At 37.2% G+C, this 72,089-nt stretch overlaps 1 pseudogene; it reads right to left on the reverse strand.

Annotated features, from left to right (window-relative positions):
* Window positions 1–9,776: 9,776 nt before the first annotated feature.
* Window positions 9,777–18,194, reverse strand: LOC137245997 (endoplasmic reticulum lectin 1-like; annotated as a pseudogene).
* Between the last annotated feature and the right edge of the window lie 53,895 nt (window positions 18,195–72,089).

Raw genomic sequence — 72,089 nt, forward strand, 5'->3', positions numbered from 1 at the left:
GCAAGCGGTTTAGTAATTTGATTAATGAAGATGTATCCTGTGAGTGACACAAGCACTTTTGAGCATCACTGTCTGTCGTGAATCAAACAGATAGTTTTATTCACAAGGAATTATATAACGCTCTCACTTTTGGGAACCTTTAAGTAGTTATTCATAAAGAAAGACACTTGCACTGATAGATTACATCAATATTTAGTTCATGGCAAATGTGCGTTGTGGATCATAAGGCTTTAAAAGTTTGTTTTACATCCCTAAATTGTGTTCCAAATTCGTGGTGCTTAGAAAGGGTTACTCACAATGCCCCTAATACTTGTATTTAAATTGTGGCATTTATCTGATCTTTACACACAGAACATGTTGCAGGCGAATTACTTGTGAGCAGAGAAGAACGTACTATGATCCGGGGTGGAGTTGCCTAACAACCGGATGCCATTAACCATAAAATGGCTGGAGCTTGATACACTCATATCTTACCAAGGTAAGGACTTGTAATTGAATCGCCCAATTACAAGCAAATTGGTACCAAACGATTCGGCCAAGAAGTGTTGAGAGAAGGCAATATGGAGCCGATAGTTTGGGCCATTGATCATGCAGTAGATCCGTGTTTGACACCGTAGAGTTAGTTCTACAAAGACAGGTATCTGCGTTATAATTCATCTTCAACTGTCCCCTACGAAGTCCCCCTGTGGGTTAGGGGTTAGAATATGCCCACGGTAGGTATACCGGTCGTAAAACGCGACCATAATACCATGGCTAACCAATCCATGAGTAAGGTGATTTTACTCGAAAGGGAGCAGAGTGGACGCTGGTATCACCCTGTGGAACCCTAGGCATGGTCTTTATAAAAACTGCTACCGCGGGAGCACGAAAAGCCAGTTGTGACCTGATGCACTGCATCGTACGATGCTTGTATTCAGGTCTCATCTCCTCTCCTGGTTGCGAGATCACTGCAGTGTGGCCGACTGCTTGTGCAAAGATATTGCTGAGGCGGAAAAGCCCCCCAACACAGGTTTATGGTTGGAAAGGTTGGCCATAGCCCTAAATTGTGGATGAACGGAGCTTAATTTTGATGAATGAAGAGGAAGTTTATACAATAAGCGACTCTATTGGAGTTGTATACCACAGTAGCAAATAATGATGAATATGTGGGCACGTATAAGTAGGAAATAATGCAGATCAAAGTTGCAAATAAAACTGAATGAAACGTTGGCTGGGTTCAGTTGCAACATGATCTTAAACGCACAAGTACCTGTGACTAGCGAGATGTATCTTGATGCGCAAGTGGTTTAGTACCATGTTTAGTGAATATGTATCTTGCGAGTGTTTGTGTTCTAAGTACGTGTGAGCATCACTGTCTGTTGACCAAGAACAGTTAGTTTTATTCACAAGAAATTATATGACGCTCTCACTCTATGAGAGATTTAAGTAGATTTTCATGCTTAAGGAAAGACACTAGTGCTGATAGGTTATATCGGTAGTTGCTTCACAGTGAACGGGGGTTTTTGATCATAACAAGATGGTGCATAGCGTTGGAGGGAGGTGCCGCCTTCAAGCAATGTCTGAGCAAAACCAACTCCGTTGTGAACAATGTATTATAAATCATTGTGACACTGCAGGACAGAAAAGGTTGGTCACATTCCTAAATTGCGACAAAAACACAAATCTCAATCTGATTGACTCGTTAATCAGATGTCGAGATTTCAAAATCAATGAAAGAGGGATACTGAGGCAAGCAAGGAACTCGCGGTGGAGTTGCCGTGCAACCGGGTGCCATTAACCCGAAATGGAAGGGGAGGGTGGATAGTCCTCCCCGGCCAAACCAAGGCTCGACTTGAACACCCAGCTCACCCATTGGTACCAACTTGTTGGGCCGAAGAACAACGGAAATTGAGATGTGTTTTACACCGTGGGGTAGGTCTTTTTAGAAAGGTACCCACGTTAAGCACTTGTCGACTGTCCCCTACAACGCTCTTGAGCAGTTTACGTATTTGCTGTACTGTGGCCCTTGGTGGAAACTGCACCCCAGCCTGTTGTAGGGCCTTGGTGATGTCTTCCTTTGAAATTGCCATAATAATCGGCGTTTTCGATGTTGTTCCTCACAATAATATTATTTGTTGTTGATTTGGGTAATCACCCCACACCTGTGCTTTATATTAGGAATTTTCCGGTAAAATCCAGGAGGATGTTATTTATACTGATTTCAGTAAAGCATTTGACAAAGTATCCCACTCCTTACTTATCTACAAGCTGGATCGGCTTGGCTTCCAACCTGGTCTCACCCAGTGGATCTCGTCGTATCTCTGCGGTCGAACGCAAAAAGTTATTTTTAAAAATACTTTTTCAAATGTCATCGATGTTCCCTGTGGCGTCCCACAAGGCAGCCACCTTGGTCCAATTCTGTTCATGCTATTTATTAATGATATCTGTACCACTATAAAATATTCCAAAATCTTAATGTATGCTGATGATGTAAAACTTTTTAGGTCTTATGCGTCTATCGAAGAACGTCCCTTGCTCCAAGCGGATCTAAACTGCCTAGTTACTTGGTGCAACGTAAATTCAATGCCGCTGAACCTCAATAAATGCAAATTCATGTGCCTATCTCGAAGATCTTTGCCAGCAGCCTCTTACGTAATTACGTAATAAATAATTTTTGTCTGCTATCAGTAAACTATTTTGAGGACTTGGGAGTCACGATAGATGCTAAACTTAGTTTCAACCTTCATATTAATGTTACTGTCAATAAGGCTAGAGGTGTTCTTTCATTCGTGAAACGGTGGTCCAAAGAATTTAGTTACCCTTATGTAACTAAAGCTCTTTTCATCACTTTAGTTAGACCGATACTAGAATACGCATCAATAGTCTGGAATCCACAATATCGAGTTCATGCAGATAGACTTGAATCAATACAAAAGCTATTTCTACTTTTCTCTTTAAGGAATTTTCAGTGGGACTCTGCGTATAATCTTCCACCTTATACTAGTCGGTTGAAGCGTATCAATCATCCAACTCTTGCAAGTCGTAGATAAATGCTAGGCGTTATATTTTTGGCTAAAATCCTGAATGGACTGATTTCTAGTCAAATTCTTTTGAACGAAGTAAATTTTAACGTCCCATCACGGGTGTCAAGACATTACAAACCTCTTCTTTTAAGGCAGTGTAGAACTAATTTCGAATCAAATGAACCTTTTCGGTGTTTGTGTCATAATTTTAACACACATTCTAATTCATTTGATATAACGGATTCACTTTTTACCATAAAGAAAACTGTCTTATCCTATCTTAACTCTTAACAAAAAAAAAAAAAAACAAATCAAATAAATTAAAAATGTTCACTTATTTAACAATGTAGTATGTATATGTATAATTTCTAACTGTTATGTAATTTCTAACTGTTATGTATAGTACTCAGCTGATGATTTTTATTCTGTAGCTGAGCAGTTTTAGATCTCGACGCTTAACAAACCTCCGCCTATCAACCACTCGGCAATAACAAATCCGTGCGTCATGCGGATGCGCCCCTCGCGCCGGTTGGGCGGGCTTTGGAGGGAATTAATCCGTTGGGTATTATTATTATTACAGCTGATAATCCTTTCCGAGTTAGAAACACGTTTTTTGCTTTTTATAGCCAAACCGGAAGTGTCACCATTTCCTTTTATTTTTATTATCTTTGTTACATATGTATATATATATATATATATATATATACATGGCTGTGTTCATTGTTTAACGCTTTTATTTAATTGTCTGATCAACGCGCTAGATTGATGAGGAGTGTGATGTGACTACTACCTAGGGCCTACCTAATTATTTTCTAGCTTTAAATATTAATATTACTTAATGTAAGTTTTTTTTCAATAAAACTTAACTTAAAATTTTTTTTATTATCATGATAACACTAAATTTTAAAATGTAATTATTTCTCTTCAACGAGAAGTCATTTCTAAATTGTTGATATAATTTAATCTTTCACCTTTGACCACCAAATTTGAAACAATAAAGAAAATTGTATGTGAAAGGAATTCTCTTAGTGAAGAAAGGAAGTTAGAACAATTATTTTCAACGACAGAACTAGGAGATCGTTCACCATTAGAACTTTTTAGATATATGAAATCTGTAACTGGTTCTGATTCAATTGTAAGTCTTGAATTATTGTCTAGTGAATGGCTAAGGAAATACGCTCAACGAATTCAGAATCAGTGAACATCAAGTAATGCTGAAAACAAAGCTGAAAATATAATTCTTGCGGATCAACTTCTTGATTTATTAAATAAATCTCAGTTTTCTAAATCAACTTCAATAGCAAGTATTGAAAATATCGTTTTCGTACAATGTGAAAATTTAAATCAGTTTCCTTCAGATATCAAAGAATTAAGAATACGATCGATATCCAAGAGAAATAACTCTAAAATTAGAAGGTTTTCAAGATCTAAAAACTCTAACGATCAAAACATTTGTTGGTATCATAAGAAATTCAAGCGTAATGCTACCAAATGTATTCAACCATGTCAGTTTAATAAAAATAAATTACAGTCGAATACAAATCTTTTAAACTAAAAAATTCCATTATGACGGTGGCTAATAATGGAAACGATATTAAACCCTCTCACCGCCTATTTATTTATGATAAATTCCGTACATTACTATTTTTAGTAGACCCGTTATTCCATTCTCAAAATTCAAAATTTTTAAAAGAAATTCAGATATTTCTGACTGCAGCTTATGGTTCGTCTATTAAAACATATTGTATCAAAATTTTCAAAGTTGATTTAGTGAGGAATCCCTTGAAGTGCTTTTCGATACACATTTCCCATCGGGATATGGTTTAGAAGAGTCAGCAGACAGCACTCACACTTCGATCACGGTGCGGGTAGTGCCGGGCTTCGTGACCGATACCAAGATCGAATGGGCAGTGAAGGCGTTTTGTAAGTTTAAATCGCCGAGCCCAGATGGTATATTCCCGGCCATGCTGCAAGCTTCAAGTAGAGCGGTAGTGGAATGGCTTAAAATAAGACTGAATCATGTACCGCACTCTTGGAGAACTGCTCGTGTAGCTTTTCTACCAAAGGCGGGGAAGATCGGTCACATGTATCCCAAAGACTATAGACCCATTACAACATCATTTCTGCTCAAAACCTTTGAGAGGCTGATAGATGTGTACATAAAGCCCAACGTGAATGAAAAGCTGCTCTCCACAACACAGCATGCGTACACCAAAGGTAAGTTGGTAGACACCGCATTGCATAGGGTGGTAAAAAGCATAGAGAAAGCCCTGGAATATAAGGAATATGCTCCAGGAATCTTCTTGGACATTACCGGGGCTGTCAATAATGTTTCTAAATGAGCGATTATGGATGGTCTTAATTACGTTAAAGTACATCCAGCCTTACCCAGATGGATCGGCTGCATGTAAAATTCCAGGAAGACTACATCACCATGAGGATTGTACGAGGCCACGGAATCAGTGGACAGGGGCACGCGGAGGGGTGCTATCACCTATGCTGTGGACGCTGGTCATCAACCAACTGCTCAGGCGATTCGTGAAAAGGCCTGAACGGCACTTTATGCATGTAAAAGAATGCTAGGGTGTACGTGGGGCTTATCGCCCTCTCTTTCTCATTGGGTTTTTACAGCGATTGTAAGCCCTATTCTATACTACAAAGTTCTTGTTTGGTGGAAAGCCCCACAAAGAACAACCTAACTCAGAAAATTAGATGGGGTGTGCAGAATATCAATGCTTAGCATTAAGGGAGCCCTGAAAACAACCCCGACGGCTGCACTGTTTGCCATTCTGAACATTCCACCTGTAGACCTGGTAGTAAAGAACATAGCGTTAACAACTGCAACCAGGCTCTGTCCCTCTGGGTAGCTTGAGCGCCGACCATACGGCCATAGTAGTATATCGTCATCAATCACAAGACGAACAGACTACCTGATTCCCTATCTGCGCTTCGAGGGAGATCTTAAGACCACAATAGACGTGGACGGTTGGCGCAAGGGCTCTCAAATTGCGGACGACGCGATACATGTATACACAGATGGTTCCAAAGTAGTGGAAGGAATAGGGTCTGCGGTATACTGTGCTGATCCGGAAATAAACAGATCCTACAGGCTGCCGCATTACTGTACCGTTTTCTACGCGGAAATGCTAGCCGTAACCAAAGGGGTAGAAACCCTGGAAGATAATAGCTTAAGCTTCAACCGTGTTAACTTTTATATTGACAGTCAAGCAGCAATTAAGGCAATAATTCGCATAGCCAGCATCTAAATGTGTGTTAGAGTATAAGCGGTCTCTGGAGAGAATCGGGACAGGGAGAAGCATACGTTTATATTGGGTCCCAGGGCATATGGGAATAGATGGGAATGAAAAGCGGGTGAACTAGCTAAGAATTTCTTTGTTTTATGTTACGTTAATTCACTTCACCTTACTTTACATTACTTCATTTTACTTTTCTTTCCTTTCCTTTTCTTTCTTCTTAATGCCATTCCTTTTCTTTCCGCTTTTTTAAAAGACTTTCTGGATCTCTATTTCAAAATGCTCAAGTTGTAGTTAGTCAGAGTTGTGCTCCTTTTTCTTTCTCGCAGCACAGACTGGGTAAAAGTCGGCGTGTAACTTGTATCTTTTCACAGTCAGGTCTTATTACCCCAATAACCAGGATTCATATACGATTTTTTTTTGGTCCCCGGACCACCGCTAAAAATTCAATGTCGCTGTTAATTCTCACTAAGTCGGGTAAAAGAAATGCGAATCATTAGCCGTGGTTTTTTTTTACACGTAAACGTCTATACGCTTAAACTTTATATGGACTGCTAAGCGTCAAACTTTAAATACATCTCTGAAATTGCTGCGCATAAAATGTGTACTACTAAATTTCAATACGCATTATACTCAGATGTAACTGAAATATATGTTTATGTTTCATCCTCTGTGGCTATCAGAGGGTTGTGTCTCCGCTTTTCGGTATACCCTGTGGCTGTAGCTAGTTATTTAATCACTGCCGCTAGATGGATCTCTAAAGCATTATCTAAGCGAGAATAGGAGTGTTTTATTACGCGCAAACGTAAACGTATACGCGTGTATAAAAAAAAACATGGCTATTATTGTGTACAAAGATCAATGTGAAGTAAATATATTATGCAATACGCAGCACATTAGGTCTCGCGCAAACGTCAGCTCAGTTTCTATTTGCGCTTTAGGAATAAAGTGCTAATTAAACTTCCTTAACCCTAACGCCATAGTCGTAACCATACCCATACCCATAACCATATCCAATGTGATCGATTAATGGTGCCTTGACATAAAAATCGTGAAAACTTCATAAAAATTACAAACATATTCCACAAAAAAATAATTCTCTTAGTCATAACGTATCCAAAACAATGAATAAAGGTTATTAGATTCACCAACTCAAATATTTTTAGGTTATGGATATTGCGAGAAACAATTGGTTGGCTATGGTATGGCACCATTAATCGATTACATTGATTTCCATAAGGTAGGTTCGATCAGCTGTTTTATCTGGTTATGGTTATATGGTTATAAGTCACCATTAATTGGCCCTTACGCAGTTGAGAAGTTAAGCTGCAGACATTGGTGCTTTATCGGTAACCTTATAACAGCTGATTCGACAAACCTTATGGGAATCAATGCAATCGATTATTGGATCTGCTAAAGGCCGAATTAATGGTGACTTATAACCATAAAGCCATAACCAGATAAAACAGCTGATCGAACATACATTATGGAAATCAATGTAATCGATTAATGGTGCCATACCATAACGCTAACTCGATTACATTGATTTCCTTAAGGTAGGTTCGATCAGCTGTTTTATCTGGTTATGGCTTTATGGTTATAAGTCACCATTAATTCACCCTTAAGGTCGTAACCGTATCGTAGCCAACCAATTGGTTTTTGGTTAGCCGTCGTAACGATAAACAGCTGATTACGTTAGGGATACGACTACAGCGATACGACATACGGCACCAATGACTTCCGCTTGAAGCTGCAGACATTGGTGCTTTATCGCTAACCGTATCGGTAACCTTATAACAGCTGATTCGACCAACCTTATGGGAATCAATACAATCGATTATTGGTGCCGCTAAGGTCGTAACCGTATCGTAGCCAACCAATTGGTTTTTGGTTAAGCTGCAGACATTGGTGCTCTATCGGTAACCTTATAACAGCTGATTCGACCAACCTTATGGGAATCAATGCAATCGATTATTGGTTCCGCTAAGGTCGTAACCGTATCGTAGCCAACCAATTGTTTTTTGGTTGACCGTCGTAACGATAAACAGCTGATTACGTTAGGGATACGACTATAGCGATACGACATACGGCACCAATGACTCCCGCTTTACCATCGTACCGATAAACAGCTGATTACGTTAGGGATACGACTACAGCGATACGACATACGGCACCAATGACTCCCGCTTTAAGGGCAAATTAATTGTGACTTATAACCATAAAGCCATAACCAGATAAAGCAGCTGATCGAACCTTCCTTATGGAAATTAATGTAATCGATTAATGGTGCCATACCGTAACGCTAACTCGATTTCATTGATTTCCATAAGGTAGGTGTGATCAGCTGTTTTATCTGGTTATGGCTTTATGGTTATAAGTCACAATTAATTCGCCCTTTAATCATGTAAAGCGCCAAATACACGACACGAACATTTCCGCGAACATTCCCGTTATGTCATGTTTCTGCGACCTTTTCTGTCGTGTATGGTGGTGTTTGCCAGTCGCGCAAATGTTCGCCAAAAATCAAAATATTTTAATTTTTGGCGAACATTTGCGCGAACTGTTCGTGCGTGTATGGCGAAATAGCTCATAATCGCAGTAATTTCTGAACGGAACAGACGTGCGCGGAAAAGTAAAATGGACAATAAAAAATTTCTGAGAGAATTTATTGAAATGTATAAATCTTAGCCATCGTTGTGGCAAGTAAAAAGCAAAGATTATTGTATTAGAATTAAAAAGAATATTGATTATGGCAAAATTTTTTGTAAAAGTTGGTCAAATGTTGCCTTGCTCATACGAACATTAAACCATTATTTGCACCAAATTCTTTTTTTGCGATCTTCTCTCTTTTTTTTACGCTTAATTGCCACAGCGAGCAATATTGCTGCAGCACAATTGTTGTCCGTATTCATCGCTGTCTGAAAGAGAACTAGTGTTCGGCTAAAAGTTCGTATGGTGTATGGCCAAAGCTGCGAACAAGATTGCGGAATGTTCGCGGAAATGTTCGTGTCGTGTATTTGGCGCTTAACTTGTACGAAATTTTGCCTTGCCGCTCCCTTGTGGTAAAAATACTATCGCCGGACCTTTCGACATTAAAAGCTACCGCGGCAGAGGCTGTCGCCTATCCAAAGGCTATGTTTGCCTTTTCGTGTGTTTTTCCACACGAGCAATTCATCTGGAGGCCACGAGTGACCCCAGTACCCCATCATTTTTAGCGGCCTTTGCCCGTTTTATATCTAGACGCGGATGTCCCAAAAACGTCTACTCCGACAACGGTACAGACTTTATCGCAATACATTCATATATTTATAGCCGTTATGACTTTAGTGAGCCGAGCACGCAAATTTAATAAGTATTTTAAGCAAATGTACTCGATTTGTGAGAAAATATTAACTAATTAGGTGTAGGATCATTTGTTAAAATATTCCATGATTTATAAATCCTTTGCGAATTTCCCTTGCATCGTTTAAGCCATTAGTTGATGAAGCCGCGCCCACTGCTTCAGCCGATGTTTTTGTTATTAATTGTTAATATTTTCCTCCCGCACCAAACCATATTCACCAGCTAATTGCATAAGGTCACAAACGACTGGTGATTCGACAACCATAATAGATTAACATGTTTTTGGTTCTAATAAATAAAGGGAGACTATACTCTGACTGCTACTTAATGGAGTACACATTAATTTAACACCAACTTCACGTAGAGCTCCAGTACGATCACACTGTATACCACGATCGTAATGAGGCCAAAGTGCAGTGGAACAACCACCACGTTTGACCATTTTATCCAAATCTTTGTCAGGCATTGGCGATGTGAGCTTTCAAAGAAGTGACCCACAAATAGTTCCGATTCTGATTGTTACTCCTTATGGAATTGACCTACGTGTCGGCCATCACATAATTCGTATTTCCACCAACCAGTCCCTTCAGTCAAACAACTGTTGCCCGAAATAAAATCCTTTATTGCTGTCAAATCTGTAATGGGTGCTTTAGGCGTTTGGGGTAATGCGTCGCTGTTTTTTCCTACAGTTGATGGTACATCAACACCAGCACCAATCATTAGTTCAAGTATTAATTTGTCAACATCTGTACCAATTTTATTCAAAGCTGCTGCATTCGCATCCTTTGATATCGAATTAAAACATTTAATAGATAATTCTTTGGATTCTTCAGCATGAAAAGCGGGTATCATACATAATAATCACGTAATTATAATAAATTCACTGTGTCACGATGAGATTTCTTTAAAGGAATAAATCTCATTTCTTGTATGTGGCAGACAAACATAGCGCCCGTGTGTAACGCGTGGTGCATTAATAATGTTACCCATTGTACCATCAGCCATTTCTAATTCAAAATATGGATAATTCGTGTTGTCAATTTTTGTAGTCTCATATTTTAAGTCCGCTCTCCCATTCTTTTGCGAGCTTTTCACTCTTTCCTTGTGACCGTTCTGAACAAATAATATTCCTGCAATCTAACATTTTCTTCCTTCTCTCTCCTCATGCGATTGTCGAACATTCTGTCCATGGCATACTTCATAGGACAAATATACCTCTATTCTATACGAGCAACGTAAACTTGAAAACAGGGGTTGAAGCAGGTTAATGGAGACAATTCAGGCTCATTAGAACCCTTCTCCTCTTTCCCTGTTAAAATTTTAAAATGTTGACATATCTTAAACATAAGCGTTTGCTCCTCAGAACCAATTGGAGTACATTGCATCATTTTATTTGTAGGAATGTCAAAATAACGCAATGTTTTCAAATTCAAATTCTCGTCTAAACCGAATGCGGTACAGCAAGCACGAATTGGCGCTGCCTCACCACCAGACGAACCACCAGCAGAACGTCTATAATCATAGGGATTTTTAGTTTGCCCAATTAACCTATTACGCGGATCAGCCCATTTATTCACTTCGGGTACATTTGATGTTGAAAAAATAATTGTACGACTTTCTTTCATCAAACGTATACATTCTGCGTCCTGCAAGCTACGTTCCATTCGGCGTGAAACTAAACCTAACGTGTGCAATTTTCCTGCTACTTCTGTACTGTCTTTAGTGGTGACTGGTACACCAAGAAATGGTTTTCGTTGCAGTTTCTCTTCGGAGATTTGATCTTTTCCAAACGCTCACCTAGCCTTTGCTTCGTCTAATGCTTTAAAAAAAAAAGGACCATCCACAACAGCATTTAGCTCACGATTCACGGCAATTATACGATCATAATATGCTTTTACTACTCCATAAGATTGCAATTTCCTTTCACGGATTAAGCTATTGGTATAACGCAGTCATATTTCTCGTAATCGTGAGTGTAGGATGTACGTAGGTGATTTTTTAAATTCGGCTCCTTATCAAAATCAGGCATATCAAAATCAATTCTATATAATCTAGATAATGCGGCCAAAAACCATAGTATGGAACATAAAAATATTTCCCGACTTTATATTTCAGCGTCAACATTTCTTTGTAAAGTCGTGGGCACCTTTTCACCAGTAATTTTTCAATTATTTCTTTTTATTTTCTCAAAAAAACTGATGTGTATTGACTTCAAAAAACAACTGTGCTAGCTTTTCTATTCATGGCAAGTCAAAATAAAAGTGCACGAATTTATTGTAAAATGAATGAAGGCAAGACCGAGTTTTTGATGCTTAGGTGGCATCTGTGATTGGTCCACACTCTGCGATAGCGTGTAATTAATTATCCATATTTTTCAATACAGTATTTAGTTTAAAAATTTAACTAAACTGGAACTTATTGCTGAAAAGAAAAAGAAAAAATCCATTAATAAATGCATCAAGGGACATCGCAACAGCGCGGCCGACACCGCAGTTGGAGCACCCCTTTGCGATACCGGCCAATACAGTCAAAAAAGATAATACCCCACAAAACAAATTGGTAGCTCCATCTCCTGGATCTCCACCGCATGCACCTGAAAATAAAAAGAATATTAATTACTAATCTAAAATAAAAGAATATATCACATGAAGAAATGTTAAAATTAACTTACCATTTTTCCTCCTCAATTATCCATGCGCCGTAGTAAAAAGAATTGAAAGAACGAGAAAGAAATCATTAGATTTATTTACCGCTTCTTTCAATTCATTGGAATGCAACATTCTATATACAGGTGTGTATGAATGTTCATTTGTTTAGTCTTTGCAGTTGGCAGTTTGTAAACAACGTATGTACATAGGTATTTATGTACCCTTACATACAAGAAAACGAGAAACGGCAGAGTTTCCATGTTACCTAACGCGACCACCAAATGGTCCGTTTCACAACGCCTCTGTCAGGGTTCAGACACTCACTTTCCCTTTAGCCAGGAAGACCACGATCCAAATAAGAAGATCGACATTATTTGTGAACCATTAAATTTTATTCTATAAATAACATAACTTAACCATTACTTAATCCAATTCATAAATACAAAGAAAAACGAAATTTAAATGTTAAAATTCCAAAAAAAAAAAAATTCTTTCGACTCGTGAAAACCCCAGAACTCCTCTATCCCTAGTGAATCCGTTTTCGGTGCAGGGATAACGCAGCCGAAGACGCATCCGCTTTAGACAATCCCCGCACCGGTATGGGTAAAAGCCCATATGCCCATTTAAATGGGCAATCAAACTCGTGAAAGAGCTTAGTGCCCGCTGGCACACGCGCCAACTAAACAGCCAATGGGGCACTGGACCTGGTGTAGCCGCCGCACCCATAACACTCCTTCACACCCGCGGTAAAATGTGGAGTACCACGTCGTGGCCCTCCCGCGCACCCTCACGACGTTGGGTGTCCGCCTAGCACGGAGCACCCTGGGGTCGGCGCGCCTCAGCCCCTCCCTCACTGCATGCTGCAGGACCTCGACCGGCGCAAAACATCCCTTCGCCGCTCCGCGTAGCGGATGTCCGCGACCACCTCAATGGGTTCCGCATCCCCCTCCGCAGACTCCAGTGTCAAACATATATGTAGCTCCAGGTCAATTTGACACTGAAAAGAAAAAAGAAAGAAAATATAAAACCCATTAGAGAAAAAATTATTAAAAATCCGTTAGGAATTTGTCATACTTACGTTTTACTAGCCTGAGAATCCATTGGCAAATAACAAGGTGGTGGGGATAATTTATCCAACACACTCCTACATTAATGTACCCTGGAAACTTCCTGTTACTGGTGAACAACTGGATGGCAACCCGCAATTTAACAATGGCAGTCTCATTAGTGCTGTCAGACTAAGGGCGGATACCGAAAACTAAATAGACAAAATCAGTACCGAAAACCGCAAAACATCACAATCGGGACTGACGTGTTTTTTGTTTTATTTTACTCATGTGGGCATCTCATGCAGTACCAACCAACCAATCATACACAACAAAGGAATTCAAAAAAGGGAAAGAAAAAAACCTCTTTTTACACAAAAATGTCACACTTTTTTTTACCTTTTCGATCTTTGGGTACTGTTTTATGGCTGGGGGGCAGGACTAGTTGTTTTCAACAACAAACATCACAAACAGTCATTATAAGGGTTCGGTACAAAAACAATCCGAGTCCCGAAATTGGAAAAAGTCAACTGTTTCTACTGGCTTAGTGTGCTACTTCCCCAGTGACCTAGTTTTGTTTTTTCAAGGACAAGCAAATACAAATATGTCTATATATATTCGCACACCACAAACTCACCATACCAGCTATCAGCTAACCAATAAATACAAGACAGGGTTGCATGCAACCTCAGAATGGTACGTGCAGATAGAACGCTTCGTGGAGAACGCATCGCCAATCTGCATGTTCATGTCAGGTGATGGTAAATAACGCATCTGCTTGGTAAAAATTGTATTTTAATTTTATTTGCTTAACTCGCTTTCATGTGCACTTAACTTATCTATCCTAACATACGTTTTGTAATAAAACACCTCCTCATCACCCAACCAACCTCACGGCCACTCGCCCTGGCACATCCATAAAATGCCACAGTCGCCCTGAGAGCGACACGACACGTTAGATGCTGGAACGGGGACCTCGGCCTCTTCGTCCAGGCCAGAAAACCCTCGAGTCTGGAACGGAGACCTCTGCCTCTTCGTCCAACCAAAGAACTGCAAATCTGAAACGGAGACCTCGGTCTCTCCATCCGGAACAAAAAAACAAAGGATAACAAAAAATATGGTGCCATTCTGGAACGGAGACCTCGGCCTCTTCATCCAGCCTTACTGGCCATCAACTATACATATATTATGCTATGAATTTCTATATTTAAGAGTTACGTATAAACGAATGGCAAGAAATATTCACTTCTATCTGTTTATAACCGCTAATTTTTTCATCTTAACTCAGGTGGCATGCTGAGCAAGTCGGAAAGGATTCGCGGCCAGTTGCTTCGCAGACGAACTCCTCATCTAGATTAAGTTTAGTGTGCAAGTTTTATATTCATTTTTCTCGTTTCAGCAGAGGGCATTGGCGGAAAACGATGTTGCGTATCGCAAGGGGGCCGGCATGTTTAGGCAGGATGCCTAACTTTTCCGCATCTGACTGCGATCCCCCCAATGCAACTCTGCGAATCGATACTCGACTTAATTTATAACGACCAACACCATCACCGCCATTTGCGTGTGCGTGCATGTAAATGCACGTGGATGGGTGCATTTTGTCAGCACTCATGCATGTGCACGTCGGGGTTAATGTGTGGGTGACTTTCCCTTCCAAAAACGGAGGATTTTGCGGGCCAACGGTTGCCGCCTTCGATACAACCGCTCCCTTGGATTCTAACAGCCAACGCGTACACATCTGCCACCAGTGATCTCTGCCGATTTTCGACACTACAGTCAGGTAATATTGTAATCAATTTATTTTATTTCTACCCAATAAAACATATTATTATAACGAGAAATTCTCGTCTTATCTTATTCTTTCTTCCCCACGCAACAAACCCCGCTGAGATCGACCCGGTGGCCCACCTCTCGCCAAGATCAGACGCACCCCGGCCGAATAGGTTGTTTGATAGAATTATATCCACATTAACACCGCAGTAAGCTTCATCTGGGGTTAAGTGATTTTCGTCTGAATCAATATTTAACATCTAAATAGGACTGGTGACTAAATAAGATTTTTTTTTATAAAATTTTTAATTTGGTAATAAGTTAATGCGATGCCGGTCAATACAGTCAAAAACGATAAAACCCCACAAAACCAATTGGTAGCTCCATCTCCTGGATCTCCACCACATGCACCTGAAAATAAAAAGAATATTAATTACTAATCTAAAATAAAAGAATATATCAAATGAAGAAGTATTAAAACTAACTTACCATTTTTCCTCCTCAATTATCCATGCGCCGTAGTAAAAAGAATTGAAAGAACGAGAAAGAAATCACTAGATTTATTTACCGCTTCTTTCGATTCATTGGAATGCTACATTCTATATAAGGGTGTGTCTGAATGTTCATTTGTTTTGTCTTTGCAGTTGGCAGTTTGTAAACAACGTATGTACATAGGTATGTATGTATCCTTACATACAAGAAAACGAGAAACGGCAGAGTTTCCATGTTACCTAACGCGACCACCAAATGGTCCGTTTCACAACGCCTCTGTCAGGGTTCAGACACTCACTTTCCCTTTAGCCAGGAAGCCCACGATCCAAATAAGAAGATCGACATTATTTGTGAACCATTCAATTTTATTCTATAAATAACATAACTTAACCATTACTTAATCCAATTCATAAATACAAAGAAAAACGAAATTTAAATGTTAAAATTCCAAAGAAAAAAAAAATTCTTTCGACTCGTGAAAACCCCAGAACTCCTCTATCCCTAGTGTATCCGTTTTCGGTGCAGGGATAACGCAGCCGAAGACGCATACCGCTTTAGACAATTCCCGCACCGGTATGGGTAAAAGCCCATATGCCCATTTAAATGGGCAATCAAACTCGTGAAAGAGTTTAGTGCCCGCTGGCACACGCGCCAACTAAACAGCCAATGGGGCACGGGATCCTGGTGTAGCCGCCGCACCCATAACACTCCTTCACACCCGCGGTAAAATGTGGAGTACCACGTCGTGGCCCTCCCGCGCAACCTCACGACGATGGGCGTCCGCCTAGCACGGAGCACCCTGGGGTCGGCACGCCTCAGCCCCTCCCTCACTGCATGCTGCAGGACCTCGACCGGCGCAAAACATCCCTTCGCCGCTCCGCATAGCGGATGTCCGCGACCACCTCAATGGGTTCCGCATCCCCTTCCGCAGACTCCAGTGTCAATCATATATATAGCCCCAGGTCAATTTGACACTGAAAAGAAAAAAGAAAGAAAATATAAAACCCATTAGAGAAAAAATTATTAAAAATCCGTTAGGAATTTGTCATACTTACGTTTTACTAGCCTGAGAATCCATTGGCAAATAACAAGGTGGTGAGGATAATTTATCCAACACACTCCTACATTAATGTACCCTGGAAACTTCCTGTTACTGGTGAACAACTGGATGGCAACCCGCAATATAACAATGGCAGTCTCATTAGTGCTGTCAGACTAAGGGCGGATACCGAAAACTAAATAGACAAAATCAGTACCGAAAACCGCAAAACATCACAATCGGGACTGACGTGTTCTTTGTTTTATTTTACTCATGTGGGCATCTCATGCAGTACCAACCACCCAATCATACACAACAAAGGAATTCAAAAAAAGGGAAAGAATAAAAACCTCTTTTTACACAAAAATGTCACACTTTTTTTTTACCTTTTCCATCTTTGGGTACTGTTTTCTGGCTGGGGGGCAGGACTAGTTGTTTTCAACAACAAACATCACAAACAGTCATTATAAGGGTTCGGTACAAAAGCAATCCGAGTCCCGAAATTGGAAAAAGTCAACTGTTTCTACTGGCTTAGTGTGCTACTTCCCCAGTGACCTAGTTTTGTTTTTTCAAGGACAAGCAAATACAAATATGTCTATATATATTCGCACACCACAAACTCACCATACCAGCTATCAGCTAACCAATAAATACAAGACAGGGTTGCATGCAACCTCAGAATGGTACGTGCAGATAGAACGCGTCGTGGAGAACGCATCGCCAATCTGCATATTCATGTCAGGTGATGGTAAATAACGCATCTGCTTGGTAAAAATTGTATTTTAATTTTATTTGCTTAACTCGCTTTCATGTGCACTTAACTTATCTATCCTAACATACGTTTTGTAATAAAACACCTCCTCATCACCCAACCAACCTCACGGCCACTCGCCCTGGCACATCCATAAAATGCCACAGTAGCCCTAAGAGCGACACGACACGTTAGATGCTGGAACGGGGACCTCGGCCTCTTCGTCCAGGCCAGAAAAACTTCAAAAACCCTCGATTCTGGAACGGAGACCTCTGCCTCGTCGTCCAACCAAAGAACTGCAAATCTGGAACGGAGACCTCGGCCTCTCCATCCGGAACAAAAAAACAAAGGATAACAAAAAATATGGTGCCATTCTGGAACGGAGACCTCGGCCTCTTCATCCAGCCTTACTGGCCATCAACTATACATATATTATGTTATGAATTTCTATATTTAAGAGTTACGTATAAACCAATGGCAAGAAATATTCACTTCTATTTGTTCATAACCGCTAATTTTTTCATCTTAGCTCAGGTGGCATGCTGAGCAAGTCGGAAAGGATTCGCGGCCAGTTGCTTCGCAGACGAACTCCTCATCTAGATTAAGTTTAGTGTGCAAGTTTTATATTCATTTTTCTCGTTTCAGCAGAGGGCATGGGCGGAAAACGGTGTTGCGTATCGCAAGGGGGCCGGCATGTTTAGGCAGGATGCCTAACTTTTCCGCATCTGACTGCGATCCCCCCAATGCAACTCTGCGAATCGATACTCGATACTCGACTTAATTTATAACCACCAACACCATCACCGCCATTTGCGTGTGCGTGCATGTAAATGCACGTGGATGGGTGCATTTTGTCAGCACTCATGCATGTGCACGTCGGGGTTAATGTGTGGGTGACTTTCCCTTCCAAAAACGGAGGATTTTGCGGGCCAACGGTTGCCGCCTTCGATACAACCGCTCCCTTGGATTCTAACAGCCAACGCGTACACATCTGCCACCAGTGATCTCTGCCGATTTTCGACACTACAGTCAGGTAATATTGTAATCAATTTATTTTATTTCTACCCAATAAAACATATTATTATAACGAGAAATTCTCGTCTTATCTTATTCTTTCTTCCCCACGCAACAAACCCCACTGAGATCGACCCGCCAAGATCAGACGCACCCCGGCCGAACAGGTTGTTTGATAGAATAATATCCACATTAACACCGCAGTAAGCTTCATCTGGGGTTAAGTGATTTTCGTCTGAATCAATATTTAACATCAAAATAGGACTGGGGACTAAATGAGATTTTTTTTTATAAAATTTTTAATTTGGTAATAAGTTAATGTATGCGAATATCTTCAGACTACATTTCTGTATTCACACTATTTATTTTATTTTAAATATAAGAAAGAAATGTAAAATATACTTTATAAATAGGACTTTGAAAAATTTCAGATATAAGATTAATATTTTGATTACTGCTTTTATTTTCAAATACGTAAGGATTAAAATAATACTTGAGGGCATCCCATTTCTCAAGAATTCTATCTATGACTGCTTGTCTAGAAAGGCACCTTGTGTGGGCGTACTTTAGTATAACATGCATTTCTGTACCGAAATGTTCTTGAAAACTCTGAAAGTCTGCCCTCCTAAGGGGGCTGTTACAAAAGCGATAGTTTATGTCTTATAAAAATGTATCAATTTTGTTGGGAAATACATCACAAGCGGCCATTGAAGCTAAATTTAAATTGTGACAAACATATCCATTAACATGCAGATTTGGAACAACTTGCTTCAGCCTTGCTTGCACTCCGCTTTTTGTCCCATCATAACCGAGGAATTGTCGGCAGTGAAACCAATAATTTTTCGAAGTGGTATTGAGTGGTCTTTCAAAGATTTAATAATGGCATTAAAAATACCCTCCGTGCTACTATCCGTCAAAGGTATCAAATCTAAAAATCTATCAATGCACTTTTTATCAAAAATTCGAATCGAAACTGCCAAATTTTTTGATATACATATATATATTAGTCGTTTTATCTATTATTAGAGAGTAATAATTCTTCGGCGAAATGCAAATATAGATTTATAATTTTTTGGTCCTGTTATTTGTGTTATTATTTTCTGTGCTTTAATTCTATTAATGCAAAATTTGTTCACAATTTTAGAATCAGTTATGCTTCATACGCATATTTAAATGATCCATAATTGAAAATGGCAAATTGTGCTCGGCAACAAAACAACTTAACTATATATTTTCTTGGAAAATTTTAAAATGTTTTTGTACATTCAGAGCTGCTTTGCAAATGACTTGAAGTGTAGTGCTGTATTTTACAAAAATGTACCAAATATGTCAATGTAGTAGCAACGTACTTTGGGGAAGCGAAATGTATCAAAAAAAGTACAAATGTGCCATGATTATCATCACTTGGGTGTACCTAAAATCGGAGACACAAACCTCTGATAGCCATAGTGCATAACTCTATTATAACACTATTCATCGATTGCGACTAATACAAAAGTTATAAGCATGTAAGTAAAGTTATAAGCATTTAATAAATAGTAAGAAGTTCCAACTACGGAAGTAGGAGATAAGCCAAAGGGAGATAACGCTAAGACTCCGGCTTTCCCGGAGGCGCTAAAGGTAGTTAACGCTAATACTCCGGCTATCTCGGAGGTGCCAAGGGGAGATAACACTAAGACTCCTGCTTTTCCCGAGAAAATGAGTGATGTGCCAAAGCAGTCACTGACTGTGGCGCTGGTTGATCGTAGCAGTCCTTTCGGACAAATGACTACTGAAAGTGGAGATCTGTGGAAAGGGAGCTTATTAGCTTAATGCTTAAGATGATGCGGGAACAACCAAGTGAGCCCCTTCCAACCTTTGATTCGGGGGGATGGTATAATGGTGTGAAGATGATAGCGTGCGACAACATCGCGAGCTTGCGGTGGCTGGAGGAAGTGGTTCCAAACCTCCAAAGGCAAGGCACGAACGCGCGGTTTGAGGTGGTGGATAAAGCGCAAATCCCTACTGTACCAAAACTTAAGGTATGGATACCAAGCATGATGAAGTCGGAGGATACACTGCGACTTCTGCAGAATCAGAATCCGAACATACCGACACAGGATTGGAAGGTATTTACTGTATCTCGGCCTACCGAGGATGGTCAGTTCTACATCTTCCAAATAAACAAGCAGGCGGAGGATATTTTGTACACGCAGCTTGGCAAAATGTCCTTTGGCACTGGCAAAATTTACATGCGACTCAGAAAAAGAAGTCCCGAGGATAAAAACCCTAACACGCTAGAGGTGGGCGAAGTCGAAAAGGACCTCAAAAGCCTAAGGGATAAAAGACAGGGTGAGGTCCCCGACGTCACCACGAAAGTGCTACAAGAGGACCAACCGCTAAATGGTGCTGTGACTCGCAAAGAGGAACATCCGGCACACAGTCACGAGAGGCTGAAGGGGGCCTCGAATACTCTAAACCAAAAGGGCAACGGGGGGACGACGACGACGTCAAGACGAAGGTGCTGGAGGGGAAAAAACAGCCCAATGGTGCTGCGAGTCCTACAGATAAACCTCCAACACAGTAAAGTGGCGTCGAGCGAACTCCTCCTAACCCTTGAGGAGGGTTCGTTTGACGTGGCGCTGATCCAGGAGCCGTGGCTCTCATCGGGAGGAAAGGTTTTTGGACTTATCACGCGCGGGTTTGGCGTTTACTACGCGCAAACGGAAGGACGGGTGCGAGCTGTAGTAATGGTAAAGAAACAGCTGCATTCATATATGCTGCCTAATTATACCACTGAGGATCTCGTAGCGGTGGCCGTTGAGTAAAAGAATAAGCAGGCATTTATCCTGGCGTCCTGCTACATGGCCCATGCTGCGGAGGTTCCAACGATGGAGTGCAAAAGGCTACTACAGGAGGAAGGGCGCAAAAGGGCGGTTGGTCATAGCCGCAGATGCAAATGCGCACCACAATGTGTGGGTGAGGAGCAGATGCGAACGAGAGAGGCGAACCTCTATTTTGTTATATCCAGCAAACCAATTTTCAGATAGCCAACAGGGGAAATGTCCCTACATACATTGGTCCAACATCCAGCAATGTTCTGGATATTACATTGAGCTCCGAACGTGATATATCAAAGTATGATTGGATGGTTCTTGATAGACCATCCTTCTCCGACCATGCGTATATCAGCTTCAGCATCCCCCTAAAGAGGGTAGAGAAGTGAGGAACCTTTAGAAACCCTAGGTCAACGTACTGGACTAAATTCCAGAAACATGTAGAAACAAAACTGGGACAACCCAAAGAGGTTGCTAATGTAGAGGAACTGGAGGAGTCTTATGAATTCCCAACAAGGACGCTTATGACTGCGTATAACAAAGCTTGCCCTCTAAGAAGATTCAGAGGAAAAGCAAAGCCGCCATTGTGGAGCAATGAGCTGAGTCTTCTAAGAAGACTGGTAAAAGAAATGTTTAAGCTCGCAAAGACCGCGGAAATCGAAGCGTGTTGGGACGAGTACAGGGATCTACTGAGGATCTACAAGCGTGAAATTACCAGAGCGAAGAAGAACTTATGGAAAACTTTCTGTAAGGACATAGAGTGCTCCAGCGAAACAGCACGGTTGAAAAAAGTCCTAGCAAAAGGAAACATAGTCCAGGGGCTAATAAAGAAAGAGAACGGCGAATGATCACGTAATAGTGAGGAATCCCTTGAGGTGCTTCTCGATACACATTTCCCATCGGGAGACGGTTTAGAAGAGCCAGCGGACATCACTCACACTTCGATCACGGAGCTAGTAGTGCCGGGCTTGGTGACCGATACCACGATCGAGTGGACAGTGAAGACTTTTTCTAAGTTTAAACCGCCCGGCCCAGATGGTATATTCCCGGCCATGCTACAAGTCTCAAGTAGGGTGGTCGTGGAATGGCTTAAAATAATATTCGATGGGTGCATAAGACTGAATCATGTACCGCACTCTTGGAGAACTGCTTGTGTAGCTTTTATACCAAAGGCGGGGAAGATCGGTCACGTGTATCCCAAAGACTATAGACCCATTAGGTTAACATCATTTCTGCTCAAAACCTTTGAGAGGCTGATAGATGTGTACATAAAGTCCAACGTGGTTGAAAAGCTGCTCTCCACAACACAGCATGCGCACACCAAAATCAATTCGGTAAACACCGCATTGCATAGGGTGGTAAGAAGCATAGAGAAATCCCTGGAATATAAGGAGTATGATCTAGGAGTGTTCTTGGACATTACCGGGGCTTTCAATAATGTTGCAAAATGGGCGATTATGGATGGCCTTAATTACATTAAAGTACATCCTGCCTTAATCAGATGGATCGGCTGCATGTTAAATTGCAGAAAGATTACATCACAATGGGGATTGTACGAGGCCACGAAATCAGTGGACAGGGGCACGACGCAGGGAGGGGTGCTATCACATCTGCTGTGGACGCTGGTCATCAATCAACTGCCCGGGCAATTCGATGAGGGACCCGTAAAACTTACGGCTTACGCAGATGACGTTGCAATTGTCATAAGTGGAAAGTGCCTTCCAACGATTAGTTCTTCGATGGATCGGGCGCTTCGGGATACTCATACCTGGGCATCTAATGTCGGGTTGGAAGTCAATGCGGAGAAGGCGAATATGGTATTGCTTACTAAGAGGTACAAGGTCCCAAATTCGACCAGGCCTAAGTTAGGAGGGGTGACCTTACAGGAGAAACCTTGCACAAAATATCTAGGAATCATCCTAGACAGTAAGCTGTAATGGAAGCTCAACGTGGAGGAGAGGGTCAAGAAGGCCTCAACGGCACTCTATGCATGTAAAAGAATGCTGGGGTGCAGGTGGGGCCTATCGCCCTCTCTTTCTCATTGGGTTTTTACAGCGATTGTAAGCCCTATTCTATACTATGGAGTTCTTGTTTGGTGGAAAGCCACACAAAAAACAACATACCTCAAAAAATTAGAGGGGTATGCAGACTATCGATGCTTAGCATTACGGGAGCCCTGAAAACAACCCCGACGGCTGCACTGTATGCCATTCTGCACACTACACCTGTAGACCTGGTAGCAAAGAACAAAGCATTAACGACCGCAACCAGGCTCGGTGCTTCGGGGCAGCTTGAGCGCTGACCATATGGTCATAGTAGTATAGCGTCATCAATCAGAAGACGAACAGACAACCTAATTCCCTATCTGCGCTTCGAGGGAAATCTTAAGGCCACAATAGAGGTGGACCGTTGGCGCTAGGGATCGCAAATGGCGGACGAGGCGATAGATGTGTACACCGATGGTTCCAAAGTAGTGGAAGGAGTAGGGTCTGCGGTATACTGCGCTGATCCGGAAATAAGCAGATCCTACAGGCTGCCGGATTACTGTAGCGTTTTCCAAGCGTAAATATTAGCCGCAACCAAAACAGTAGAAACCCTGGAAGAGAATAGCTTGAACTTCAACCGTGTTAACTTTTATATTGACAGTCAAGCAGCAATTAAGGCAATAATCTCGCATAGCACAGCATCTAAATGCGTGTTAGTGTGTAAGCAGTCTCTGGAGAGAATCGGGACAGGGAGAAGCATACATCTATATTGGGTCCCAGGGCATATGGGAATAGATGGGAATGAAAAAGCGGATGAACTAGCTAACAAGGGCGCATCCCTTGAAGCTTGCTCCGTAGACGTCCCAATTAGATTGGGCGAGATTAAGCGAAGGCGAGAGGTGCACATCATCGACCAAGCGGGAAAGGCGTGGCTTCAAGCGCTGGCTGTAAAGTGTCGAAGATTATGTGTAGGTCTTACAACCTTAGACTAACACAGTTGTTTCTATCATTAAAAAGAGAGGACTGTAGACTCATGACGGGTATTCTGACTGGACACTGCCTTCTGGCGTCACATACCTTTAAATTAGGCTTGGTTAGTAGGAAGTGCGGGTTGGAGGAGGAAACGATCGAGTACGTTCTGTGCTCGTGCCCTGAACTTGCCAGGCTAAGACTCCAGCTATTAGGAGTGATACAGCTGTCAGATCTAGAAGCAGCAAGTGGCTTAAGTCCTAGGAAGCTTCTAGTATTTTCCAAGAGGACGGAGTTTTTTTACAACATAGGTCCTGGTTTTTGATAGGGTTTTCCAATTTGGTCGTTAAAACAAACTTCTGGTAACACTACGGACCCAACCAGTCTATGTGAGGTCCTCATGGACCGGCCAGTTCAACCTAACCAACCTTAAGTAAATATATCGATTTAATACTTAAGTACCCTACTGGTACATATGTTTTAGTATTCATATATCAGTTAGTTAGCAGGTAGATTTTCGAAGGGTTATTAGACACAAAAAACTGTTAGTGTCGTTTTCTCAAACCCAGGTACATTTCAAGCAAGAGCATATTTTTAAGGCAGGTAGGACTTTCTTTGTAGAACTAGGGAACCTTTTTGTCTAGGTAGGCTTCAATTTTTACTTGATCTAAGTATAAATAATAGTACTTGTGCCTTGTTCCTTCATAATATCTGCAAGGCTCGCCGGTTACAGTTTATAATTGCAGTTTATAACCCGTCATTTACTTAAAAATATAATATGAATAAAAGGGCGCGAGAAATTGAGTGTACAAGTGATCCAGTTATGTTCTGTTTCATCTGCGATCAATTTATCGTTAAAAGGATGCGACGTGTGTTTTCAAATCCTTTGAAAGTTACATACTATAAGTATTTTGGAATTGAGCCTAAAAACAATGAAAAACCATGGACACCGAATACTGTGTGCACTACATGTCGAGTTGAATTGATTTTTTCGGAAACCGGAACAAAAAGGTGCGTTGTAAAAATTAGGAATTTGCTCCCTTTTAATGCATAACTGACTAATTTCTGAAACTATCTATTTAGGCGACATATGAAAGGGCGACATATGAAGGGGAGGGAACAAACTTGCCATTCAACGGACTGCTATATTTGTACTACAAAAGTACTTGGGGTTGGAAAGTCAAGAAAATAACCTATGCGTGCGTATCTACAGTGTCATTACCAGAACTAAATTCAACGGAAGCTACATTGCCAGAATCAAATTTAACTTTAGTTCCGGCTCCAGTTTCATTGTCAACAGCAGTATCTGATTACGCGGCATCATGTTGTACTGGATTTCAAACGGAAAACGAGAAAAACTCTTTGTCACAAGCAGAACTCAATGATTGGATAAGCGATTTGGAATTGTCAAAGGAAAGGAACGAACTACACGCCTCTCATATGCAACAATTTAAATTTGTTTCATCCGATGCTAAGGTAACATATTATAGAACTGGTCACGAACAATTTTCCAAGTACTATACGAAGGAGGACAGTGTTTGTTACTGCAAAGACATTGCTGGTCTAATCAAACAGTTTGGTGAACCATGTGATTCAAAAGAGTGGCGATTGTTCATAGACGGCAATAAATTAAGTTTAAAGGCCGTATTATTGCATATTGGCAACCAAAAGCTGTCTATCCCGATCGCGCATGCAGTAAATACGAAGGAAACGTATGAGATAATGCAAAAATTGCTCAAATTAATGAAATACGAAGAACATAATTGGAAAATATGTGCCGATCTTAAAGTCGTTGGAATGCTATGTGGTCTAAAAGTGGATACACAAAATACTGTTGCTTTCTATGCAAATGGGATAGCCGAGCTCGTCAAAACCACTACATCATAAAGGATTGGCCAGAACGAATCGAGTTTCAAGTTGGGGTGGATAATATAAAATACTCCCCACTTATAAAGAAGGACAAAATAATTCTACCTCCGCTCCACATCAAGCTCGGCCTTATCAAAAACTTTGTCAAGGCTCTGGACAAAGAAGTCGAAGTTTTCATCATTTGAAGATAATCTTTCCAGAGATTTCAGAAGCAAAAATAAAGGACAGAATTTTTGTGGGACCGCAAGTAAGGAAAATGCTGACCAATCAGAGCTGTAACAAGATTAAATCAATTGAGTGTGCGTTCTCTCAGCATTCTTTTAAAAATTGTGATTTTTTGGTTGCATATTATAAATCTCCATTCCTGAATGGCTTAAAATACTTTCAACTCAAAGCCATAGTGTGTGTGTTATTGAATGGTAAAATATAATTCAATATAGAGTGTGTATGTAGGAACCATTCCCAATCTTTATTGAATGTAAAGTTGAAATGAATGCACACTTTTTTTCCATTCAGTACTAAAACCTTTTTCCCCAAGGTTATTTTTTTGTACACTTCCATTGCCCTCAGATATGTTAAATCAATTTAGGAGTTGGGTGCAAAAAGGGCATAAAACTGGTCAATAGAAATAATAGCCCCTTCCAATTATTGAAGTATTTTATTATAAAACTAGAAAGTCTTAAATCATCTTCATGGTGTCCAGACATAAGACATACAAGAAATAAAACTTCATAGCAGATTTTGTATACATCGTAATTGGGTTTGATTTTTCTTTCATTAATTGTGTAAGATCAAAAAATTTGAGGCTCTTGTGGGTTGACTGGTTTCCTTTTTAGGTATATCTCGCTGATAACTAGCTTATATGTAAAATATTCCAAAAATGAAGATATAGTCGAATTTTGCTGAAACTTCGCAAAGACAGTCTATTACTTTCTACCTATGTGTCAAAATATGTCCTACTTATTTTTCTATTGTTGTAAAATGCAAATAGAGTAAATTGTGGTTGTTTTTTGTCGATCATATAACAAAAACAGATACTTGAGTTTAAGTAATTTAAATTTAAATACATCAAAGTACATTGGTCTATCGGCGATTTCGTTGGAGCTTCCTATTTCCGAGAATTTCGATAAAATTATTTCTATTCCCATGCCATCGTCCTACAGCGATTCAGGCTTTTTCTATTCACCTCAGTCACCGTCCCCGTTTTCTTTCATCTGTGCCACAAAAATTGATAGAAGTTCTTCAGAGGTTATTAATTTCCCTCCCCACAAAGAGATTGACAGGCTCCATCGGGCTACAGCTTTTGCAAAACTGATGTTTTGACAGTGTTTAGCGGGATAAATATAGGACCCGAGTGATTGAGAAGGACCATTAGTCTATCTGCCTATTTGCATGGCATTGGTAAAAGATTTAAATTGCTGAATTCTATCTTACTTGAGTATATTTGTATTCGAAGTCAATTTTCTTTGCTATCAAAAAAGGTACAACTACCTATAGAGCTTCGATTAATTGACTGTAATTACAAACTGTTGTGTTTAGAAGACTATTTTCCTTAGGAAATAGAGAAAAATAGTATATTGCTGTTACAATTTGTAAACCCACAGAACTTAAGAGCTTTTTTTATTGAATTGCCTTTTCTTCAATTGTTTAATCACCAATTGAGGACGTTCAAATGTAGGTTAGTACTTTTTCATGCAAGTGCCTTTTATATGGCATATTGGCAACACTTATTTGAAACGATGACAATTTTTAAAACAGGGATGTCGAAATATTTGTCATTTGCTTTTTTTATTATTAAATTTTTAATCATTTTGATAAAATTTAGTAGCCTTGAATGTTGCAATTAATTAGATTAGTTGAGCTAAAAGGCCGCGGTTAATGAATAAAACTTCCTTTTGGTTTATTTTATATTCATAAATTTTAATTTTGGTCGATATTTCGACTTCAATCTGAAGTCATCATCAGGGACATATGGACATGTATGATCGACTCAAACAAAACAAACCAAAAGGAAGTTTTATTCATTAACCGCGGCCTTTCAGCTCAACTAATCTAATTAATTAAATTTTTAAGAAATTTCAATAAAAATACTTTTCCAGTTAACTTCTTTGTGCTTTATTACCATTTAAATAACGAATAAACTGGTCATCACGGACAATAATTAAAATTTTGTGTTGATATTTTGAAGTGGCTTTAATTAAATGCGGCCGCCGTAGTGTGATGGTAGCGTGCTCCGCCTACCACACCGGATGCCCTGGGTTCACACCCCGGGCAAAGCAACATCAAAAATTTTAGAAATAAGGGTTTTCAATTAGAAGAAAATTTTTCTAAGCGGGCTCGCCCCTCGGCAGTGTTTGGCAAGCGCTCCGGATGTATTTCTGCCATGAAAAGCTCTCAGTGAAAACTCATCTGCCTTGCAGATGCCGTTCGGAGTCGGCGTAAAATCATGCAGGTCCCGTCCGGCCAATTTGTAGGGAAAATCAAGAGGAGCACGACGCAAATTGGAAGAGAAGCTCGGCCTTAGATCTCTTCGGAGGTTATCGCGCCTTACATTTATATTTAATTAAATGCAACCATGTGATATTTGAGAGGGTTTTGTGCATGTACGACATTTTTCATAATTGATTGGAACTAGAAAAGTGTGTGCACACTTAGCAAAGTCTTTATTCAATTGAATGCTTATTCTGTGTTGAATAATGTTCGTGTATCATTCAATTACTTCATTCCTTCTTCGCATGAGTTCAGGAGTGCAGTCTTTTCTCCCACTACTGAATGAAGAATGGGTTAACTTTTAAGCCACATTCCTTAACAAGGAATGAATGAATGAAGAGCAAGCATTTTTAAATCAATGGTTTAAAAATTCAAATGATTGCACAGTTTTACAGCTCTGTGACCAATAACCATTTCAAAGAACTATTATCACCAGTGGAGTCAGCAGCGTGGGATTCTTTTGAAAAGGTTGTTACTTCTTTTTTAGGCAAACACAAAAGTCCTAACTACGAGATGATAGTGAACGACTTAATCAAAAACTATGCGGAAATGGGTAAATAAAAAAACATATTTAGGACCGTTTTCTCAGTTAACTTTAAAACCTATCTGCCCGATAAACAACAAATTTGTATGAACATTTTTAAATTTACATGAGAATATATAGCCCTAAATCTGAGTACATCCTACAGTTCGGAACAAACAAGAACAAAAAATTTGGTCTGAATTTAAAGATAAATCCAGCCTAAGAAAATTATATACTAATGTGTGACTTATGTATTTATCAAATATACTTTTTTATTTTCTTTCAGGAGTAAATATGTCTTTAAAAATTTATTTTCTATACTCCCATTTAAATTTTTTCCCGCAAAATCTTGGCGACGAAAGTGACGAGCAAAGCGAAAGGTTTCACCAGTAGAGGTATACGCCGATCACTTTATCGGCGGCGGCGGCGTAGGCACTATTAAGTACCGGCGGCGGCGGCGTCGCCAGCGCGCTAGCATATGCTGGCTTTCTTACTTTACAAAGCTTGATTTTTCTATTAATAAAATTATATTTAGGAAAGGTTTTGCCTATATAAATTTAAGGAAATCAACGTTTTGGCCAATTCGGAAAGATACGAGGTTTTGCATCAAAGTCTCGCGGATCGTTCAAAAAGTTTCAGGAGTAGTTCTTTGCGGAAGGACTGTCCTTCGTTCACTTACCTCAGGGAGTCTTCGAATCAAACCCCTGTCTAAGGGAACCTTACTGCTGTGTCTGCTAAAATAAATTGAAATGCTTAAAATGGTACTCATACCTTCGTCGACGTCACTTTCCTAGCAGCAGCAGATTTTTTTCGCGCTATGCTGAGGACCACTACCAGACACCTTTAAGAGTTAGGGAGTAACTATTCGGCCAAGGATGCCGGCCCTGAAATCGTAGGCAGTCCAAGTATTAACTCAAGGGTGAAAATAGTATAATCCTCGGCGCATCTACATAATTTTAATTTACAAGGACCCTGGATAAAGTTTTTTTTATTGTAGAACAAAATTTATGATCGTTTGTTTTCGAAACATTGATTTCAATAGTCTTCCTTAAACCAACCCGGATTTTGAATGTGGGTCGACCGATTTTAAGTTGAAAGATGTTAAGGTTATATGCTTAGTCCAAACTGTTTTTTCCGGCCTTTTGATGCAAGAGTTCATTATGAATAACCGCGTAGCTTCACTTTTCAGACTAGTTCGACTGTCCACTACGTTAGGGTAGTAGCATACCCGTCATTTGTTCGATTGTTTTGGGAAAGCTTTTTCTTCATTACTTTGAGTGTTCCTACGTACTCACATATCTAGTAGGAGCCGTAACGTGTAGGTGATATTTAAATTTAGTTGATATGCTATAACACAGGTCAACAAAAAAAAATGTGTACATGGGTTTTGCCCTATATATTCGGATTCTATGTTCAATTCTATAAAAAAATGCAATTACGAATCAAAAATATTTGGTTTTGTAGAAGTTATAGCGATTTGAAAATTTTGCATTTTTGCACCAGGGTAATGTAGGTCCTTTCGCGCTATTTCGGTGGATATACCAAACACTCCTGTTATCATTGGCTATGGGATAGCAGAAATGATGCCGCCCGCTATCGCCCAAAACATTGGCCTGCACGTACTGAGTATGGAGTGGGAAGTTTTAATATTAAACATGAAGCAATTTTCGACCCTAAACATATATTGATGCCGCCATTGCATATTAAATTGGGCCTTATTAAACAATTTGTGAACGCACTTAATATTGAGTCTAAAGCTTTCAAATATTTGCAGACTTTTTTTCCAAAGCTGTCAGAGGCGAAAATTAAAGCTGGAGTCTTTGTTGGCCCTCAAATAAAAAAACTATGACCTGCGATATTTTCCCAGACCTACTTAGCAATGAGGAGAAACTAGCGTGGAACAGTTTTAAGGCAGTAGTTCATGGCTTTCTTGGAAATCATAGGAATGAAAGTTATGATGAGCTGATAACTGGCATGATTACGAATTTTTCCGCCATCGGATGTAGAATGTCGCTAAAGATGCACATGTTACATTCACATCTGAATAAATTCAAAGATAATAGGGAGCTTTCAGAAGAACACGGAGAGCGATTCCATCAAGATATAATGGAGTTTGAGAAACGCTACCAAGGCCAGTATACGGAAAGCATGATGGGGGACTATATTTGGACGTTAATAAGAGAAAATGTTACCGAATATGGCAGGAAAAGCAGGAAAAAGCAATTTTAAATATTTAAACTGTATTATAAAACTAAATTTATAAGAATAAATCTTAAAATGATTTTTATTATACTAGAATAAATTAAATCTATGTAAAATTTTGATGAATTTTCATGTTTTTCGTTTTTCTCATTTTTTTTCGAACAAAACCAAATCAAAAACTTTTTTATGTTCATATTCTTATTTCTGGGTGCAAAAGCAATAAAAAACAAGTAAGAACGGGACTGTCTTCGGCTGTGCCGAAGACTTCATACCTTTCATGAATGGGGCTGAACAATAATCTTATCCCGTTCGTAATCTCCGAATAATCGGATGTATAAGATAAGAAATATATAGTGAACAGATCTGCATTCCTTAACGATTTTTAAGATAAATATAAAATAAAAAATAGGTAGGTAATCTGTGTGAGGATGCAAAGCTTAACGTTTTTTGTGGTCTGCATGTAAAAACTATGACTACGAATCACGCATTTCAAAAATATATGACGTAAACGTAACTATTTGATGAAATTTGATGAATTTTGAAGCTTCTAGCCGTAAAAAAGGGGCAAAAATGAGAGTTTATATGAAGTATATAATATATATACCACCGATCTCTATGATTTTTTCAGACAACAATATATGCTATATACGTAAGCATTTTGTGAAATTTGAAGCTTCTAGCTGTTAAAACGGGGCAGAAATTGCGCAAAGTTTCTTATCTGAACAATCGGTTGTATGAGCTATATACTATATATACAACCGATCTCTATGATTTTTCAGACAACAATATATGATATATACTTAAGCATTTGGTGAAATTTGAAGCCTCTAGCTCTTAAAATGGGGCAGTAATTACGAAAAGTTCCTTATCTGAACAATCGGTTGTGGGGGATATATACTATATATACGACCGATCTCATCAATTTTTTCAGGCAACAATATGTGCAATATACGAAAGTATACGGTGAAGTTTGAAGCTTCAATCTGTTAAATTGGGTAAGATATTACAAAAATCCTCTTTTTCTGAAAATCGGTTGTATGGAGGATATATGCTATAGTGGTCCGATCCGGTCGGTTCCGACAAATGTCTAATCGGACACCCAAATACACCCGCTCACCAAATTTTATCAAGATATCTCAAAAATTGAGGGACTAGTTTGCATACAAACAGACAGACGGACAGACGGACATGGCTAAATCAACTCAGCTCTTCAACCTGATTATTTCGGTATACTTAATGGTGGGTCTATCTATTTTCCTTTAAGGACTTACAATTTTCGGTTTCGTGACGAAATTAATATACCATTTCATTTTCATGAAAGGTATAAAAATAGGTAGGTAATCTGTGTGAGGATGCAAAGCTTCACGTTTTTTGTGGTCTGCATGTAAAAACTATGACTACGAATCACGTATTTCAAAAATATATGACGTAAACGTAACTATTTGATGAAATTTGATGAATTTTGAAGCTTCTAGCCGTAAAAAAGGGGCAAAAATGAGAGTTTATATGAAGTATATAATATATATACCACCGATCTCTATGATTTTTTCAGACAACAATATATGCTATATACGTAAGCATTTTGTGAAATTTGAAGCTTCTAGCTGTTAAAACGGGGCAGAAATTGCGCAAAGTTTCTTATCTGAACAATCGGTTGTATGAGATATATACTATATATACAACCGATCTCTATGATTTTTTCAGACAACAATATATGCTATATACTTAAGCATTTGGTGAAATTTGAAGCTTCTAGCTGTTAAAATGGGGTAGAAATTGCGAAAAGTTTCTTATCTGAACAATCGGTTGTATGAGATATATACTATATATACAACCGATCTCTATGATTTTTTCAGACAACAATATATGCTATATACGTAAGCAATCGGTGAAATTTGAAGCTTATAGCTGTTAAAATGGGGTAGAAATTGCGAAAGTTTCTTATCTGAACAATCGGTTGTATGAGATATATACTATATATACAACCGATCTCTATGATTTTTTCAGACAACAATATATGCTATATACCTAAGCAATCGGTGAAATTTGAAGTTTATAGCTGTTAAAATGGGGTAGAAATTGCGAAAAGTTTCTTATCTGAACAATCGGTTGTATCAGATATATACTATATATACAACCGATCTCTATGATTTTTTCAGACAACAATATATGCTATATACGTAAGCAATCGGTGAAATTTGAAGCTTATAGCTGTTAAAATGGGGTAGAAATTGCGAAAAGTTTCTTATCTGAACAATCGGTTGTATGAGATATATACTATATATACAACCGATCTCTATGATTTTTTCAGACAACAATATATGCTATATACCTAAGCAATCGGTGAAATTTGAAGTTTATAGCTGTTAAAATGGGGTAGATATTGCGAAAAGTTTCTTATCTGAACAATCGGTTGTATGAGATATATACTATATATACAACCGATCTCTATGATTTTTTCAGACAACAATATATGCTATATACGTAAGTATTCGGTGAAATTTGAAGCTTCTAGCTGTTAAAATGGGGCTAAAATTTGCGAAAATATATATATATATACTATATATATATACTATATATACCACCAAATATATACTATATATACCACCGATCTTTATGATTTTTTCAGACAACAATATATGCTATATAACTAAGCATTCGTTGAAATTTGAAGCCTCTAGCTCTTAAAATGGGGCAGTAATTACGAAAAGTTCCTTATCTGAACAATCGGTTGTGGGGGATATATACTATATATACGACCGATCTCATCAATTTTTTCAGGCAACAATATGTGCAATATACGAAAGTATATGGTGAAGTTTGAAGCTTCAATCTGTTAAATTGGGTAAGATATTACAAAAATCCTCTTTTTCTGAAAAATCGGTTGTATGGAGGATATATGCTATAGTGGTCCGATCCGGTCGGTTCCGACAAATGTCTAATCGGACACCCAAATACACCCGCTCACCAAATTTTATCAAGATATCTCAAAAATTGAGGGACTAGTTTGCATACAAACAGACAGACGGACAGACGGACATGGCTAAATCAACTCAGCTCTTCAACCTGATTATTTCGGTATACTTAATGGTGGGTCTATCTATTTTCCTTTAAGGACTTACAATTTTCGGTTTCGTGACGAAATTAATATACCATTTCATTTTCATGAAAGGTATAAAAATAGGTAGGTAATCTGTGTGAGGATGCAAAGCTTCACGTTTTTTGTGGTCTGCATGTAAAAACTATGACTACGAATAACGTATTTCAAAAATATATGACGTAAACGTAACTATTTGATGAAATTTGATGAATTTTGAAGCTTCTAGCCGTAAAAAAGGGGCAAAAATGAGAGTTTATATGAAGTATATAATATATATACCACCGATCTCTATGATTTTTTCAGACAACAATATATGCTATATACGTAAGCATTTTGTGAAATTTGAAGCTTCTAGCTGTTAAAACGGGGCAGAAATTGCGCAAAGTTTCTTATCTGAACAATCGGTTGTATGAGATATATACTATATATACAACTGATCTCTATGATTTTTTCAGACAACAATATATGCTATATACTTAAGCATTTGGGAAAATTTGAAGCTTCTAGCTGTTAAAATGGGGTAGAAATTGCGAAAAGTTTCTTATCTGAACAATCGGTTGTATGAGATATATACTATATATACAACCGATCTCTATGATTTTTTCAGACAACAATATATGCTATATACGTAAGCAATCGGTGAAATTTGAAGCTTATAGCTGTTAAAATGGGGTAGAAATTGCGAAAAGTTTCTTATCTGAACAATCGATTGTATGAGATATATACTATATATACAACCGATCTCTATGATTTTTTCAGACAACAATATATGCTATATACCTAAGCAATCGGTGAAATTTGAAGTTTATAGCTGTTAAAATGGGGTAGAAATTGCGAAAAGTTTCTTATCTGAACAATCGGTTGTATGAGATATATACTATATATACAACCGATCTCTATGATTTTTTCAGACAACAATATATGCTATATACGTAAGTATTCGGTGAAATTTGAAGCTTCTAGCTGTTAAAATGGGGCTAAAATTTGCGAAAATATATATATATATACTATATATACCACCAAATATATACTATATATACCACCGATCTTTATGATTTTTTCAGACAACAATATATGCTATATACCTAAGCATTCGTTGAAATTTGAGGCCTCTAGCTCTTAAAATGGGGCAGTAATTACGAAAAGTTCCTTATCTGAACAATCGGTTGTGGGGGATATATACTATATACACGACCGATCTCATCAATTTTTTCAGGCAACAATATGTGCAATATACGAAAGCATATGGTGAAGTTTGAAGCTTCAATCTGTTAAATTGGGTAAGATATTACAAAAATCCTCTTTTTCTGAAAAATCGGTTGTATGGAGGATATATGCTATAGTGGTCCGATCCGGTCGGTTCCGACAAATGTCTAATCGGACACCCAAATACACCCGCTCACCAAATTTTATCAAGATATCTCAAAAATTGAGGGACTAGTTTGCATACAAACAGACAGACGGACAGACGGACATGGCTAAATCAACTCAGCTCTTCAACCTGATTATTTCGGTATACTTAATGGTGGGTCTATCTATTTTCCTTTAAGGACTTACAATTTTCGGTTTCGTGACGAAATTAATATACCATTTCATTTTCATGAAAGGTATAAAAATAGGTAGGTAATCTGTGTGAGGATGCAAAGCTTCACGTTTTTTGTGGTCTGCATGTAAAAACTATGACTACGAATCACGTATTTCAAAAATATATGACGTAAACGTAACTATTTTATGAAATTTGATGAATTTTGAAGCTTCTAGCCGTAAAAAAGGGGCAAAAATGAGAGTTTATATGAAGTATATAATATATATACCACCGATCTCTATGATTTTTTCAGACAACAATATATGCTATATACGAAAGCATTTTGTGAAATTTAAAGCTTCTAGCTGTTAAAACGGGGCAGAAATTGCGCAAAGTTTCTTATCTGAACAATCGGTTGTATGAGATATATACTATATATACAACCGATCTCTATGATTTTTTCAGACAACAATATATGCTATATACTTAAGCATTTGGTGAAATTTGAAGCTTCTAGCTGTTAAAATGGGGTAGAAATTGCGAAAAGTTTCTTATCTGAACAATCGGTTGTATGAGATATATACTATATATACAACCGATCTCTATGATTTTTTCAGACAACAATATATGCTATATACGTAAGCAATCGGTGAAATTTGAAGCTTATAGCTGTTAAAATGTGGTAGAAATTGCGAAAAGTTTCTTATCTGAACAATCGGTTGTATGAGATATATACTATATATACAACCGATCTCTATGATTTTTTCAGACAACAATATATGCTATATACCTAAGCAATCGGTGAAATTTGAAGTTTATAGCTGTTAAAATGGGGTAGAAATTGCGAAAAGTTTCTTATCTGAACAATCGGTTGTATGAGATATATACTATATATACAACCGATCTCTATGATTTTTTCAGACAACAATATATGCTATATACGTAAGTATTCGGTGAAATTTGAAGCTTCTAGCTGTTAAAATGGGGCTAAAATTTGCGAAAATATATATATATATACTATATATATATACTATATATACCACCAAATATATACTATATATACCACCGATCTTTATGATTTTTTCAGACAACAATATATGCTATATACCTAAGCATTCGTTGAAATTTGAAGCCTCTAGCTCTTAAAATGGGGCAGTAATTACGAAAAGTTCCTTATCTGAACAATCGTTTGTGGGGGATATATACTATATATACGACCGATCTCATCAATTTTTTCAGGCAACAATATGTGCAATATACGAAAGTATATGGTGAAGTTTGAAGCTTCAATCTGTTAAATTGGGTAAGATATTACAAAAATCCTCTTTTTCTGAAAAATCGGTTGTATGGAGGATATATGCTATAGTGGTCCGATCCGGTCGGTTCCGACAAATGTCTAATCGGACACCCAAATACACCCGCTCACCAAATTTTATCAAGATATCTCAAAAATTGAGGGACTAGTTTGCATACAAACAGACAGACGGACAGACGGACAGACGGACATGGCTAAATCAACTCAGCTCTTCAACCTGATTATTTCGGTATACTTAATGGTGGGTCTATCTATTTTCCTTTAAGGACTTACAATTTTCGGTTTCGTGACGAAATTAATATACCATTTCATTTTCATGAAAGGTATAAAAATAGGTAGGTAATCTGTGTGAGGATGCAAAGCTTCACGTTTTTTGTGGTCTGCATGTAAAAACTATGACTACGAATCACGTATTTCAAAAATATATGACGTAAACGTAACTATTTGATGAAATTTGATGAATTTTGAAGCTTCTAGCCGTAAAAAAGGGGCAAAAATGAGAGTTTATATGAAGTATATAATATATATACTACCGATCTCTATGATTTTTTCAGACAACAATATATGCTATATACGTAAGCATTTTGTGAAATTTGAAGCTTCTAGCTGTTAAAACGGGGCAGAAATTGCGCAAAGTTTCTTATCTGAACAATCGGTTGTATGAGATATATACTATATATACAACCGATCTCTATGATTTTTTCAGACAACAATATATGTTATATACTTAAGCATTTGGTGAAATTTGAAGCTTCTAGCTGTTAAAATGGGGTAGAAATTGCGAAAAGTTTCTTATCTGAACAATCGGTTGTATGAGATATATACTATATATACAACCGATCTTTATGATTTTTTCAGACAACAATATATGCTATATACGTAAGCAATCGGTGAAATTTGAAGCTTATAGCTGTTAAAATGGGGTAGAAATTGCGAAAAGTTTCTTATCTGAACAATCGGTTGTATGAGATATATACTATATATACAACCGATCTCTATGATTTTTTCAGACAACAATATATGCTATATGCCTAAGCAATCGGTGAAATTTGAAGTTTATAGCTTTTAAAATGGGGTAGAAATTGCGAAAAGTTTCTTATCTGAACAATCGGTTGTATGAGATATATACTATATATACAACCGATCTCTATGATTTTTTCAGACAACAATATATGCTATATACGTAAGTATTCGGTGCAATTTGAAGCTTCTAGCTGTTAAAATGGGGCTAAAATTTGCGAAAATATATATATATATAATATATATATATACTATATATACCACCAAATATATACTATATATACCACCGATCTTTATGATTTTTTCAGACAACAATATATGCTATATACCTAAGCATTCGTTGAAATTTGAAGCCTCTAGCTCTTAAAATGGGGCAGTAATTACGAAAAGTTCCTTATCTGAACAATCGGTTGTGGGGGATATATACTATATATACGACCGATCTCATCAATTTTTTCAGGCAACAATATGTGTAATATACGAAAGTATATGGTGAAGTTTGAAGCTTCAATCTGTTAAATTGGGTAAGATATTACAAAAATCATCTTTTTCTGAAAAATCGGTTGTATGGAGGATATATGCTATAGTGGTCCGATCCGGTCGGTTCCGACAAATGTCTAATCGGACACCCAAATAAACCCGCTCACCAAATTTTATCAAGATATCTCAAAAATTGAGGGACTAGTTTGCATACAAACAGACAGACGGACAGACGGACAGACGGACATGGCTAAATCAACTCAGCTCTTCAACCTGATTATTTCGGTATACTTAATGGTGGGTCTATCTATTTTCCTTTAAGGACTTACAATTTTCGGTTTCGTGACGAAATTAATATACCATTTCATTTTCATGAAAGGTATAAAAATAGGTAGGTAATCTGTGCGAGGATGCAAAGCTTCACGTTTTTTGTGGTCTGCATGTAAAAACTATGACTACGAATCACGTATTTCAAAAATATATGACGTAAACGTAACTATTTGATGAAATTTGATGAATTTTGAAGCTTCTAGCCGTAAAAAAGGGGCAAAAATGAGAGTTTATATGAAGTATATAATATATATACCACCGATCTCTATGATTTTTTCAGACAACAATATATGCTATATACGTAAGCATTTTGTGAAATTTGAAGCTTCTAGCTGTTAAAACGGGGCAGAAATTGCGCAAAGTTTCTTATCTGAACAATCGGTTGTATGAGATATATACTATATATACAACCGATCTCTATGATTTTTTCAGACAACAATATATGCTATATACTTAAGCATTTGGTGAAATTTGAAGCTTCTAGCTGTTAAAATGGGGTAGAAATTGCGAAAAGTTTCTTATCTGAACAATCGGTTGTATGAGATATATACTATATATACAACCGATCTTTATGATTTTTTCAGACAACAATATATGCTATATACGTAAGCAATCGGTGAAATTTGAAGCTTATAGCTGTTAAAATGGGGTAGAAATTGCGAAAAGTTTCTTATCTGAACAATCGGTTGTATGAGATATATACTATATATACAACCGATCTCTATGATTTTTTCAGACAACAATATATGCTATATACCTAAGCAATCGGTGAAATTTGAAGTTTATAGCTTTTAAAATGGGGTAGAAATTGCGAAAAGTTTCTTATCTGAACAATCGGTTGTATGAGATATATACTATATATACAACCGATCTCTATGATTTTTTCAGACAACAATATATGCTATATACGTAAGTATTCGGTGAAATTTGAAGCTTCTAGCTGTTAAAATGGGGCTAAAATTTGCGAAAATATATATATATATACTATATATATATACTATATATACCACCAAATATATACTATATATACCACCGATCTTTATGATTTTTTCAGACAACAATATATGCTATATACCTAAGCATTCGTTGAAATTTGAAGCCTCTAGCTCTTAAAATGGGGCAGTAATTACGAAAAGTTCCTTATCTGAACAATCGGTTGTGGGGGATATATACTATATATACGACCGATCTCATCAATTTTTTCAGGCAACAATATGTGCAATATACGAAAGTATATGGTGAAGTTTGAAGCTTCAATCTGTTAAATTGGGTAAGATATTACAAAAATCATCTTTTTCTGAAAAATCGGTTGTATGGAGGATATATGCTATAGTGGTCCGATCCGGTCGGTTCCGACAAATGTCTAATCGGACACCCAAATACACCCGCTCACCAAATTTTATCAAGATATCTCAAAAATTGAGGGACTAGTTTGCATACAAACAGACAGACGGACAGACGGACAGACGGACATGGCTAAATCAACTCAGCTCTTCAACCTGATTATTTCGGTATACTTAATGGTGGGTCTATCTATTTTCCTTTAAGGACTTACAATTTTCGGTTTCGTGACGAAATTAATATACCATTTCATTTTCATGAAAGGTATAAAAATAGGTAGGTAATCTGTGTGAGGATGCAAAGCTTCACGTTTTTTGTGGTCTGCATGTAAAAACTATGACTACGAATCACGTATTTCAAAAATATATGACGTAAACGTAACTATTTGATGAAATTTGATGAATTTTGAAGCTTCTAGCCGTAAAAAAGGGGCAAAAATGAGAGTTTATATGAAGTATATAATATATATACCACCGATCTCTATGATTTTTTCAGACAACAATATATGCTATATACGTAAGCATTTTGTGAAATTTGAAGCTTCTAGCTGTTAAAACGGGGCAGAAATTGCGCAAAGTTTCTTATCTGAACAATCGGTTGTATGAGATATATACTATATATACAACCGATCTCTATGATTTTTTCAGACAACAATATATGCTATATACTTAAGCATTTGGTGAAATTTGAAGCTTCTAGCTGTTAAAATGGGGTAGAAATTGCGAAAAGTTTCTTATCTGAACAATCGGTTGTATGAGATATATACTATATATACAACCGATCTCTATGATTTTTTCAGACAACAATATATGCTATATACGTAAGCAATCGGTGAAATTTGAAGCTTATAGCTGTTAAAATGGGGTAGAAATTGCGAAAAGTTTCTTATCTGAACAATCGGTTGTATGAGATATATACTATATATACAACCGATCTCTATGATTTTTTCAGACAACAATATATGCTATATACCTAAGCAATCGGTGAAATTTGAAGTTTATAGCTGTTAAAATGGGGTAGAAATTGCGAAAAGTTTCTTATCTGAACAATCGGTTGTATGAGATATATACTATATATAAAACCGATCTCTATGATTTTTTCACACAACAATATATGCTATATACGTAAGTATTCGGTGAAATTTGAAGCTTCTAGCTGTTAAAATGGGGCTAAAATTTGCGAAAATATATATATATATACTATATATATATACCATATATACCACCAAATATATACTATATATACCACCGATCTTTATGATTTTTTCAAACAACAATATATGCTATATACCTAAGCATTTGGTGAAATTTGAAGCTTCTAGCTGTTAAAATGGGGTAGAAATTGCGAAAAGTTTCTTATCTGAACAATCGGTTGTATGAGATATATACTATATATACAACCGATCTCTATGATTTTTTCAGACAACAATATATGCTATATACGTAAGCATTTGGTGAAATTTGAAGCTTCTAGCTGTTAAAATGGGGTAGAAATTGCGAAAAGTTTCTTATCTGAACAATCGGTTGTATGAGATATATACTATATATACAACCGATCTCTATGATTTTTTCAGACAACAATATGTGCAATATACGAAAGTATATGGTGAAGTTTGAAGCTTCAATCTGTTAAATTGGGTAAGATATTACAAAAATCCTCTTTTTCTGAAAAATCGGTTGTATGGAGGATATATGCTATAGTGGTCCGATCCGGTCGCTTCCGACAAATGTCTAATCGGACACCCAAATACACCCGCTCACCAAATTTTATCAAGATATCTCAAAAATTGAGGGACTAGTTTGCATACAAACAGTAAGACGGACAGACGGACATGGCTAAATCAACTCAGCTCTTCAACCTGATTATTTCGGTATACTTAATGGTGGGTCTATCTATTTTCCTTTAAGGACTTACAATTTTCGGTTTCGTGACGAAATTAATATACCATTTCATTTTCATGAAAGGTATAAAAATAGGTAGGTAATCTGTGTGAGGATGCAAAGCTTCACGTTTTTTGTGGTCTGCATGTAAAAACTATGACTACGAATCACGTATTTCAAAAATATATGACGTAAACGTAACTATTTGATGAAATTTGATGAATTTTGAAGCTTCTAGTCGTAAAAAAGGGGCAAAAATGAGAGTTTATATGAAGTATATAATATATATACCACCGATCTCTATGATTTTTTCAGACAACAATATATGCTATATACGTAAGCATTTTGTGAAATTTGAAGCTTCTAGCTGTTAAAACGGGGCAGAAATTGCGCAAAGTTTCTTATCTGAACAATCGGTTGTATGAGATATATACTATATATACAACCGATATCTATGATTTTTTCAGACAACAATATATGCTATATACTTAAGCATTTGGTGAAATTTGAAGCTTCTAGCTGTTAAAATGGGGTAGAAATTGCGAAAAGTTTCTTATCTGAACAATCGGTTGTATGAGATATATACTATATATACAACCGATCTCTATGATTTTTTCAGACAACAATATATGCTATATACGTAAGCAACCGGTGAAATTTGAAGCTTATAGCTGTTAAAATGGGGTAGAAATTGCGAAAAGTTTCTTATCTGAACAATCGGTTGTATGAGATATATACTATATATACAACCGATCTCTATGATTTTTTCAGACAACAATATATGCTATATACCTAAGCAATCGGTGAAATTTGAAGTTTATAGCTGTTAAAATGGGGTAGAAATTGCGAAAAGTTTCTTATCTGAACAATCGGTTGTATGAGATATATACTATATATACAACCGATCTCTATGATTTTTTCAGACAACAATATATGCTATATACGTAAGTATTCGGTGAAATTTGAAGCTTCTAGCTGTTAAAATGGGGCTAAAATTTGCGAAAATATATATATATATACTATATATATATACTATATATACCACCGATCTTTATGATTTTTTCAGACAACAATATATGCTATATACCTAAGCATTCGTTGAAATTTGAAGCCTCTAGCTCTTAAAATGGGGCAGTAATTACGAAAAGTTCCTTATCTGAACAATCGGTTGTGGGGGATATGTACTATATATACGACCGATCTCATCAATTTTTTCAGGCAACAATATGTGCAATATACGAAAGTATATGGTGAAGTGTGAAGCTTCAATCTGTTAAATTGGGTAAGATATTACAAAAATCCTCTTTTTCTGAAAAATCGGTTGTATGGAGGATATATGCTATAGTGGTCCGATCCGGTCGGTTCCGACAAATGTCTAATCGGACACCCAAATACACCCGCTCACCAAATTTTATCAAGATATCTCAAAAATTGAGGGACTAGTTTGCATACAAACAGACACACGGACAGACGGACATGGCTAAATCAACTCAGCTCTTCAACCTGATTATTTCGGTATACTTAATGGTGGGTCTATCTATTTTCCTTTAAGGACTTACAATTTTCGGTTTCGTGTCGAAATTAATATACCATTTCATTTTCATGAAAGGTATAAAAATAGGTAGGTAATCTGTGTGAGGATGCAAAGCTTCACGTTTTTTGTGGTCTGCATGTAAAAACTATGACTACGAATCACGTATTTCAAAAATATATGACGTAAACGTAACTATTTGATGAAATTTGATGAATTTTGAAGCTTCTAGCCGTAAAAAAGGGGCAAAAATGAGAGTTTATATGAAGTATATAATATATATACCACCGATCTCTATGATTTTTTCAGACAACAATATATGCTATATACGTAAGCATTTTGTGAAATTTGAAGCTTCTAGCTGTTAAAACGGGGCAGAAATTGCGCAAAGTTTCTTATCTGAACAATCGGTTGTATGAGATATATACTATATATACAACCGATCTCTATGATTTTTTCAGACAACAATATATGCTATTTACTTAAGCATTTGGTGAAATTTGAAGCTTCTAGCTGTTAAAATGGGGTAGAAATTGCGAAAAGTTTCTTATCTGAACAATCGGTTGTATGAGATATATACTATATATACAACCGATCTCTATGATTTTTTCAGACAACAATATATGCTATATACGTAAGCAATCGGTGAAATTTGAAGCTTATAGCTGTTAAAATGGGGTAGAAATTGCGAAAAGTTTCTTATCTGAACAATCGGTTGTATGAGATATATACTATATATACAACCGATCTCTATGATTTTTTCAGACAACAATATATGCTATATACCTAAGCAATCGGTGAAATTTGAAGTTTATAGCTGTTAAAATGGGGTAGAAATTGCGAAAAGTTTCTTATCTGAACAATCGGTTGTATGAGATATATACTATATATACAACCGATCTCTATGATTTTTTCAGACAACAATATATGCTATATACGTAAGTATTCGGTGAAATTTGAAGCTTCTAGCTTTTAAAATGGGGCTAAAATTTGCGAAAATATATATATATATACTATATATATACTATATATACCACCAAATATATACTATATATACCACCGATCTTTATGATTTTTTCAGACAACAATATATGCTATATACCTAAGCATTCGTTGAAATTTGAAGCCTCTAGCTCTTAAAATGGGGCAGTAATTACGAAAAGTTCCTTATCTGAACAATCGGTTGTGGGGGATATATACTATATATACGACCGATCTCATCAATTTTTTCAGGCAACAATATGTGCAATATACGAAAGTATATGGTGAAGTTTGAAGCTTCAATCTGTTAAATTGGGTAAGATATTACAAAAATCCTCTTTTTCTGAAAAATCGGTTGTATGGAGGATATATGCTATAGTGGTCCGATCCGGTCAGTTCCGACAAATGTCTAATCGGACACCCAAATACACCCGCCCGCCAAATTTTATCAAGATATCTGAAAAATTGAGGGACTAGTTTGCATACAAACAGACAGACGGACAGACGGACAGACGGACATGGCTAAATCAACTCAGCTCTTCAACCTGATTATTTCGGTATACTTAATGGTGGGTCTATCTATTTTCCTTTAAGGACTTACAATTTTCGGTTTCGTGACGAAATTAATATACCATTTCATTTTCATGAAAGGTATAAAAATAGGTAGGTAATCTGTGTGAGGATGCAAAGCTTCACGTTTTTTGTGGTCTGCATGTAAAAACTATGACTACGAATCACGTATTTCAAAAATATATGACGTAAACGTAACTATTTGATGAAATTCGATGAATTTTGAAGCTTCTAGCCGTAAAAAAGGGGCAAAAATGAGAGTTTATATGAAGTATATAATATATATACCACCGATCTCTATGATTTTTTCAGACAATATATGCTATATACGTAAGCATTTTGTGAAATTTGAAGCTTCTAGCTGTTAAAATGGGGTAGAAATTGCGAAAAGTTTCTTATCTGAACAATCGGTTGTATGAGATATATACTATATATACAACCGATCTCTATGATTTTTTCAGACAACAATGTACGCTATATACGTAAGCAATCGGTGAAATTTGAAGCTTATAGCTGTTAAAATGGGGTAGAAATTGCGAAAAGTTTCTTATCTGAACAATCGGTTGTATGAGATATATACTATATATACAACCGATCTCTATGATTTTTTCAGACAACAATATATGCTATATACCTAAGCAATCGGTGAAATTTGAAGTTTATAGCTGTTAAAATGGGGTAGAAATTGCGAAAAGTTTCTTATCTGAACAATCGGTTGTATGAGATATATACTATATATACAACCGATCTCTATGATTTTTTCAGACAACAATATATGCTATATACGTAAGTATTCGGTGAAATTTGAAGCTTCTAGCTGTTAAAATGGGGCTAAAATTTGCGAAAATATATATATATATACTATATATATATACTATATATACCACCAAATATATACTATATATACCACCGATCTTTATGATTTTTTCAGACAACAATATATGCTATATACCTAAGCATTCGTTGAAATTTGAAGCCTCTAGCTCTTAAAATGGGGCAGTAATTACGAAAAGTTCCTTATCTGAACAATCGGTTGTGGGGGATATATACTATATATACGACCGATCTCATCAATTTTTTCAGGCAACAATATGTGCAATATACGAAAGTATATGGTGAAGTTTGAAGCTTCAATCTGTTAAATTGGGTAAGATATTACAAAAATCCTCTTTTTCTGAAAAATCGGTTGTATGGAGGATATATGCTATAGTGGTCCGATCCGGTCGGTTCCGACAAATGTCTAATCGGACACCCAAATACACCCGCTCTCCAAATTTTATCAAGATATCTCAAAAATTGAGGGACTAGTTTGCATACAAACAGACAGACGGACAGACGGACAGACGGACATGGCTAAATCAACTCAGCTCTTCAACCTGATTATTTCGGTATACTTAATGGTGGGTCTATCTATTTTCCTTTAAGGACTTACAATTTTCGGTTTCGTGACGAAATTAATATACCATTTCATTTTCATGAAAGGTATAAAAAGAGGTAGGTAATCTGTGTGAGGATGCAAAGCTTCACGTTTTTTGTGGTCTGCATGTAAAAACTATGACTACGAATCACGTATTTCAAAAATTTATGACGTAAACGTAACTATTTGATGAAATTTGATGAGTTTTGAAGCTTCTAGCCGTAAAAAAGGGGCAAAAATTAGAGTTTATATGAAGTATATAATATATATACCACCGATCTCTATAATTTTTTCAGACAACAATATATGCTATATACGTAAGCATTTTGTGAAATTTGAAGCTTCTAGCTGTTAAAACGGGGCAGAAATTGCGCAAAGTTTCTTATCTGAACAATCGGTTGTATGAGATATATACTATATATACAACCGATCTCTATGATTTTTTCAGACAACAATATATGCTATATACTTAAGCATTTGGTGAAATTTGAAGCTTCTAGCTGTTAAAATGGGGTAGAAATTGGGAAAAGTTTCTTATCTGAACAATCGGTTGTATGAGATATATACTATATATACAACCGATCTCTATGATTTTTTCAGACAACAATATATGCTATATACGTAAGCAATCGGTGAAATTTGAAGCTTATAGCTGTTAAAATGGGGTAGAAATTGCGAAAAGTTTCTTATCTGAACAATCGGTTGTATGAGATATATACTATATATACAACCGATCTCTATGATTTTTTCAGACAACAATATATGCTATATACGTAAGCAATCGGTGAAATTTGAAGCTTATAGCTGTTAAAATGGGGTAGAAATTGCGAAAAGTTTCTTATCTGAACAATCGGTTGTATGAGATATATACTATATGTAAAACCGATCTCTATGATTTTTTCAGACAACAATATATGCTATATACCTAAGCAATCGGTGAAATTTGAAGAGTATAGCTGTTAAAATGGGGTAGAAATTGCGAAAAGTTTCTTATCTGAACAATCGGTTGTATGAGATATATACTATATATATAACCGATCTCTATGATTTTATAGACAACAATATATGCTATATACGTAAGCAATCGGTGAAATTTGAAGCTTATAGCTGTTAAAATGGGGTAGAAATTGCGAAAAGTTTCTTATCTGAACAATCGGTTGTATGAGATATATACTATATATAAAACCGATCTCTATGATTTTTTCAGACAACAATATATGCTATATACCTAAGCAATCGGTGAAATTTGAAGAGTATAGCTGTTAAAATGGGGTAGAAATTGCGAAAAGTTTCTTATCTGAACAATCGGTTGTATGAGATATATACTATATATACAACCGATCTCTATGATTTTTTCAGACAACAATATATGCTATATACGTAAGTATTCGGTGAAATTTGAAGCTTCTAGCTGTTAAAATGGGGCTAAAATTTGCGAAAATATATATATATATACTATATATATATACTATATATACCACCAAATATATACTATATATACCACCGATCTTTATGATTTTTTCAGACAACAATATATGCTATATACCTAAGCATTCGTTGAAATTTGAAGCCTCTAGCTCTTAAAATGGGGCAGTAATTACGAAAAGTTCCTTATCTGAACAATCGGTTGTGGGGGATATATACTATATATACGACCGATCTCATCAATTTTTTCAGGCAACAATACGTGCAATATACGAAAGTATATGGTGAAGTTTGAAGCTTCAATCTGTTAAATTGGGTAAGATATTACAAAATCCTCTTTTTCTGAAAAATCGGTTGTATGGAGGATATATGCTATAGTGGTCCGATCCGGTCGGTTCCGACAAATGTCTAATCGGACACCCAAATACACCCGCTCACCAAATTTTATCAAGATATCTCAAAAATTGAGGGACTAGTTTGCATACAAACAGACAGACGGACAGACGGACAGACGGACATGGCTAAATCAACTCAGCTCTTCAACCTGATTATTTCGGTATACTTAATGGTGGGTCTATCTATTTTCCTTTAAGGACTTACAATTTTCGGTTTCGTGACGAAATTAATATACCATTTCATTTTCATGAAAGGTATAAAAATAGGTAGGTAATCTGTGTGAGGATGCAAAGCTTCACGTTTTTTGTGGTCTGCATGTAAAAACTATGACTACGAATCACGTATTTCAAAAATATATGACGTAAACGTAACTATTTGATGAAATTCGATGAATTTTGAAGCTTCTAGCCGTAAAAAAGGGGCAAAAATGAGAGTTTATATGAAGTATATAATATATATACCACCGATCTCTATGATTTTTTCAGACAATATATGCTATATACGTAAGCATTTTGTGAAATTTGAAGCTTCTAGCTGTTAAAACGGGGCAGAAATTGCGCAAAGTTTCTTATCTGAACAATCGGTTGTATGAGATATATACTATATATACAACCGATCTCTATGATTTTTTCAGACAACAATATATGCTATATATTTAAGCATTTGGTGAAATTTTGAAGCTTCTAGCTGTTAAAATGGGGTAGAAATTGCGAAAAGTTTCTTATCTGGACAATCGGTTGTATGAGATATATACTATATATACAACCGATCTCTATGATTTTTTCAGACAACAATGTATGCTATATACGTAAGCAATCGGTGAAATTTGAAGCTTATAGCTGTTAAAATGGGGTAGAAATTGCGAAAAGTTTCTTATCTGAACAATCGGTTGTATGAGATATATACTATATATACAACCGATCTCTATGATTTTTTCAGACAACAATATATGCTATATACCTAAGCAATCGGTGAAATTTGAAGTTTATAGCTGTTAAAATGGGGTAGAAATTGCGAAAAGTTTCTTATCTGAACAATCGGTTGTATGAGATATATACTATATATACAACCGATCTCTATGATTTTTTCAGACAACAATATATGCTATATACGTAAGTATTCGGTGAAATTTGAAGCTTCTAGCTGTTAAAATGGGGCTAAAATTTGCGAAAATATATATATATATACTATATATATATACTATATATACCACCAAATATATACTATATATACCACCGATCTTTATGATTTTTTCAGACAACAATATATGCTATATACCTAAGCATTCGTTGAAATTTGAAGCCTCTAGCTCTTAAATCAATCTGTTAAATTGGGTAAGATATTACAAAAATCCTCTTTTTCTGAAAAATCGGTTGTATGGAGGATATATGCTATAGTGGTCCGATCCGGTCGGTTCCGACAAATGTCTAATCGGACACCCAAATACACCCGCTCACCAAATTTTATCAAGATATCTCAAAAATTGAGGGACTAGTTTGCATACAAACACCCTCACTAGGGTAGGCACCTTGTCGTTGGTGTGAGGGCTTAGCCGAACTCCATAGCGCCCGACTATGAGTCGGAGCTGTTTAGGACTGACATCTACGCCGTTTCGCCTCATAGGAGGGCGGCGGGATGTCGGTGACCAAGAACTGCCAACCCCTAATCCAGGGTGTTATGCGGACCGTGCCTATTGGACGATTTGCAGCCAGGGGATAAATTCGGCTGTATTCGAACGGAGCCTTCCCGATACCGGGCCATCTCGGGAAGTATTTATGGCCTTACCGCAGTAAGGGGCGCTGCTGTGGCGGACGGTTCTTTCCCCGTATATAATACTGGACCGCTGAGCCCGCCTTGTCGGGCAGGTGGTCGTACGACCAAGATGAACAACTCATTACCTGAACGTAATAAGGAGGATGTAAAGTGGAGGACTGAGTCGCAATCCAGGGACGACAAATACGAATTAAACGATGCGTCGGACTCGGGGAGCGAGAGTAGTTCTGATTCAATGAACTCCGTGTTGGAGAAGCACACAAATGAAAACGGAGTAGAAGAGTGGAGAAGGGTACGGAGCAGAGGAAGTAAAAGAGCTCTCTCGCAGTACCGTGCAGCACTAAGAATTGTACAACGCTTGGGAGCAGTGGTCGACCCAACAGAAGTGGAGATCGAGCGCTTGGAATGGGCCCATGAAGCGGTAGAAGTAGGTCGAAGGCAGTTCAAAAGGTTTGCTGCGAGAAACCCTCGGTTCTGCAACCGGTACGAGGAGGAAGAAGCGTCGAATGGCAGAATGAAGAGGCAACGTTCGGCAGAAGGCGACAAGCCTGCTTTCAAGAGGCAGAAAGGACCCAGTCCTAGAGCCGCGAGGCAGGGCAGTCGCATAGACAAGACAAGTAGGCCCAAAGCTGTAAGACAGATGGGTTCCAATAGCGAGGTAGCAACTACCTCGAAAGCTGCCAGTCAGAGGGAAGTTCCAACTACGGAAGTAGGAGATAAGCCAAAGGGAGATAACGCTAAGACTCCGGCTTTCTCGGAGGCGCTAAAGAGAGTTAACGCGAAGACTCCGGTGTTCTCGGAGGTTCCAAAGGGAGATAACACTAAGACTCCTGCTTTTCCCGAGAAGATGAGTGATGTGGCAAAGCAGTCACTGACTGTGGCGCTGGTTGATCGTAGCAGTCCGTTCGGACAAATGACTACTGAAAGGTGGAGATCTGTGGAAAGGGAGCTTATTAGCTTAATGCTTAAGATGATGCGGGAACAACCAAGTAAGCCCCTTCCAACCTTTGATTCGGGGGGATGGTATAATGGTGTGAAGATGATAGCGTGCGACAACATCGCGAGCTTGCGGTGGCTGGAGGAAGTCGTTCCAAACCTCCAAAGGCAAGGCACGAACGCGCGGTTTGAGGTGGTGGATAAAGCGCAAATCCCCACGGTACCAAAAGTTAAGGTATGGATACCATGCGTGATGAAGTCGGAGGATACACTACGACTTCTGCAGAATCAGAACCCGAACATACCGACACAGGATTGGAAGGTACTTACTGTATCTCGGCCTACCGAGGATGGTCAGTTCTACATCTTCCAAATAAACAAGCAGGCGGAGGATATTTTGTACACGCAGCTTGGCAAAATGTCCTTTGGCACTGGCAAAATTTACATGCGACTCAGGAAAAGAAGTCCCGAGGATAAAAATCCTAACACGCTGGAAGTGGGCGAAGTCGAAAAGGACCTCAGAAGCCTAAGGGAAAAAAGACAGGTGGAGGTCCCCGACGTCACCACGAACGTGCTAGAAGAGGACCAAACGCTAAATGGTGCTGTGACTCGCACAGAGGAACACACGGTACAACATTCACGAGGGGCTGAAGGGCGCCTCGAATACTCTAAACCAAAAGGGCAAGAGGAGGACGACGACGTCAAGACGAAGGTGCTGGAGGGGGACAAACAGCCCAATGGTGCTGCGAGTCCTACAGATAAACCTCCAACACAGTAAAGTGGCGTCGAGCGAACTCCTCCTAACCCTTGAGGAGGGTTCGTTTGACGTGGCGCTGATCCAGGAGCCGTGGCTCTCATCGGGAGGAAAGGTTTCTGGACTTAGCGCGCGCGGGTTTGGCGTTTACTACGCACAAACGGAAGGACGGGTGCGAGCTGTAGTAATGGTAAGGAAACAGCTGCATTCATATATGCTGCCTAATTACACCACCGAGGATCTCGTAGCGGTGGCCGTTGAGCAAAAGAATAAGCAGGCATTTATCCTGGCGTCCTGCTACATGGCCCATGCTGCGGAGGTTCCACCGATGGAGTGCAAAAGGCTAGTACAGGAGGAAGGGCGCAAAGGGCGGTTGGTCATAGGCGCAGATGCAAATGCGCACCACAATGCGTGGGGAGGAGCAGATACGAACGAGAGAGGCGAATCTCTATTTTGTTACATCCTGCAAACCAATTTGCAGATAGCCAACAGGGGAAATGTTCCTACATACATTGGTCCAACATCCAGCAATGTTCTGGATATTACATTGAGCTCCGAGCGTGATATATTAAGGTATGATTGGATGGTTCTCGATAGACCATCCTTCTCCGACCATGCGTATATAAGCTTCAGCATCCCACTAAAGAGGGTAGAGAAGGGAGGAACCTTTAGAAACCCTAGGGCAACGAATTGGACTAAATTCCAGAAACATGTAGAAACGAAACTGGGACAACCCAAAGAGGTTGCTAATGTAGAGGAACTGGAGGAGTCGAATGAATTCCTAACAAGGACGCTTATGACTGCGTATAACAAAGCTTGCCCTCTAAGAAGATTCAGAGGAAAAGCAAAGCCGCCATGGTGGAGCAATGAGCTGAGTCTTCTAAGAAGACAGGTAAAAGAAATGTTTAAACTCGCAAAGACCGCGGAAAGCGAAGGGTGTCGGGACGAGTACAGGGATCTACTGAGGATCTACAAGCGTGAAATTACCAGGGCGAAGAGAAACTCATGGAAAAGTTTCTGTACGGACATAGAGTGCTCCAGTGAAACAGCACGGTTGAAAAAAGTCCTAGCAAAGGGAAACATAGTCCAGGGACTAATAAAGAAAGAGAACGGGGAATGGTCACGTGATAGTGAGGAATCCCTTAAGGTGCTTCTCGATACACATTTCCTATCGGGAGACGGTTTAGAAGAACCAGCAGACATCACTCACACTTCGATCACGGAGCTAGTGGTGCCGGGCTTGGTGACCGATACCAAGATCGAGTGGGCAGTGAAGACGTTTTCTAAGTTTAAATCGCCGGGCCCAGATGGTATATTCCCGGCCATGCTACAAGTCTCAAGTAGGGCGGTCGTGGAATGGCTTCAAATAATATTCGATGGGTGCATAAGACTGAATCATGTACCGCACTCTTGGAGAACTGCTCGTGTAGCTTTTCTACCAAAGGCGGGGAAGGTCGGTCACGTGTATCCCAAAGACTATAGACCCATTAGCTTAACATCATTTCTGCTCAAAACCTTTGAGAGGCTGATAGATGTGTACATAAAGTCCAACGTGGATGAAAAGCTGCGCTCCACAACACAGCATGCGTACACCAAAGGCAAGTCGGTAGACACCGCATTGCATAGGGTGGTAATAAGCATAGAGAAATCCCTGGAATATAAGGAGTATGCGCTAGGAGTCTTCTTGGACATTGCCGGGGCTTTCAATAATGTTGCAAAATGGGCGATTATGGATGGTCTTAATTACATTAAAGTACATCCTGCCTTAATCAGATGGATCGGCTGCATGTTAAATTGCAGGAAGATTACATCACAATGGGGATTGTACGAGGCCACGAAATCAGTGGACAGGGGCACGCCGCAGGGAGGGGTGCTATCACCTCTGCTGTGGACACTGGTCATCAACCAACTGCTCAGGCAATTCGATGAGGGACCCGTAAAACTTACGGCTTACGCAGATGACGTTGCAATTGTCATAAGTGGAAAATGCCTTCCAACGATTAGTTCTTTGATGGATCGGGCGCTTCGGGATATTCATACCTGGGCATCTAATGTCGGGCTGAAAGTCAATGCGGAGAAGACGGATATGGTCTTGTTTACAAAGAGGTACAAGGTCCCAAATTGGACCAGGCCTAAGTTAGGAGCGGTGACCTTACAGGAGAAACCTTGCACAAAATATCTAGGAATCATCCTAGACAGTAAGCTGTCATGGAAGCTCAACGTGGAGGAGAGGGTCAAGAAGGCCTCAACGGCACTCTATGCATGTAAAAGAATGCTGGGGTGTACGTGGGGCCTATCGCCCTCTCTTTCTCATTGGGTTTTTACAGCGATTGTAAGCCCTATTCTATACTATGGAGTTCTTGTTTGGTGGAAAGCCACACAAAAAACAACATACCTCAAAAAATTAGAGGGGGTATGCAGACTATCGATGCTTTGCATTACGGGAGCCCTGAAAACAACCCCGACGGCTGCACTGTATGCCATTCTGCACATTCCACCTGTAGACCTGGTAGCAAAGAACAAAGCGTTAACTACCGCAACCAGGCTCGATGCTTCGGGGCAGCTTGAGCGCCGACCATATGGCCATAGTAGTATAGCGTCCTCAGTCACAAGACGAACAGACTACATGATTCCCTACCTGCACTTTGAGGGAGATCTTAAGGCCACAATAGAGGTGGACGGTTGGCGCAAGGGTGCGCAAATGGCGGACGAGGCGATACATGTGTACACCGATGGTTCCAAAATAGTGGAAGGAGTAGGGTCTGCGGTATACTGCGCTGATCCGGAATTAAGCAGATCCTACAGGCTGCCGGATTACTGTAGCGTTTTCCAAGCGGAAATATTAGCCGTAACCAAAGCAGTAGAAACCCTGGAAGAGAATAGCTTAAGCTGCAACCGTGTTAACTTTTATATTGACAGTCAAACAGCAATTAAGGCAATAATCTCGCATAGCACAGCATCTAAATGCGTGTTAGAGTGTAAGCAGTCTCTGGAGAGAATCGGGACAGGGAGAAGCATACATCTATATTGGGTCCCAGGGCATATGGGAATAGATGGGAATGAAAAAGCGGACGAATTAGCTAAAAAGGGCGCATCCCTTGAAGCTTGCTCCGTAGACGTTCCAATTAGATTGGGCGAGATTAAGCGAAGGCGAGAGGTGCACATGATCGACCAAGCAGAAAAGGCGTGGGTTCAAGCGCGGGGCTGTAAAATGTCGAAGATTATGTGTAGGTCTTACAACCTCAGACTAACACAGTTGCTTCTATCATTAAAAAGAGAGGACTGTAGACTCATGACGGGTATTCTGACTGGACACTGCCTTCTGGCGTCACATGCCTTTAAATTAGGCTTGGTCAGTGATAGCAGGTGTAGGAAGTGCGGGTTGGAGGAGGAAACGATCGAGCACGTTCTGTGCTCGTGCCCTGCACTTGCCAGGCTAAGACTCCAGCTATTAGGAGTGATACAGCTGTCAGATCTAGAAGCAGCAAGTGGCTTAAGTCCTAGGAAGCTTCTAGTATTTGCCAAGAGGACGGAGTTATTTTATAACATAGGTCCTGGTTTTTGATAGGGTTTTTCAGTTTGGTCGTTAAAACAAACTTCTGGTAACACTACGGACTCAATCAGTCTATGTGAGGTCCTCATGGACCGGCCAGTTCAACCTACCTACCTTGCATACAAACAGACAGACGGACAGACGGACAGACGGACATGGCTAAATCAACTCAGCTCTTCAACCTGATTATTTCGGTATACTTAATGGTGGGTCTATCTATTTTCCTTTAAGGACTTACAATTTTCGGTTTCGTGACGAAATTAATATACCATTTCATTTTCATGAAAGGTATAAAAATAGGTAGGTAATCTGTGTGAGGATGCAAAGCTTCACGTTTTTTGTGGTCTGCATGTAAAAACTATGACTACGAATCACGTATTTCAAAAATATATGACGTAAACGTAACTATTTGATGAAATTTGATGAGTTTTGAAGCTTCTAGCCGTAAAAAAGGGGCAAAAATGAGAGTTTATATGAAGTATATAATATATATACCACCGATCTCTATGATTTTTTCAGACAACAATATATGCTATATACGTAAGCATTTTGTGAAATTTGAAGCTTCTAGCTGTTAAAACGGGGCAGAAATTGCGCAAAGTTTCTTATCTGAACAATCGGTTGTATGAGATATTGTTGAAATAATAACTTGGAGTTTTAAGTTCAATATTTCCTATTGAAAACATATTTCTAATAATTAGAATGAATAAGACATATTACATATATTGATGAGTTAACTATATGTACACATGAATTTTATCTTTTAGTCCTCATTAAATCGTTGAACTAAGAAGTGCTTTTCTTTTATTGTACCGGACATTCACGCAAGTATACAAATCCCCTTCCAAATTCCTACCAACAAAGGTTATGGTCCCAGATCGCGTGTGAAGTTATTTAAAATTTAAGAATTAATCGGGTTTTACAAAATAAAATTTTAAAAATGAATTCGAGTTTGCAAATCGAAAAACTGAGCGATAATAACTATGATGTGTGGTGCATGCAAATGCGCAGCATATTGGTTAATATGGACCAATGGCGCATCGTTAATGAAGATTGTAAGCGCAGTGATGAAAATGCAGAAAAGTGGGATCAAGATGATCAAAAAGCGCTAGCTAATATTATTTTATGCGTAAAACCGACGCAACTCAGCAATATTAAGGCTTGTAAAACTTCAGTGGAAGCATGGAAGAGACTTCGTGATGTTCATGTGCCGAGGGGACCTTTACAAAAAGTTTCGCTTTATAAAAAGTTGCTTGGTTGCAGTATGTCTGCTGGTCAAAGCATGTCAACTTATCTAAATTCGTTTGTCGAAGTCGTAGATAAATTAGCCGAAGTGAACATCGAGTTAAACGAAGAGCTAAAAGTCATAATACTATTATCTAGTTTGCCGTCCGAGTACGAAAACTTCTTGGTAGCTATCGAGACTCGTGATGAATTGCCGAGTTTCAGTACTTTAAAAGTAAAGCTATTAGAAGAGGGTGCTAGAAGGGAACAACAAGCAGATCAAAAAGCTCCTGCGCAAGCTGTTTATACAAGTGTAAGAGAATCAGCGCATAATGGTAATAAAATAAATACAAAAGCAAAAAGTCATGTAAAGTCAAATGAGTTCAAGGGTAAATGCTTTAGTTGTGGCATGCGTGGCCATACGGCTTCACAATGCAAAAGAAAGGGCAAACAACAATATGATCGTGAAGATAAACAAAGTTCTAAAATTAACGAGCTTTCTTACGCTGTATATGCTGCTGCTGTGGGGGATGAACGAAGTAAATACAATTGGTGTGTAGACAGTGGTGCAACGACACATATGTGTTGCGACAAGAATATGTTCGTGTCATTCATCGAAAAACGAGAAAAAGTTATGTTAGCAGCAGATAATTTCACTTACTCACAAGGTATAGGTACGGTCAAAATAAAAACAAATGAATGTGAAATAGAGCTACGTGATGTATTGTTTGTGCCTTCACTAAAAATGAACTTTTATTCTGTTAACAAAGCTCTGCAGCATAAACATACAGTGGTATTCAAAAACTATGTTGTGGAAGTAAAAAATTCCATAGGGTTAACATTGCTTAGAGCTAGATTACAAAATGATTTGTTTATATTCAATGCACAAGTACAAGGTTCAAAAATTTATTTAAATAATTTAAAGTGGCATAATCGATATGGTCATATAAACTTCGAAAGTTTAAAGAAAATTGCCGACAAAGGTTTAGTGCGAGGTATGGACACAAAAGATGTGAAAACAAAAACAAATTGTGACACATGCAACAAAGCAAAATTAAGTGCAATGCCTTTTCCAAAAAAATTTGAAATTGAGTCAAAAGAAATATTAGAGCTTGTGCATACAGATGTATGTGGACCCATAAACGTAAAATCAGTAGGTGGTGCACGATACTTTCTCACATTTATTGACGATTTCTCGAGAATGATTTTTGTTTATTGTATTAAAGAAAAGAGCGAAGTATTTGAAAAGTTTCAATTATTCAAAAATATGGTCGAATGTCAAACTCAGAAGAAAATTAAAAAGCTCCGAAGTGACAATGGTACGGAGTACATAAACAATAAATTTACCGATTTTTTAAATGAGTGCGGAATTAAAAGGCAGTTAACTGTGCCATATACTCCCCAGCAAAATGGAGTGGCAGAGAGAGTTAACCGCACAATTGTAGAAATGGCTAGAAGTTTGCTGGTGCATGCAAATATAGAACAAGAATTGTGGGGTGAAGCTATACACACAGCTGTATATTTACGTAATCGCGCACCTACAAAATTACTTAGAGATTGCACTCCTTATGAGATTTGGTACAACAAAAAGCCGTCGGTAAAACATTTCAGGGTTTTTGGTTCGCGCGCATTCGCGTTAAATAAAACGCAGCGTGGTAAATTCAGCGCAAAGGGCAAAGAGTATTTGTTCGTCGGATATTCTGAGGTTGCAAAAGCTTATCGCTTGTATGATAAGGAAACGAGGCAAATTTGTGTAAGACGTGACGTAAAATTTTTAGAAGATGAAGTCAACTTAGCTGTGCCCGAAGATGACACCAAAAACAGAGATGAAAATGACATTGCTACAATTTTTGTAAAAATCGATGATCGTAAACATGTTGAAGAAGAGCGGAAAGAAGATGAAGAGTTTGAAAGTTGCACCGAAGACGAAACAGAGGTAGAAGAGGCAAATGTAGGCAATGTTGCAGAGAATGGAATCGTTTCGGATGAAATGCAAATAATTGGTGAGTCTCATAGAAATGGAAACGAATCACGTCGCGGTCGAGGTAGGCCAAAAATTATTCACACTGGTCAAGTAGGGCGTCCCAAAAAAGAGTATCAGATGCTAAATTATCTACAATATGGTGAAGATGTAGACACGCCTCGATCGGTCAAAGAAGCATTGTCAAGCGAATACTCCTTTGAGTGGAAGAAATCAATGGAAGAAGAATATTCGGCGCTTCTTGCTAACAACACTTGGTCAGCAGTAGATCTGCCTCATGGTCAAAAAGCGATTGGATCGAAGTGGGTTTTTCGAATAAAACGTGATTCAGATGGCAATATTCAAAAGTTCAAGTCGAGACTAGTAGCAAAAGGCTGCAGTCAGCAGCTGGGTTTAAATTACTGGGAAACGTTTTCGCCTGTAATACGATATGAAACAATTCGTATGCTACTTGCTATTGCCGTTGAGAAAGAGCTTCACTTACATCAGATCGATATTTCCAATGCATATCTCAATAGTAAGCTTACGGAAGAAATTTACCTTAAACAACCAGAAGAATTTGTAGACAATAAAAATCCTAATAAAGTTTTAAAGCTAAATAAAGCCATTTACGGCGTAAAGCAGGCTGGGCGACACTGGAATAGTACTCTTGATGTAGCATTGAAAGATATGGGTTTCAGCCCATGCAAAAGCGAGCCGTGTTTGTATGTCAAACAATACAATGGCAGTTATAGTTACATTGCCGTTTATGTCGACGATCTTATCTTAGCATGTCCAAGCGAGAAAGAGATTGCGAGCATTAAAAAATCATTATCGTCTAAATTTCAACTACACGATAGCGGGGCAATGACATTTTTTCTTGGCTTCGAAATAGAACGTCAGGGTAAGACAGGTGCGATTTCTGTGTGTCAGAAGAACTATATAAACGAGTTATTGAGTATGTATGGTGTGACATCATGTCGTCCGGTAAGCACACCTCTAGATCCTGGTTTTCAAGTAAGCTGCAGAAATGACAAGTGCACTAAAATAGACGCAACAAGCTATCAATCGTTAATTGGATCTTTAATGTACTTGGCCATTTCAACGCGGCCAGACATTATGCACGCAGTAAGTTTATTAGCACAAAGAAACCAAGAACCCCACACCGAACATGAGGCTGGTGCAAAACATGTCCTACGATACTTATCAAAAACCATCAATTTAGAGTTACACTACTGCAAAAAAGGTAAACCGGTAGAAGGCTATGCGGATGCGGATTGGGCGAGTAACGATTTAGATAGGAAGTCATACACCGGTTATTCGTTCTTTTTGGCGGGTAGCGCCTTTTCCTGGCAAGCAAAGAAGCAAGATGTAGTCGCATTGAGCAGCACAGAGGCTGAGTACATCGCTTTAAGTACGGCAGCAAAAGAGGCTGTATATCTGCGGCGCTTACTTAAAGAAGTTGGTTTTATTCACGACATCGGTCCTGTTAAGTTAAAAGGCGACAACATGAGCGCAATTCAAATTTCAAAGAACCCTGTGTTCCACAAGCGAACCAAGCACATAGATTTGAAATATCATTATATCCGAGAAGTTGTCGAACAAAAAATAATAGAATTAGAGTACGTCTCCACAAATGAAAATGTTTCTGATATTTTTACAAAAAATCTGCAAAAACAGAAACATGTAAAATTTGTTCAAATGCTTGGTCTTAAAAATTAACTGAAGAAATATTTAACTTAAGAAAGAGTGTTGAAATAATAACTTGGAGTTTTAAGTTCAATATTTCCTATTGAAAACATATTTCTAATAATTAGAATGAATAAGACATATTACATATATTGATGAGTTAACTATATGTACACATGAATTTTATCTTTTAGTCCTCATTAAATCGTTGAACTAAGAAGTGCTTTTCTTTTATTGTACCGGACATTCACGCAAGTATACAAATCCCCTTCCAAATTCCTACCAACAGATATATACTATATATACAACCGATCTCTATGATTTTTTCAGACAACAATATATGCTATATACTTAAGCATTTGGTGAAATTTGAAGCTTCTAGCTGTTAAAATGGGGTAGAAATTGCGAAAAGTTTCTTATCTGAACAATCGGTTGTATGAGATATATACTATATATACAACCGATCTCTATGATTTTTTCAGACAACAATATGTGCAATATACGAAAGTATATGGTGAAGTTTGAAGCTTCAATCTGTTAAATTGGGTAAGATATTACAAAAATCCTCTTTTTCTGAAAAATCGGTTGTATGGAGGATATACGCTATAGTGGTCCGATCCGGTCGGTTCCGACAAATGTCTAATCGGACACCCAAATACACCCGCTCACCAAATTTTATCAAGATATCTCAAAAATTGAGGGACTAGTTTGCATACAAACAGACAGACGGACAGACGGACATACGGACATGGCTAAATCAACTCAGCTCTTCAACCTGATTATTTCGGTATACTTAATGGTGGGTCTATCTATTTTCCTTTAAGGACTTACAATTTTCGGTTTCGTGACGAAATTAATATACCATTTCATTTTCATGAAAGGTATAAAAATAGGTAGGTAATCTGTGTGAGGATGCAAAGCTTCACGTTTTTTGTGGTCTGCATGTAAAAACTATGACTACGAATCACGTATTTCAAAAATATATGACGTAAACGTAACTATTTGATGAAATTTGATGAATTTTGAAGCTTCTAGCCGTAAAAAAGGGGCAAAAATGAGAGTTTATATGAAGTATATAATATATATACTACCGATCTCTATGATTTTTTCAGACAACAATATATGCTATATACGTAAGCATTTTGTGAAATTTGAAGCTTCTAGCTGTTAAAACGGGGCAGAAATTGCGCAAAGTTTCTTATCTGAACAATCGGTTGTATGAGATATATACTATATATACAACCGATCTCTATGATTTTTTCAGACAACAATATATGTTATATACTTAAGCATTTGGTGAAATTTGAAGCTTCTAGCTGTTAAAATGGGGTAGAAATTGCGAAAAGTTTCTTATCTGAACAATCGGTTGTATGAGATATATACTATATATACAACCGATCTTTATGATTTTTTCAGACAACAATATATGCTATATACGTAAGCAATCGGTGAAATTTGAAGCTTATAGCTGTTAAAATGGGGTAGAAATTGCGAAAAGTTTCTTATCTGAACAATCGGTTGTATGAGATATATACTATATATACAACCGATCTCTATGATTTTTTCAGACAACAATATATGCTATATGCCTAAGCAATCGGTGAAATTTGAAGTTTATAGCTTTTAAAATGGGGTAGAAATTGCGAAAAGTTTCTTATCTGAACAATCGGTTGTATGAGATATATACTATATATACAACCGATCTCTATGATTTTTTCAGACAACAATATATGCTATATACGTAAGTATTCGGTGCAATTTGAAGCTTCTAGCTGTTAAAATGGGGCTAAAATTTGCGAAAATATATATATATATAATATATATATATACTATATATACCACCAAATATATACTATATATACCACCGATCTTTATGATTTTTTCAGACAACAATATATGCTATATACCTAAGCATTCGTTGAAATTTGAAGCCTCTAGCTCTTAAAATGGGGCAGTAATTACGAAAAGTTCCTTATCTGAACAATCGGTTGTGGGGGATATATACTATATATACGACCGATCTCATCAATTTTTTCAGGCAACAATATGTGTAATATACGAAAGTATATGGTGAAGTTTGAAGCTTCAATCTGTTAAATTGGGTAAGATATTACAAAAATCATCTTTTTCTGAAAAATCGGTTGTATGGAGGATATATGCTATAGTGGTCCGATCCGGTCGGTTCCGACAAATGTCTAATCGGACACCCAAATAAACCCGCTCACCAAATTTTATCAAGATATCTCAAAAATTGAGGGACTAGTTTGCATACAAACAGACAGACGGACAGACGGACAGACGGACATGGCTAAATCAACTCAGCTCTTCAACCTGATTATTTCGGTATACTTAATGGTGGGTCTATCTATTTTCCTTTAAGGACTTACAATTTTCGGTTTCGTGACGAAATTAATATACCATTTCATTTTCATGAAAGGTATAAAAATAGGTAGGTAATCTGTGCGAGGATGCAAAGCTTCACGTTTTTTGTGGTCTGCATGTAAAAACTATGACTACGAATCACGTATTTCAAAAATATATGACGTAAACGTAACTATTTGATGAAATTTGATGAATTTTGAAGCTTCTAGCCGTAAAAAAGGGGCAAAAATGAGAGTTTATATGAAGTATATAATATATATACCACCGATCTCTATGATTTTTTCAGACAACAATATATGCTATATACGTAAGCATTTTGTGAAATTTGAAGCTTCTAGCTGTTAAAACGGGGCAGAAATTGCGCAAAGTTTCTTATCTGAACAATCGGTTGTATGAGATATATACTATATATACAACCGATCTCTATGATTTTTTCAGACAACAATATATGCTATATACTTAAGCATTTGGTGAAATTTGAAGCTTCTAGCTGTTAAAATGGGGTAGAAATTGCGAAAAGTTTCTTATCTGAACAATCGGTTGTATGAGATATATACTATATATACAACCGATCTTTATGATTTTTTCAGACAACAATATATGCTATATACGTAAGCAATCGGTGAAATTTGAAGCTTATAGCTGTTAAAATGGGGTAGAAATTGCGAAAAGTTTCTTATCTGAACAATCGGTTGTATGAGATATATACTATATATACAACCGATCTCTATGATTTTTTCAGACAACAATATATGCTATATACCTAAGCAATCGGTGAAATTTGAAGTTTATAGCTTTTAAAATGGGGTAGAAATTGCGAAAAGTTTCTTATCTGAACAATCGGTTGTATGAGATATATACTATATATACAACCGATCTCTATGATTTTTTCAGACAACAATATATGCTATATACGTAAGTATTCGGTGAAATTTGAAGCTTCTAGCTGTTAAAATGGGGCTAAAATTTGCGAAAATATATATATATATACTATATATATATACTATATATACCACCAAATATATACTATATATACCACCGATCTTTATGATTTTTTCAGACAACAATATATGCTATATACCTAAGCATTCGTTGAAATTTGAAGCCTCTAGCTCTTAAAATGGGGCAGTAATTACGAAAAGTTCCTTATCTGAACAATCGGTTGTGGGGGATATATACTATATATACGACCGATCTCATCAATTTTTTCAGGCAACAATATGTGCAATATACGAAAGTATATGGTGAAGTTTGAAGCTTCAATCTGTTAAATTGGGTAAGATATTACAAAAATCATCTTTTTCTGAAAAATCGGTTGTATGGAGGATATATGCTATAGTGGTCCGATCCGGTCGGTTCCGACAAATGTCTAATCGGACACCCAAATACACCCGCTCACCAAATTTTATCAAGATATCTCAAAAATTGAGGGACTAGTTTGCATACAAACAGACAGACGGACAGACGGACAGACGGACATGGCTAAATCAACTCAGCTCTTCAACCTGATTATTTCGGTATACTTAATGGTGGGTCTATCTATTTTCCTTTAAGGACTTACAATTTTCGGTTTCGTGACGAAATTAATATACCATTTCATTTTCATGAAAGGTATAAAAATAGGTAGGTAATCTGTGTGAGGATGCAAAGCTTCACGTTTTTTGTGGTCTGCATGTAAAAACTATGACTACGAATCACGTATTTCAAAAATATATGACGTAAACGTAACTATTTGATGAAATTTGATGAATTTTGAAGCTTCTAGCCGTAAAAAAGGGGCAAAAATGAGAGTTTATATGAAGTATATAATATATATACCACCGATCTCTATGATTTTTTCAGACAACAATATATGCTATATACGTAAGCATTTTGTGAAATTTGAAGCTTCTAGCTGTTAAAACGGGGCAGAAATTGCGCAAAGTTTCTTATCTGAACAATCGGTTGTATGAGATATATACTATATATACAACCGATCTCTATGATTTTTTCAGACAACAATATATGCTATATACTTAAGCATTTGGTGAAATTTGAAGCTTCTAGCTGTTAAAATGGGGTAGAAATTGCGAAAAGTTTCTTATCTGAACAATCGGTTGTATGAGATATATACTATATATACAACCGATCTCTATGATTTTTTCAGACAACAATATATGCTATATACGTAAGCAATCGGTGAAATTTGAAGCTTATAGCTGTTAAAATGGGGTAGAAATTGCGAAAAGTTTCTTATCTGAACAATCGGTTGTATGAGATATATACTATATATACAACCGATCTCTATGATTTTTTCAGACAACAATATATGCTATATACCTAAGCAATCGGTGAAATTTGAAGTTTATAGCTGTTAAAATGGGGTAGAAATTGCGAAAAGTTTCTTATCTGAACAATCGGTTGTATGAGATATATACTATATATAAAACCGATCTCTATGATTTTTTCACACAACAATATATGCTATATACGTAAGTATTCGGTGAAATTTGAAGCTTCTAGCTGTTAAAATGGGGCTAAAATTTGCGAAAATATATATATATATACTATATATATATACCATATATACCACCAAATATATACTATATATACCACCGATCTTTATGATTTTTTCAAACAACAATATATGCTATATACCTAAGCATTTGGTGAAATTTGAAGCTTCTAGCTGTTAAAATGGGGTAGAAATTGCGAAAAGTTTCTTATCTGAACAATCGGTTGTATGAGATATATACTATATATACAACCGATCTCTATGATTTTTTCAGACAACAATATATGCTATATACGTAAGCATTTGGTGAAATTTGAAGCTTCTAGCTGTTAAAATGGGGTAGAAATTGCGAAAAGTTTCTTATCTGAACAATCGGTTGTATGAGATATATACTATATATACAACCGATCTCTATGATTTTTTCAGACAACAATATGTGCAATATACGAAAGTATATGGTGAAGTTTGAAGCTTCAATCTGTTAAATTGGGTAAGATATTACAAAAATCCTCTTTTTCTGAAAAATCGGTTGTATGGAGGATATATGCTATAGTGGTCCGATCCGGTCGCTTCCGACAAATGTCTAATCGGACACCCAAATACACCCGCTCACCAAATTTTATCAAGATATCTCAAAAATTGAGGGACTAGTTTGCATACAAACAGTAAGACGGACAGACGGACATGGCTAAATCAACTCAGCTCTTCAACCTGATTATTTCGGTATACTTAATGGTGGGTCTATCTATTTTCCTTTAAGGACTTACAATTTTCGGTTTCGTGACGAAATTAATATACCATTTCATTTTCATGAAAGGTATAAAAATAGGTAGGTAATCTGTGTGAGGATGCAAAGCTTCACGTTTTTTGTGGTCTGCATGTAAAAACTATGACTACGAATCACGTATTTCAAAAATATATGACGTAAACGTAACTATTTGATGAAATTTGATGAATTTTGAAGCTTCTAGCCGTAAAAAAGGGGCAAAAATGAGAGTTTATATGAAGTATATAATATATATACCACCGATCTCTATGATTTTTTCAGACAACAATATATGCTATATACGTAAGCATTTTGTGAAATTTGAAGCTTCTAGCTGTTAAAACGGGGCAGAAATTGCGCAAAGTTTCTTATCTGAACAATCGGTTGTATGAGATATATACTATATATACAACCGATATCTATGATTTTTTCAGACAACAATATATGCTATATACTTAAGCATTTGGTGAAATTTGAAGCTTCTAGCTGTTAAAATGGGGTAGAAATTGCGAAAAGTTTCTTATCTGAACAATCGGTTGTATGAGATATATACTATATATACAACCGATCTCTATGATTTTTTCAGACAACAATATATGCTATATACGTAAGCAACCGGTGAAATTTGAAGCTTATAGCTGTTAAAATGGGGTAGAAATTGCGAAAAGTTTCTTATCTGAACAATCGGTTGTATGAGATATATACTATATATACAACCGATCTCTATGATTTTTTCAGACAACAATATATGCTATATACCTAAGCAATCGGTGAAATTTGAAGTTTATAGCTGTTAAAATGGGGTAGAAATTGCGAAAAGTTTCTTATCTGAACAATCGGTTGTATGAGATATATACTATATATACAACCGATCTCTATGATTTTTTCAGACAACAATATATGCTATATACGTAAGTATTCGGTGAAATTTGAAGCTTCTAGCTGTTAAAATGGGGCTAAAATTTGCGAAAATATATATATATATACTATATATATATACTATATATACCACCGATCTTTATGATTTTTTCAGACAACAATATATGCTATATACCTAAGCATTCGTTGAAATTTGAAGCCTCTAGCTCTTAAAATGGGGCAGTAATTACGAAAAGTTCCTTATCTGAACAATCGGTTGTGGGGGATATGTACTATATATACGACCGATCTCATCAATTTTTTCAGGCAACAATATGTGCAATATACGAAAGTATATGGTGAAGTGTGAAGCTTCAATCTGTTAAATTGGGTAAGATATTACAAAAATCCTCTTTTTCTGAAAAATCGGTTGTATGGAGGATATATGCTATAGTGGTCCGATCCGGTCGGTTCCGACAAATGTCTAATCGGACACCCAAATACACCCGCTCACCAAATTTTATCAAGATATCTCAAAAATTGAGGGACTAGTTTGCATACAAACAGACACACGGACAGACGGACATGGCTAAATCAACTCAGCTCTTCAACCTGATTATTTCGGTATACTTAATGGTGGGTCTATCTATTTTCCTTTAAGGACTTACAATTTTCGGTTTCGTGTCGAAATTAATATACCATTTCATTTTCATGAAAGGTATAAAAATAGGTAGGTAATCTGTGTGAGGATGCAAAGCTTCACGTTTTTTGTGGTCTGCATGTAAAAACTATGACTACGAATCACGTATTTCAAAAATATATGACGTAAACGTAACTATTTGATGAAATTTGATGAATTTTGAAGCTTCTAGCCGTAAAAAAGGGGCAAAAATGAGAGTTTATATGAAGTATATAATATATATACCACCGATCTCTATGATTTTTTCAGACAACAATATATGCTATATACGTAAGCATTTTGTGAAATTTGAAGCTTCTAGCTGTTAAAACGGGGCAGAAATTGCGCAAAGTTTCTTATCTGAACAATCGGTTGTATGAGATATATACTATATATACAACCGATCTCTATGATTTTTTCAGACAACAATGTATGCTATATACGTAAGCAATCGGTGAAATTTGAAGCTTATAGCTGTTAAAATGGGGTAGAAATTGCGAAAAGTTTCTTATCTGAACAATCGGTTGTATGAGATATATACTATATATACAACCGATCTCTATGATTTTTTCAGACAACAATATATGCTATATACCTAAGCAATCGGTGAAATTTGAAGTTTATAGCTGTTAAAATGGGGTAGAAATTGCGAAAAGTTTCTTATCTGAACAATCGGTTGTATGAGATATATACTATATATACAACCGATCTCTATGATTTTTTCAGACAACAATATATGCTATATACGTAAGTATTCGGTGAAATTTGAAGCTTCTAGCTGTTAAAATGGGGCTAAAATTTGCGAAAATATATATATATATACTATATATATATACTATATATACCACCAAATATATACTATATATACCACCGATCTTTATGATTTTTTCAGACAACAATATATGCTATATACCTAAGCATTCGTTGAAATTTGAAGCCTCTAGCTCTTAAAATGGGGCAGTAATTACGAAAAGTTCCTTATCTGAACAATCGGTTGTGGGGGATATATACTATATATACGACCGATCTCATCAATTTTTTCAGGCAACAATATGTGCAATATACGAAAGTATATGGTGAAGTTTGAAGCTTCAATCTGTTAAATTGGGTAAGATATTACAAAAATCCTCTTTTTCTGAAAAATCGGTTGTATGGAGGATATATGCTATAGTGGTCCGATCCGGTCGGTTCCGACAAATGTCTAATCGGACACCCAAATACACCCGCTCTCCAAATTTTATCAAGATATCTCAAAAATTGAGGGACTAGTTTGCATACAAACAGACAGACGGACAGACGGACAGACGGACATGGCTAAATCAACTCAGCTCTTCAACCTGATTATTTCGGTATACTTAATGGTGGGTCTATCTATTTTCCTTTAAGGACTTACAATTTTCGGTTTCGTGACGAAATTAATATACCATTTCATTTTCATGAAAGGTATAAAAAGAGGTAGGTAATCTGTGTGAGGATGCAAAGCTTCACGTTTTTTGTGGTCTGCATGTAAAAACTATGACTACGAATCACGTATTTCAAAAATTTATGACGTAAACGTAACTATTTGATGAAATTTGATGAGTTTTGAAGCTTCTAGCCGTAAAAAAGGGGCAAAAATTAGAGTTTATATGAAGTATATAATATATATACCACCGATCTCTATGATTTTTTCAGACAACAATATATGCTATATACGTAAGCATTTTGTGAAATTTGAAGCTTCTAGCTGTTAAAACGGGGCAGAAATTGCGCAAAGTTTCTTATCTGAACAATCGGTTGTATGAGATATATACTATATATACAACCGATCTCTATGATTTTTTCAGACAACAATATATGCTATATACTTAAGCATTTGGTGAAATTTGAAGCTTCTAGCTGTTAAAATGGGGTAGAAATTGGGAAAAGTTTCTTATCTGAATAATCGGTTGTATGAGATATATACTATATATACAACCGATCTCTATGATTTTTTCAGACAACAATATATGCTATATACGTAAGCAATCGGTGAAATTTGAAGCTTATAGCTGTTAAAATGGGGTAGAAATTGCGAAAAGTTTCTTATCTGAACAATCGGTTGTATGAGATATATACTATATATACAACCGATCTCTATGATTTTTTCAGACAACAATATATGCTATATACGTAAGCAATCGGTGAAATTTGAAGCTTATAGCTGTTAAAATGGGGTAGAAATTGCGAAAAGTTTCTTATCTGAACAATCGGTTGTATGAGATATATACTATATGTAAAACCGATCTCTATGATTTTTTCAGACAACAATATATGCTATATACCTAAGCAATCGGTGAAATTTGAAGAGTATAGCTGTTAAAATGGGGTAGAAATTGCGAAAAGTTTCTTATCTGAACAATCGGTTGTATGAGATATATACTATATATATAACCGATCTCTATGATTTTATAGACAACAATATATGCTATATACGTAAGCAATCGGTGAAATTTGAAGCTTATAGCTGTTAAAATGGGGTAGAAATTGCGAAAAGTTTCTTATCTGAACAATCGGTTGTATGAGATATATACTATATATAAAACCGATCTCTATGATTTTTTCAGACAACAATATATGCTATATACCTAAGCAATCGGTGAAATTTGAAGAGTATAGCTGTTAAAATGGGGTAGAAATTGCGAAAAGTTTCTTATCTGAACAATCGGTTGTATGAGATATATACTATATATACAACCGATCTCTATGATTTTTTCAGACAACAATATATGCTATATACGTAAGTATTCGGTGAAATTTGAAGCTTCTAGCTGTTAAAATGGGGCTAAAATTTGCGAAAATATATATATATATACTATATATATATACTATATATACCACCAAATATATACTATATATACCACCGATCTTTATGATTTTTTCAGACAACAATATATGCTATATACCTAAGCATTCGTTGAAATTTGAAGCCTCTAGCTCTTAAAATGGGGCAGTAATTACGAAAAGTTCCTTATCTGAACAATCGGTTGTGGGGGATATATACTATATATACGACCGATCTCATCAATTTTTTCAGGCAACAATACGTGCAATATACGAAAGTATATGGTGAAGTTTGAAGCTTCAATCTGTTAAATTGGGTAAGATATTACAAAATCCTCTTTTTCTGAAAAATCGGTTGTATGGAGGATATATGCTATAGTGGTCCGATCCGGTCGGTTCCGACAAATGTCTAATCGGACACCCAAATACACCCGCTCACCAAATTTTATCAAGATATCTCAAAAATTGAGGGACTAGTTTGCATACAAACAGACAGACGGACAGACGGACAGACGGACATGGCTAAATCAACTCAGCTCTTCAACCTGATTATTTCGGTATACTTAATGGTGGGTCTATCTATTTTCCTTTAAGGACTTACAATTTTCGGTTTCGTGACGAAATTAATATACCATTTCATTTTCATGAAAGGTATAAAAATAGGTAGGTAATCTGTGTGAGGATGCAAAGCTTCACGTTTTTTGTGGTCTGCATGTAAAAACTATGACTACGAATCACGTATTTCAAAAATATATGACGTAAACGTAACTATTTGATGAAATTCGATGAATTTTGAAGCTTCTAGCCGTAAAAAAGGGGCAAAAATGAGAGTTTATATGAAGTATATAATATATATACCACCGATCTCTATGATTTTTTCAGACAATATATGCTATATACGTAAGCATTTTGTGAAATTTGAAGCTTCTAGCTGTTAAAACGGGGCAGAAATTGCGCAAAGTTTCTTATCTGAACAATCGGTTGTATGAGATATATACTATATATACAACCGATCTCTATGATTTTTTCAGACAACAATATATGCTATATATTTAAGCATTTGGTGAAATTTTGAAGCTTCTAGCTGTTAAAATGGGGTAGAAATTGCGAAAAGTTTCTTATCTGAACAATCGGTTGTATGAGATATATACTATATATACAACCGATCTCTATAATTTTTTCAGACAACAATGTATGCTATATACGTAAGCAATCGGTGAAATTTGAAGCTTATAGCTGTTAAAATGGGGTAGAAATTGCGAAAAGTTTCTTATCTGAACAATCGGTTGTATGAGATATATACTATATATACAACCGATCTCTATGATTTTTTCAGACAACAATATATGCTATATACCTAAGCAATCGGTGAAATTTGAAGTTTATAGCTGTTAAAATGGGGTAGAAATTGCGAAAAGTTTCTTATCTGAACAATCGGTTGTATGAGATATATACTATATATACAACCGATCTCTATGATTTTTTCAGACAACAATATATGCTATATACGTAAGTATTCGGTGAAATTTGAAGCTTCTAGCTGTTAAAATGGGGCTAAAATTTGCGAAAATATATATATATATACTATATATATATACTATATATACCACCAAATATATACTATATATACCACCGATCTTTATGATTTTTTCAGACAACAATATATGCTATATACCTAAGCATTCGTTGAAATTTG

This window comes from Eurosta solidaginis, chromosome 3 (genome assembly GCF_040869045.1).
Source record: "Eurosta solidaginis isolate ZX-2024a chromosome 3, ASM4086904v1, whole genome shotgun sequence".
In the NCBI taxonomy this organism is placed as follows: Eukaryota; Metazoa; Arthropoda; class Insecta; order Diptera; family Tephritidae; genus Eurosta; species Eurosta solidaginis.